Source organism: Amborella trichopoda, chromosome 4 (genome assembly GCF_054954075.1).
Source record: "Amborella trichopoda isolate Santa Cruz 75 chromosome 4, AtrichopodaSantaCruz75HAP2 v2.0, whole genome shotgun sequence".
Lineage (NCBI taxonomy): Eukaryota > Viridiplantae > Streptophyta > Magnoliopsida > Amborellales > Amborellaceae > Amborella > Amborella trichopoda.
In genome coordinates, this window is record NC_142339.1 from 47,450,129 (window position 1) to 47,521,369 (window position 71,241).

The window sequence follows — 71,241 nt, forward strand, 5'->3', positions numbered from 1 at the left end:
TTTCGAAGATTTCAATGCCTTAGTATCATTCCTATATTTATTCTAGAAGGATGTAGTTATATTTATTCTTGAAGGTTTAGTTAAGGCATTACCAAGAGCATCTTTGGATCATATACCATTCTTGATAAACACAGAGAGAGCAAAATAAGCACATAATTGACCTAGAACTTTAGGGACCTCGATTTGAAAAATGACTCTTTACTCAATCAAATCCATACACTATGAGGGAAGAACAACATAATGGACTTGATCATGCACATTAATAAGAAAGATGGAAGGAATTCGAAGGGCAGTTATGAAACGAAAGGCTACTCTGGTTTCAACGCTCAATGCCTATCGGGTGCGGTCCGAGGTTTAAACAATACTAGTTACTGCACCTTCAAATAGCGTCGAGAAATGTAGTTTCAATATTGAAAATCTTTGTCATAGCCTTAAAATATATTTTTATCTTTAATAATAAAATTTAAATATTAAAAAATAGTGTAGATCGAGCATATTTATGAAAATCTGAAAAACTTGAAAATTGACGGTCCAAAAATATGTTACAAGATGAACAATTTCCAAAAATGAAAATCCATTTTTTTCTCATTTCCATGCATCTTGATATCGAGATGATCAATTTGGGTATCAAAACTACCTCTTCTAATGAAATTTTTGAGGTGGGCTCTAATTTGATTGTTTAAAGCCTCGGCTCTATATAAACTTTTTCCATGTCTAAATCATAACAATACCAGTTACTTCCATGCCGTAGCTAATCGTGAGAAGATAATAAATAGCATTCAGGGTTTTAGTATCGAATGAGTAATTGTTCACTATTTTCAACCAGGAAGTAAAAGAAAGAGCAATTGTCCACAATTTTCAACAGGCTTTTTACTTTTCAACATGGCCAAGAACTTCAATTGAAAGGGTTCCTTTTCTTACAATTTTGGAGGCCCAAGCTAACTTATCTTGAATGCCCCTTTTCATTGAAATAAATCAAAAAAGCAATATTTTGCCACTCTGTGGATAAGTCTGGATGGTTATCCTTTTGGCTTTCTTCCATATTTTTGGTACACGTTTAAGGGACACTTATAAAATTATTTAATCTTAGTTCTAAAAAAGAATTCATTTCAGATTTTGTAGGATGAAAGACGAAACGACCTCCTTACTAGTTTGTACAAGATCATTGCACAAGTGTCGGCAAATAAATCAAAAGGAGTACTCCAAATTCTTAGCTTTGGACCCCAATCAGCTTTTATTGAAGATAGACGGATTATGAATAGCATTTTAGATGCATATGAATGTACTCATTAAACAGCAACGCTACTCTTAACTTGCAAGCTTGACTTTGAGAAGCGTATGAATAAGTGGAATGAGATTATCCTATGGACATCAATAGGAGCAATGGATGAATTGGTTCACAGGATGTTTAGAATCATCCCACTTTTCAATCTTGATTAATGTGGTCACTAGGTTATTTTAAAGGGTTGAGAGGAATTAGAGATCCTTTATCATCCATTTTGCTCGCCTTAGTTTATGAATCTTTTAGCCTAATGATCGACTTAGATAATAGGACAGGTGTGTTAAAGGCCTTCTATATTTCATAAGGGTCCACTTATATCACATCTTTAATGCACATATGATAGATTGGTTTCTTGTAAGGCATCTTTGGAACAATTTCAAATCTTATGGCCCTTTCCCACATGTTAAGAAAATTAAATTGATAGCAGTCAACCGTGACAGTTGCAGAATTAGAGAGCTATGCAGCCAGGCGTGAAAATGTCTTTTGCCAACCAAATATGATGAATGTAAATTTTGGAATTTTGAGATTTATTTTTAGAGTTTTAAGTTGTTTACAGATTTCAAGGTTATCTTTTCGGGCCTCTTAGGGATTATTTAGGAAAGATTTCGGAAAACCTTCAAATTAATCATTTCAACCTTGATCATTATGAATAGTGAAAAAAATTAAGACTCCAAACATTAAAAATCGTGTATAGTGTAACCATCCATTTTCAAATGTTCACAGATTCACATGAACTGTACCCTTTTTTGAGCTACTGATTTACATCCAATGGTGGAAATAGATTTTAAAGCCATCATAGGCCTTATAGAAAGTGTATCCACTAAATAAATACTAAACACTTCCAATGCATAAGCAAAAAAAAGTTAAAAGATTTTGTATCAATGAAGGAGGGAGGAGGGAAGAAAAAAATAAAAATAATAAAAAGGACCTCCCATTTGCGCATTCAATGGCATAAATTGTGTAACACATTGTGTGCGTTGAAAAACTTTAGTTTGTGAATGAATAATAGAGAAGGAAATACATTATCAAATGGGAAACTAGAAAGAAGCGACAGTTTATCAAATGGGAAACTTTATTGGTAATTAGCTGCTTTATTCAAGAGAGATAAATATATTAATTTAACTACAACCATGAAGTTTATAAATAAACCTTACACGTTATTATCTTACTTCTGAGTAATTTGGAATCAAGACTGTTTTCTTAGAGCATTTGAAATAGCAGCTACTGTAGATGGGGTAGTTCGGCAGCATCCTCCTATTAGTTTGGCTCCAGCTTCTTGCCATCTCTTTGCATATGATCCAAATTCCTTGTCTCCAAAACATGTAGAATGCTGTAAACAAATATGAAAAAAATTAGATATAAATGAAAAGAAAAATGAATGAGAGATATTAATATCAATGTAAATGTGGATACTGTTTCTCAACTTTTTAGTAGCTTATTGAACTTGAAGAAGAACCAGCATTTCCCAGGGCAAAACATGGATAATAAAAAATCAGTGATGGACAACATGGATAGCAACCATTTTTATTCAAAATCCTCAAATTAAGTGAAGGAATTGAAAAGGGATATGATCCCAAAAATGTGTTATCCCATACTATCAACAGAACACCTTAAGTATATCCCCATGCAGAAAAATGAAGCACAGAGAAATCTCACACACCTATGGAGGATTGAGAATAAATAGTTAAAGCATTTATAATTCTCTCCATCTGAACCATGGTACATCTGCCACTTGGGTTGTATCGAACAAAATTTTCTAAACATCTCCTAGCCAATTTATTGTGGAAGAGAGTAGAATCTCTTTAAGAGACGAATGGCTATGGATTAACAATTGATCAGTGTGAAGAATTTGTGTCACAGGAAAATTTGCAACATCATGAAAATGGGCCTATTCATGTAATACCACTGGTTTGACATCCATTTAAGTATCACATGGCACGATAAATTCCTCCCCTCAAGTTAAAAGTTTAGAACTGTCCCACAAAAGCCAGGCTACGAGCTGGGCCCACAGAGATCATGACCCAAGGGTTCACATAATGCATTTCAGTAAATTATTGAGACACTGTGAGGAACTCAATGCAATATTTGCAATTAAGGATATTGGAAGGAAATTCTACGAAAGCTAATGAACAAATTGTGAAACAGAAGTGATCAATGCAACTTCCTCATCTTTCTAGAAGTGGGAATCATTTTGCTCTGGCAAACTTTGGCGCTAATCTGGAAGGCGAATGATTTGGGCTCTACAAGCAACCAATATCACTAAAGATTCTAACCACATGTTCTGAATTTTATAGGAAAATGAAAACTAAAATCCTATAAGATAATTATATGAATTAACAGCATGTAAATTCAACACAATCTGTATGTTACAAGAATCAATTTGGGATGATATTTATTCATTGTAACTCATTGCAACATATATCTTTATAGGTCCTAAGATTAGACACATGAAATACATATGAAGAGCCTAGTAATAATATCATGGATGACAGTAATATTAGGCGAGTGATTCCTTTCCTTCACGGAATGTATTTACTTAATTGCAGTTAATAGTTCCAAGTCCAACCATAGAATAAATAACAACACATAGACCATGTAGTTAGTCAATTAGGTAGAATTAACAACCCGTAAAGATCAATAGGTTATGGGTAAGATAGCTTGGGAACTTTTAAGGAATACCCTTGTCTTCAAATTAACGGCTTTAGCAATGTGACAATGTCATTCAATTGAATAGACATTTGTGTACAAGGGCACAGGCATCTGTTAGGCCGTTTCATGTCCAGATCATTTCATCCCTGTGCAGAAGTTTCATTAGTATCTATTACAAGTAGGCAACAATTGGAGGTAATACAGGATAATTTTCTATCATCAATAATTTCTTAAAAAAACCCAATCCATTATGGACAACAAAAACTGAGTCAATGAAAATCCAGCAATACTTTCTGCTGATTCAAGATTTCAAAAGTTCTATTTAATCAGTTGCAACCTCCCATCAAATTACTATTGACCTAAAGGAGAAAAGGAAAGTGGTGAATATTTCATTGAAACATACTTCCGAGACAAGTAAAAAGTATAGGCAACGTATAAGAAAAAACAAAATACATTCAAATAACCCAATACTCAAATCTAATAACAAGTCTCGTCTTACCAGCCATTTCTTGGTCCTGCCATCCCAAACTTCACCACTATTTGGATAAACAGCTATAATCTTTCTACTCAACTGAAAGCCAAATATACTTCATTAGCTGATACTTCTCTGACTGTTACATCAAATGAATTTGCGCATATATGGTAAAAATTAAACCAAACTCACAACCGAAGTGAAAAAGAAGACTACTAATGAGAATGAGCAGCAATTGTATACCTTTAAAAACATATGTATAAGATTTTCTATGAAATGTGGAGGCGTGCAATTAATTCCAACTGCGCAAACTTTATCACACTTATTCAGTAGATCAAGGCATTCGTGGAAGCTCTCCCCAGAGGCTGCATGTTCACCATCTACAGAGCTGAAGCATATCATAGATGGAATCTTTATGTTTTCTTCATGAAGCAGCTCAACACAAGCCTGCAAGACACACCTTTAGAACTAGGAGAAATAAACAAGAACAACAAACGGTGTGGTTTGTATAAGGCCGCAGTTCTAAACAGTCAAAGTAAGGAGCACCTTCAAATAGTGTTGAAAGATGTTGTTTCAATACTAGAAATCTTTGTGATGGCCTGAAAATTTATTTTCATCTCTAATTATAAAACTTAAAGCTTTAAAAAGAGTATAGATCAAGCAGATCTATAAACACATGAAAATCTTGAAAATTGACGGTTCAAAAATACATTACAAGCTGCACTATTTCCAAGACTTGAAATCCAGTTTTTCTCATGTCCATGCATCTTGAGGTTGAGATGAGCAATTTAAGGATTTTTGGGCATCGAAGCAATCTCTTCTAGTGAAATTTTTTAGACGTGCTTAATTTGATTGTTTAGGGCCTCGCCGTTATATAAACTTTTTTCGTTTTATTTTATTTGTTTTACTATTTCCAAGATTTTAGATTTGGGATTAATTTGAGTTTCAAGTTTCTATAGGAGTATTTAAGTCTTTTTTAGTTGTAGAGAATTGAGGGGCATAGTTGGAAGTTAAATATTAAATAGATAGAGGTTAGGATTTAATCAATGTTTCTTAGGGAACAAGATAGATCTTAGGGTTGTTTTATTCCATAAATGTTTATTGGACTAGAAAAGGGGGAAGAAATGATAGGTCTTAGGGTTGTTTTATTCCATAAATGTTTATTGGACTAGAAAAGGGGGAAGAAATGAAGAATAATTTATTTTGGGTTATGAAGAGATCTCTTTTGAAGTGGACTCCCTTGTAGTTGTAGACCCGAAAAGAGGGTATATTCTATCATGTATTATTTCTATTTTAATTGTCTGTTTTGCTTACTTTTCATTCTCCCTCTTCCCTCTGTATCATCAGGTGGTATCAGAGCCTACAAGATCCATCTAACACAATGCTACCAAGAACTTCTCCCGCAATCGATGGCCTATTGCTACAAATTATAGAAGTTGTGAAAAAACAATTTGAAGAGAGCATAAAGAGCATAAATCAAACTGTGGAGAGTATTCGGAGAGAGATCGGTGAAATTCGAGGACGAATCAGTGGAATACCAAGAGAAACAGGCGAAATAAATCATCGGAAGCAACGGTTAGAAAATATCATTCATCGAGAAGAGGGTGCTGACAACCACGTAGATCTAGCTCCAAATCACACCTTAAGGAATAATCAAGCCTCACTACCAACTCCAATAGTTGATCCTTATCTAATGAGCAAATTTTGAGGCCAGAACCTTGACCTGAAGAACGCCCACGTGATTTCAGTATCAAGGTCGGTCTTTTGGAGGTTCATCAAGAGTTTGAAAGAGAACTTAAAATAATGTTTGGCATCCCAAGTTCCACCACAAGTTGCCTATAAAGTATTTGATTAGTTGGTTCATTAAAGAAAAAAAAAGTATATCAGCAAATGGTGGGACTACATCAGCACTTATTCAATTGTTCTTTAAAGGATGTGGTCAACATAATAAGTTGAGCTTCTCCCAACCCCGGGAGAATGATCTAATGGGTATTTATGTTTTATTTTACGATTTTCTAGATTTTAGTTTTGGAATTATTTGGGTTTCTAGTTTTCCCTAGGGGTATCTAAGTCTTTTTTAGTTGTAGAGAAATTGAGAGGTATAGTTGAAAGTTAAATATTAAACAGATGAAGGGTTAGGATTTCATTGGTGTTTATTAGGGAACAAGTTAGGTTTCAGGTTGTTTTGTTCCACAAATATGTAACTATAAGACCAAAAAAGGGGAAGAATAGAAGAAGATTCTATTTTGGGGTCTTGTGAGGAGATCTTTTTTCGTAGACTCCCTTGCAGAATCTAAGAGAGGCTATATTTTTTATCTATTATTTCTATTTTTAATTTTCTGCTATGTTTACTTTTCTTTCACCCATTTCCCTTTACATTAACTAAAAAAAGGGTAATATTTAGTCATTTTGGAGAAATTTAGCTTCAAAAGATTTCTCCGAGCTTGAATGAAAGGTTCAGCTAAATGTTTTTATGTGTGAATATTATATTATATATTTTATTATCATTTTAACTATAAATGTTGTTTCCTGTCAAATGATATTATTATTAGATTAAAGTTAAACCCTACACACATTTATTTGGTAATTTCTACTAAATATGTTAGAAATAATTAATTATACAATATATTTCAAGACTAGATATCTGGCCAACTGCCCAATTAAGGAGCTTTCAAGGTGCTGAAGGGTATCCTCAAGAGTTACCTTAATTGTATAACTCCTATGTCACTAACTTGCTCAAATTATTCACTACAACCAAAATTGAAGCAGCTACTTTTGCATATTACTATGAAATTTATCTAAAAATAAGAATGATGGAGTACATTCACATTAAGGACATATCTTTAGGACAAAACAAACTCTAAATTGTAGTTCTGGTTCTGTTTTCTTCTCCCATACTGTCTATTAAATTATGTGTTTCCACAAGTATTCCTAATTTTGAGAAATGTTCTTTTCATAACATGCTATCTATCAATGAGTGATCACAGTGGAGGACAATAAACAATCCCACTGTCTTTACTCAACAGTGCTAGGAAATAGGATAATCCTTACAAAATCATCAGAAATGATCCTTCAATGATATTAACAGGAATAGTCCTCATAAGAACACCAGAAATAATACTACATTTATGTTAAAATTGATATTAAATCTTACAGTGAGATTCTCTTTTAAAGATCAGGTTACCATAGAAATAGTCAAATTTCCAAAAAAGAAGAAAACATTCAAAGACATATCTTTGAAAACCAAATTTTAAAAACTAATCACCCAAAAAATATTAGAAACAATTCATAGAGTAATGAGTCAAGCAATCACCTGGCTATTCCCTTTATCTCGATTCCCTCTATACCTATTTGACCATGTTGTTTTCACCACGAGCAATCTACTAATGCAAAGAAACTCAGATTTCTCTAAACACTTCATGGACCTCTAGCTTACCTAACATTAGTGGGGCTTCGCCATTTTCCAATGGTGGAAACATGAAAGAAACAGAGAATTTGCAAACTAAAGCATGCTAGAGACAAAAAAGTGAAAGTACCATCATTTTAAATAGGTCATTTTTATCATTCCTAGGAAAACATCAACTGAATTATGACTATATGTCACTCACTTGCCACATCACTCACTCGCCACATCACTCACTCTTCATAGATTAGGAGCAAAAGTGAAAGGAAAATCAAGTACAAACCTGGGTTTCAAGCTTATTGGGGATGGTCTCAAAGGCCAGCATATCTGGGCCCGCCTCCACAAGAACCTGTAAACGTCGCCTATGAAAGTCCTTCAGCTTTTCTAAGCTCACGTCGGGACCATAATTCCCACTGGATATAGAACTTGAACTCAGTGAAATACATTTAATAAGGCAAAAGAATGACAAAATATGGATAATATACATCCATTATATTAATAATCAAAGAAAGCATGGGATACCTGTACTCTGAACCATCTGCAAGATAAGCTCCATAGCTACCAACAGAAGCTGCCACCAATGCACAGCTGTGTCTGTGCCCTGGCATTCGCTGAAGAAACTCCCAAAATGTATCTCGAGCTTCACAAGCCAACTTTACACTTCGTTGGAGTAACAACTCTCCTTCTTCTTTCGAAATCCCGTTGGATAAAAATCCAGGAAGGGTTGCCTTCAAAACCAGGACAGCAATGAAAAATCTTAATGCCATGACCCATTTGTCCTAGTTTAATACTTAAATATAAAACCAATTATCAGACAAATTTGACAATGCCATAGTTATTAATTCCAAATGAAAGGAGAGCAATGATAGCTAACCATGTGGAATAGCCCAAGCATTCAGAAATGGTAAATAAGATAAGAACCAATATACCAGTAATCACACCTGATAAGATGAAGTCACAATTATGTCAGCACCGGCCTCTAGATATTCCAAGTGAACCTGCAAGATAGTACAGACCCAGCAAGAAAATTGGTTACATACCACAGCACAAAACAGAATGAGTAAGCAGTCATTTGTTCATAACCAAGGACACCACACCTGATGCTAGCATGAGGGTCACATAATGATAACATATTAATATTAAACGTAATGTTTCATGAGCCCACAAACTGACAGAAGGGTAAGCAAGAATAACAAACTCATAAAACAAGTTAACTACAACCCAAAAATAAAGGAAAAGTAAGGACGACCACAAAGTTTCCTTTTTTTTTCACTCTAGAACATAAATCTCTGTAATTGAAAGTACAAAATTAATGTACATTGCAAATTTAAATGTATATTTAGTGTTTACCCAACTGATCATTAATCACACAAGATACTAAGCAAGCAGATGCACAATTCCTTAACAAGAACAGGGTTGATGAAGTCTCCAATATCCACACTTGATAAGAGAAAAAAGTTTCAAATTCTAAGGCACATTTGAAGTTTTGGCAGAAATTTGAAGTTTTGGCAGATATTTGAAGTTTTGGCAGATATTTGAAGTTTTTATCTCTATTGAATTCACCGACCCTCAAACTGCCTTATCAGGATTTGCAAACCCAAGATAAATTTTTAATCATGGTTCCTAGACACTTCATAATAAACTACAGCGCCCCAAGATCAGTTAGATCAGCAATACTATCGTCTGTGTGGTTCTCTCATGTTCCCAAAACACCTCATCCCTGCTAGCCCACTTTTTGACACTAACAAACACTCCTATGCTCTAGACATCAAACTGAATAAAAGAATAACTTAATACTCAGTTTAACATTAAGAATAGGAATGAAATCAAACTTAATTTGAAGGATAGCTAAACCATAACAATAGGCCAGTCATTGAATAATCAACTAACCACTAGATGAACAGGAAAGGGTCAATGACAACTTAGTTGCAAGAGGTTGAAAGCATTTAAAGCTTGTGGTGAGACTAGCCTTCACTATACTGCACCTATAGTCTCAGCTATATCCAGTGGTTGTAACTAAAGAAGCCTAAATTGGATGAAAGATTGGACGATGCCACCTAGGATACTCGATTTGTCAGACAGATGAGATCCAAAAAGGTAAATCAAAACAATCCTAAATAACGTATTTGCAAAATATTATTCTGAATTTGAAAAGAAATCTCAATTGGAAAATAAGTACTTTTTTCCTATGAAATTAGCAAATAACACATACCACATTTACGGACATTGGACTGAGAATTTTAAGTGAAAAGGCAGAGTGGTTTTCCAAAATCAATCTTAAATTTATAAATACAAAGAAAAAGGGTACAAGTTAAACTCCCATAAAGTGACAAAATCCGAAATCGATCAAGAAAACCCAATAAGAGCAATTCATTACTGTAAAAACTCAGATCTATAGATTCAAAAGCAACAAGTTTTACCAGGTTGATTTCTAAGATATGATTCCCAAATTGTGAATCCCATTTCGCTCTAGTAATAAATCTTATCAGCTTATTTTAAAAAAAAAAAAATTCAGCACCCGGGGCTTGGAGCTACCTTGTTTCTTCAAGGACCCAACAGCTACAAAAGCACACCATTGTTTTGGCCAAATATAACACAAAGGAAAGAAAAAGACGTCGATTTCTAGTCATTCAAAAACCATAAGATTCACATACTAGAAGAACACCCTGAAATTAAGATCTAGGAATAAGCATTTGACAAAAGAGAGATCCAACGAGATAGAGAGACCACCCCAAAATCAACGTCATAGAGAGAGAGGACCTGTTTAATGAGGTGAGGGTCGTTGATGAGGCAGAGGGCACTCCAAAGGGGATGGTTGATGTCGGCTCCCCTCTCCTCCAAGCGGGTGGCGAGGCCACCGTCGATCACTGCACAACCCCCGGCCCTCTCTATCAACTCCTCCACCACCTCCGCCATTACATTCTCCTTCCTTTTCTTTCGTGGACGGAAACAAAAAACCCGTACCTAACTCATCGTCTCTCTCTTAAATGGAGAAGAAGAATTTCTCCTAAACAGTTTCAAAATGGAGGGTGTCAGAGGTTTAGTGAGAGAGAGAAAAACGTTAAAAAAAAAAACAGAAAAAGAGTTATACGTTCAGATTTCTCTTTTGAAATTTTGGGCAGTTTATGCAAAGGTTACGTTTTGTAGTGTAGCTGTACATGTGGTGGCTTTGAGGGGGGGATCGAATGAATATAGCCATTTTCCTGGCATTGTTCGAGGAGGAGGTGACCACAAACTGTGGCATGCGGGTCGGGCTAGGCCTAGACCCAGTTTGTCCCAGCCCAACCTTAATTTTTTATTTATTGTCTTATATTTATTCATTTACATTTGGCTAGGCTTGGCTCAATCCTAACATACTAAAAACTGGGCCTAGGCTAGGGCCTATGACCAAGGCTGGACCAGCCTTGGGCCAGCCTGTTGCCGCACTTATTCTCGATGAATGGGCATGTCTCTTTGTATTATATGATTAAAGGGCAAGCTTTCTATATTTCCCTTTATCCAACCGTCTATTATGAATGGAGGGTTAAGATTGTCCCAATCACGTCATGTCTCTACATTATTTTATTTTTTAATTTTTTTTTCTGTAAAGTATTTTGATACCAAATTTTGGATGTCCAATCTTCTATTAAATTCGCACTGGCGAAAAATATAAAAAATAAAATGACCAAAATACTCTTGAAAGTTTCAAAGGGTATTTTGATCATTATAGTTTATCGATAAATTATTTATCATCGGTGCGCCCCAATGAGAATATGGCACTTACCAAATTTCATTTTCATACAATTTGTATAAAAAAAAAACTAAAAATAAATACTTTAAGATGTCGGATGTAAGATCAAACGGTGAGTGACTCTCTTGATCAAAATTGGACAGCTGGATGGTAAGGGAAGCATAGATCACGTATGCTGTAGGAAAAACATAAAAACCTTTCCCATGACTGACTACATGGATTACCTCCTTGTCAATTTCTCTTGCTTCTCTCTCACTTGTCTTGCATTTGAAATTTGATAATGGTGTAAGGCCGAGACAAGGAATGTTCTTTTCCAAATGGTAAATTGGAAGGCGAATCAACTGGAATGATGCTTGTGAAGGTTTTGAGCAAGAGAAATTGATATCGAAGGAAGGAAAATGTATATAATAAAATTATTTAGTTTTAGTATAAGAAAATTATAATCACCTAACATTAGGTGGATGGGGATTCACGTCATTGACTTGGGGATAAAGTATAAAATAAAATTTATTAAATTATATGACATATTTTAGATTATCAAATTTCGCATTTAATGGTAAAAGGGATATGTAACCGTGACCTCTTTCTACCAAAAAAAAAAAAAAAAAATAAGTGGTCTTATAGTTTACAATCTTTCTTCATACCTGCTTACGTTGACATGATTATTCCATCTGAAAAAACAGCCATCTCATTGTAGGCAGTTGCTAAATATATCTCAAATGGAGAAGCATGCACAAAACCAACCAAAACCGTGTGAAGAATCTAAATATGCCAGAATTTTTGAGATTTTTTTTTTTGGAGAATATTATTGGTAAAGCAAACGAAAAGTTAATAATTAAAGGGTGAGGTTTGTATAAGGCACATTTTTTAGGGAAAGCTTTCTATGTTCTCCCTACAACATAGAAGTTCTATCCTCCCCCTACCATCCAGCCGTCTATTTTTTATCAAGAAAGTCACTCACCGTTTGATTTTAGATTTGACGTCTCAAAGTATTTTATTTTTAGTTTTTTTAATACAATTTTTCTGAATATGAAATTTGGAACGTGTCATCTTCTCATTGAGGTGCAATTATAAAAAATATTAACAATAATATTTCGATAAAAAATAATGACCAAAATACCCCTTAAAATTTTCAGGGGTATTTTGGTCATTTTATTTTATTGAAAATATTTTTTTTATATTTTTCATTAGTGCGAGTTTAATAGAGGAATGGACATCCAAAATTTGGTATCAAAACAGTTCATAGAAAAAACTTAAAAATAAAACAGTGTAAAGATGTGGCATTGTGATTGGGGCAATCTTAACCCTCCATTAAAAAATGGACGGTTGGATAAAGGGGAGGATAGAACTTCTATGTTGTAGGGGGAACATAAAAAGTTTTCCCCACTCTTTATACCATGGAAATAAGGCACACATCTAAAATTTGCTTAGAGATGTAGCTCTGATATTAGAAACCTTATCTTGGATTGAAAACCGATTTTTATCCTTAGTTATCAAATTTAAAATTTAAAAAATACTACAAATTGAGTAGATATATGAATAATGAAAAATCTTAAAATAGATAGTCTAGATAACTTGTTACATGATGTGATATTTTTTGGACTTAAAATTATTATTTTTCTTTATATCTATACACTTTCTTCTAAAGGATTTTTGAGGTGCACTTTAATAGTATTTAGTATACAACCTTAAATAATTTTTTTCTATAATTAAATATGTGTAAGGTTTGTACAAGGTGCCTACTTTATACTATATAAGTGATGCACACATCTAAAATTTTTAAAAGATGTAGTTCCAATATCAGAAACTCCAAGGTGAGAAACCTTATGATGGTTTGGAAATCCATATTCAACCATAATTATAAACTTTTAAATTTCAAAAATAATTTAGTCAAGCATAAATATAAGCACTCAAAATTTTTGAAAATAGGCGGTCAAGATAATTTGTTACAAATTATACTGTTTTTATTAGGACTTGATATTCTTTTTTTCTTTACATCCACACATGTTGACGTTGAGATAATCATTTAGAAGGTTTTCGAACTTCAAAATGCTCTTTGCTAGTGGACTTTTGAGGTGCACTTTACTTCTATAGTATAATGTTGCAACTTTATATAAACTATTTCCTTAAAATGCTTTCTTTTTGTGCAAGTAGCAACATATGGCATAGTTAGCTACCATGACATTACTGTGAAAACACGAATAAAGAGTGCCGCAACACCTTTGATGAAGACCAAAGAAGGAAAATGATGGGAAAGAAGATGATCAAAATGGAGAATTCTTATAAGTGAATTGCACTTGACAACCATTTGACTTGCCAGTATCAACCTTATGATGTTATTCTGACTAAATGGATCGAATGTAAAACGTTTAAAGTGTTTAAATTTGGTACACGAAAGTCACAATTGCCTACATTCGTCACCTACAAAATTCGACAATTTGGGGTGGGCTGTAAAGTTCTAGGAAATCTTTCAAGATTTGGGATGGCAATTGGTCGGGTCTGGCATATTGTTTTTGTCCGCCCAACATTCTACCCCATAGAGTAAAGCTAGTCTCACCACTGTCCTATAGAACTTGTCTTTTAGTCTCATTGGTATGCAACGATCACATAAAATTGTAATTGTACTTTTCCACTTCGCTTAACAAGCTCTAATTATGAGTGCGACATCTTTCTTGATCTCTCTATTTTCCTGGATTATCGACCCAAGATATCGAAAGTGTGGTCTTTTTTTTACTTCTTGACCGTCAATATTAACTAATTTATTGTCTCTACTCCTATTTATTACTAAACTTGCACTCTATATACTCTGTCTTAGTTCGACTAATTTTAAAATCTTTGGATTCTAAAGCATCCCTCTAAAGTTGTAACTTTATATTGACGTCATTTCGGGTCTCATCAATCAAAACTATGTTATCTGCGAACAACATGCACTACAGTATCTTGTCCTGTAGGTATCTAGTTAAGTCATGCATAACTAAGAAAAAGGGATACGATATCAACGCTAGCCATTGATGTAGACCTATTATCACTGAAAACTTACTCGTCTCTGCACTAGTTGTTCATACAGTAGTTACTACTCCATCGTACCTATCTTTAACCAAGTCGATATAGTGTCAAGAGGCGCGTTTTTTTTCCAATATCCAATAAATCAAATATCGAGGTACTCTATCATAAGTTTTCTCTAGATCAATAAAGGTCATGTGGAAGTCTTTTCTCATTGCCATAAACTTCTCAATCAGTTGCCTAAGTAGGAAAATAGCCTCAGTTGTTGATCTTCTTGGCTTGACCTCCCTGACATAATACCAAATTGGTTTTCAAATACATTCGTTTCATACCTTAGTCGTTGCTCAATGATTCTCTCCTAGAGTTTCATAATATGACTTATAAGATTGATCTCTCGATAGTTTACAAAATTATGTATGTCTCATTTATTCTTGTAAATAGGTACCACAATAATTTTCCTACGTTCGTCTGGAATTTTTATTGTTCTCAACACCTTGTTGAACAACTTGTCCAGCTAGTCAATGTTAATTTCCCCCATGCACTTCCAAACCTCTATCGGGATACTATCTGGTCTCAAAGCATTTCATGTCTTCATCATTTTCAAAGCTTCTTTCATTTCTGACACCCTACTCCTATGAATGTATCTACGACCTTCGTCACCGCTTGTACCAACAATCCCTTCTACCACTATGTTCTCATTGTATTCGTCATTTAATAATTTTTTAAAATAGGCTCTTCACCTTTCATTGAAATCATCATTTTTTACCAAGACCCTTTGATCCTTACTCTTTATGAATTTAATATGGTTTAGATCCCTATATTTTTTTATTTCTTATTTTTGTTAATTTGAATATATATTTTTCACCTTTTATTGTTCTTAGTTTATTGTATAGATTATCATATGTCTTAAGTTTAGCTTTATTTACTATTTGTTTAATATTTTGTTATTATTTTTATATTCTTCTAAGTTTTGATCATTTATATTATATTGCCAAGTTTTATAATATGATTGTTTTTCGTTAATGGCATTCTAAACCTCATCATTCCACCACCAAGTTTTCTTATTGAAGTTTATATTCCCTTTAGATTCTCCTAAAACTTGTTTTGCCACTTCTTGATACATTCAGCCATCTCGTTCCATATCACATTGACATCATGTTTGTAGTTCCATTTTTCTTCTTCAACTAATGCATCCTTAAATAAGTATATTTTTTTATTTTTTAAATTTCACCACCTAGTTCTTGGATACCCATTACATTTGCCCCTTCTTCTCCATGTCTTTCTGCAGACGTCGATGACCACAAACCTATGTTGGGTAGTCAAACTCTCTTTACATGATGGTCGATCTACCTTCTTAATTAGAAATAGATCCATCTGACTTTTATGTGTTCCACTTTTATAGTTTATTAAATGTTCATCTCGCTTTGTAAAGTAAATGTTTGCTATTGCTAGGTCATAGGCTATAACAAAATCTAAAATAGTCTTGTCCATCTCATTTCTTTTCCTAAACCCATATCTCACATGTACCCCTTCATATCCTCTACTATTCTTGCCTACATGACCATTTAGGTCACCACCTAAAATGGTCCTCTCTCCATTTGGTATGTCTTGGATTATTCCATCAATGTCTTCCTAAAACTGTCTTTTAATTCTATCATCTAATCCTATTTGTGGCGCATAAGTGCTAATTATGTTAATTATCTATTCTTCTAATACAAGTCTAATTAATAAGAGCCTATCACATATTCTTTTGATATTAACTAATTTATCTTTTAAATATTTATCTACTATTATGCATACGTTGTTTCTATTATTATTATTATCTCCTGTATATCATAGTTTATACACATCTATTTCTTTAGCTTTTTATCCTTTCCATTTAGGTTCCTATATACAAGCTACGTTTACTTGTTGTCGTCTCATTGTATCCACTAACTCGATACTCTTATATGTAAGCATTCTTCCGTTCTATGTGGTTAAATGAATCATATTCTCTTGGACTAGTTTCTTTACCTGCGCTTGTCTAGGGTGTCGTGGGAAACATTGCATATTTTTCACCGTAACCGTATGGCGTTGGCATAGCTTCTGTGGAATGTCCTAGTTAACCCTTGCTCATTTCTCACTATACCTGGAGTCCGATACAGCACGTCGCTTCTTGTGAACGTCCTAGCTACCCCTTGCTTATTTCTCATTATATCCAAGTTTTGGTACAATGCGTCGCTTCTGGGGAACGCCTTAGCATAAGCATATAGTATAAGTTTATCACGATTCATTATGGGTTTTGGCAAAAATTTATGTTAGCTGCATACCTAACACAACCATGCCCTTTTACCTGAGTATGGGATGGGTTAAGGGAAAGTTTAAGGTCATCAACCTTCTTAGACCATAATGGTTAAAGATAATTATGACCTCTAAAAACAATTAATCTCATTGTATATTTTCTCATTTCTTTCATAAATAAATGAAACACTCAACAATTTGTCGTTGAATTTTTAAATTCCAAAATACTATTGTTTACAATCTCAGTTCCACCACTGCTCTTCTATCTCTCGCACATGCACTCACACTCTTATACCCACATGGCATATAAAAAAGTGTGTGACAAGATATATTCCTGTGGGATCATATATTTGAGGTGACTACCTTAATGAACATCCAACCCTATAACTTGAGAAATTTTGTTGGAATGCGATAATCATAATAAATTGATGGTCTTGCATGAAATTGCCAATGTTTTATGAACTCTCGATACTTAGTGTGTGTGACTTCATGGATTGAAGCACTCATAAATACTAGTGCGACTAGAGATCTTGAGGGGAATGATCCATATCAGGGTAGAGCTTCCAACTAAGTTTGGATACATTGATAGATCTTGTTCCTCAACAGGCTAAGATTAAACATGTTTTTCTTTTAGCATTCCCAAAAACATTGTGAGTCATTTTCCAGAATGGCAACTAAAATGTGTTATGCATAGTTTGTCCCTATAGCGAAAGAGCGTATATTATAGAAGGGTCATAGATATTATAGAAGGGTTGTGTTTATATATGAAAAAGTTTATATAAGTGTATACACCCCGGCCCCAAAACCTATAATCTTGAACCATAGGAGTCATATTGACCTAGTAAACCTTAGTAGATTGTGGCATGTAGTCAACAATATGTAGGGAAACCATTGAATCTACAAAATCTAGTCAAATCAACCTAGATCTGTCCAGATTTTTTTGAGTCTCTATAGAACAGTACAAAAAGTCAGAAAAATAGCCAAATCACAAACCCTAGAACACATCAAAACCAGAGAGGACCACCACTTATGGATTTAGTAGGATTTCCTGTATTAGTTGGAGGGCAATCTAGGCCAGCCATGCAGGCACGTTGCTAAGTCCAATGGGCCTAATAACACAATTTGCATCATTGACCGCTTTTCGGGCCCTGGAATCTTCCCAAAAATTCAAGAAGTTTGCATATGCTTCTAAAGGTAGGTTAGGGCAATTTTATTTTTTATTGGTTTTTTGACCAGTTCTTTTACTAAAATCTCTAAACCCTAAATTAATTAGTAGTTCTAATCCTAATCAGATTAGAGCCCGGTTAAAGGATAAATAAACCCCTATTTGGTTCTCTTTTTTTATATATATATTATTTTCTTGGTAATTCAATGAGGAAGACATGCCCCTACCTATTTTTTCAAATAGTTTAAGAGTTAGTTTTTTGAAAGTGTTAGTGGGGTGGTGTCAGTAGGAATGAAAACCACAACATGGTGACTACAGTGTGGGAGTGGATAAAATATTCCCTAGGTTAGAGCAAACCATAGAAGCCTTAGAACCATAGTGTTAGTGGTATAAGACCAATGGGCTAGAAATGCAATCTTTTAAAAACTTTCCATTGTATAAAAACTCAAGGGTTTAAATGTATGAATATCTCAATACAAAATCATAATACATATATTCCATCCTACAAACATGGTTTATACAATTTGAATAATAAAATTCAACCCTTATAGGTCCCCTAGAAATCCCTTACTCAAAAATTAAATTAAACTGAATACAATATTCAAATATTCACATTGTATATCTCTACAACATATTGCATGACTTGCACTCGCAATTCCTCGTTATATCAAAATTATATGATAATTTCATCTCTATTCTTCATATCATCATATATCATAATATCTCATATACATCATATACTTGATCATAATAATTCAATAAGATTTCAATTCGCATAAACAATAATGCATAGCATTAAAGCTCATACCGCAAGATTAAAAAACAATATCAATATTCACACAACATATTGAATTTAACCAATCATGAATCCATTTAATAATTGTAAATACATCAAATTAACATGTAAACATATATGGGGAAACCATGGTTCGAACCCCTTATGCCCGGGCTACGAAAGGGCATTTTGATGACTTAATTTTGTTTTATTATCTAAGACATAGGTGATAATAATAGCTCAAGAAGATCAATTCAAAGGGAAGAAAATAATCACATTTATTTCACTTAATGGGGATCAAATCATGAGAGAGGCATGTATCAAAATGGCCTTTCAAAGTTTGGGAGAGATACTACATGAAATAAGGAAGTTATGGTGAAACTACACCATGTGGTCCATAAGGGACCACACGAACTTTTCAACATTCAAAAGGGAACTCAATAGACTATTTCTTTTGCTCGAATATGATGAAATAAACCTTTCATCAGTTGTATATTCTTAATAAAAATTTCAGAAAAATAAGATCAAGAAATCAAATTGAAACTACTTAAGATCATTGAGTAAGCAAGCTAGTCTGCACATACTATGTGTATGGACTACACTATTGCTTTGGGACTCTTCAAATATCAAGTTTTCATGACAAAAAATGAAAAAAGCTGCTGTAAATTAAGAATTACAGTAAGCTTTGATAATTGAAATGAGGTACGAATTAAAAATATGAGAAAAATATCAATATCTTAATGAAGCAATAGTATGGGCTTGATTACATAAATTATGAACTACTCCATAGAAGGGTTTCAAATGATAGCTCAAGGAAGAAGATAGCCTCATGGGTGGCCACATTTTTGTCAAGGGCTCTCTCTCTCTCTCTCTCTTTCTTTGAAGTGAATACTCAAATTAGGGTTACAATTGATACTATAAGTTACTTTTATACTTAGATCATAAAGATGGATTTGATATTGATCATTGATGACTTAGATCAATGGCACATGAGAGGCTTTTATCCAAGCCACTCACCCATATCTTATCACCAAGATCAATGGATAAGCTTTTGACACATTTCACTCCTTAAAACCTAGGTTTATAGTCATTTTACCTTGAAGCCCTTAGCTCCATGTTTTATTTTCCATTAAGTCCAAATTCATATTTACACTTATGGTCATGGTTTTTGAATAATTTGTGAGAGTCAATAAAATACAAGGATATGGACATAAAGGTAATATAGGACATCCAGACATGTGAATAAAATATCTTATGACACCACCAATAGGATTTTAACAACACTAAAGTTTCATATGGGTCAAGCCCATAATGTGGTGTTACATAAGATATACTCACATGCTACAAAATCATATGTGGATAATAATATGAATTAAATTAATTCTCAAAATTCCATGACTTCACACATGTCAAAAATGACGCATATGAGCAAAAAAAACATGTGACTTAAATCAAACTTAAGTCATAACAATATGTAACTCTTTAAATAACAAGATAACATGTTATAACATATACCAACAAAATAATTAATGACAAATAGGTCTCCAAATATATATATGACGTCAGCATGATGTCATCCACAAGTGGGGAGGTGGGGGTGCCACGTGCCATCCTTATGGCCACTTGGGATCCATGTGGCATCCTTATAGAATGTTCTAGTTTGGTATTTATGTAAAAAAAATTTGAAAAATCATATTTTATTGTTTAAAAAAAATACTGAAAAAATCTTCAAAAATTATCTAAATAATTTCTCAATATTTGTCATCAATATAGAATATTTTATCTTCAATTTTAGATTAATATGGGGCTAAATGTAAATGAGATCTCTAGACTTATAACACTAGTCAGAGTCTTCCATTGGGCTAACCTGAATGACGTTCCACCGATGTCTCAAGCCGACTCAATGGACCTATGCTCCATCATCTATGGCAAGGATGCATAATTGGTTATATCAAAGTCGCTAGGCCAGAGCTTCCCGTCACCAGGGATCCAATGGATTATTGGTGCACCCTTGTGTGACATGTTCCTACTCAAATACAAGGATCCTCTCAAAGTACATGCGTACTAGCTCTTCTAAGTTGGATAATACCATAGAAGAGTGGCTTCCCTATATGTGCACATGCTATGGAACGGTCTCGTATCAGGATACGGGCTCATGTCCCATGAGCCGACCATTCCATACAGGGCGAATACTCTTTTAAATACTCGGGTTCTATTATTCTCGATTGGATTCTCTAAGCCCTGGTTTATCACATTAACTATGATGCATTTTAATCAATATAGTCCTGACTGGGAGGTGACCCTCACACCTCCCTGAGAGTTCACACTCTCAAAAGTATACTCTCATTGCCTCAAATACTTGAGGTATATGAATCTGGGCCCCAGTGCGCCAAGCACCCAGATTCAGTCTCTCTTTAACTCCCACTGAGCGTAAGACTATTGGTTTTAAGGCCTTGAAATGCCACATAGCCAACACATAGATCATCCATAGCCTTAAGACATTCAAACACTAGAAAACCATAATCCTTTGTAGCCAAAGACAATCATCAAACCCTAATTTCAAATAAAACGCTTCAGAATGAACACGTTCTAGCTCTAAGGTTGAGGATGAAGACATATTAAGTATTAGTCTAATCCAAGCAGCCAACTTAGGGGGACGGGCTAGAGGGGGCTAGTTTTCATGTTAGTCTTCTTTTTCCTTTCTTTGATTTTCAATTTTTTTTCCTTTATTTTCCTGGTTTCTCTCCTTGGTTTTTACACGATATGTGTGAGGAGATCTATTTCTGCATATCTATCTTCTCATATGTTATAATTTGACAGATTCCACTATTCTCTATCAAAATTTTAATTTTTTTTAATTGAAAGCATAAATTAGAGAGAATTTCATCGGAGATTCTCTTAGGTTTGTTTGTAAAAAGTTTGGTGCCCACCATGGGCCGTGTTCAGCTTGAATTTGTGTAAAAATTCATCAGATAAACGACCTTAAAATCCATTGCAAGGCGTTTTTTTTACCAAATCAGTAACCAAAACCTCTATATGGGGTAGAGCAGAGGGTCCAAGAGGGGCTAGAACTCTGCGACACAAAGTTTGTAGCAGGTGACATATAGGACTGCCATGTAGTAGGACGTTCTTGAACTGCTTGGATGCCAACAACGTGTTGTGGGTCATTGGTGGCTACCAAGTCAACGCATTGCAACCCAGATCCAAGCCCATAGCTTCATGTTGCTCTGGACCTCTCAGTTCTCTCCCCGTTGCGGCTTCTAATTGTTGGGTTTATGTGGCATTTAAAGGTCTTATGAGAACTTGTATGAGCATTTTATATAGTGGAACATAAACTCAATGGGAGTGTAGTTCTTTTGTGGACCATACTAGGCAAATGTTATTTGCTGATACTCAGACTAGGCTCGACGAGCTAGGCCAGCCGAGGTTTGGAAAAACCCAAAATACATGGGCATAGGGATCTACCGAGAAGGGTTTAGCGGGTTATCCTTTGATGAGGTCGAAGTATGCACAGATGAGAGCCAAGGGATTGTGTGGCCCTTGCGTATGATGAATAGCCTTTAGAGACATAGTTAAAACCTCTTCGTTATATCATCACACGACATGTACATAGATAGTCGTTTTGAGATTCACCAATAAGGGTGAAGCGTATACATGTGCTAGAGATTACTCCTATGCACCATAGAGTCATGGTTGCATCATGATCTGGAGGACCATGGTTTATAAACTGGGATTGCGTCCCCTAGTCTATTGGCTGACTTTGGTAGTTAAATCATGAACCCCTGCAGTGGACTGTCGGTCATGGGAACTACTGGGTCAATTTGAGAAAGCTCGACAGCTCGTGATTCACAGTTGAACGTGAAGTGCTCCCATATATTGATAATTTCCTAGATCCAACAGATCCAATTCCCATCAAAATTAATTAATTTTATGTTATGTGATTTTTAGAATGTTTATTTGAATTTTTGTGAATCTTATGATATTTTATTTTTGTCATTTGGATTTATAAATTAAGATGAATTCATTTTTCAATGTTTTAAATAAAATATAAGATTTAAAAATTTTAAAAATGAAATAAAATGTTTTCTAAAAATATATGGGACCTCTATAAAATATGGGGCACAAAATTTAAAAAGATGTGGACTAGGTGGGGCACCAGATGGCCACCAAAATAGGGTACGCCCCACCCATTTACGTAACATTCTTGGGAATAATGTTTATCCTCTTGGTTGGCTTATCTTTTTATGTATAACCAACTTATGTTATAAGGTTGAATATTTGAGATATTTACTAAATCTTTAAATCAAGATTAGTTGATCTAATAATTAAATATTGGATATATTAAAATATAAGTTTTTCTTATTTGATGGGAATAAATTTAAGAAAGGGTAGATAAGGTTCTAGCTCATCTCTTTGAATATTAAAATATAAGTTTTTCTTATTTGACGGGAATAGATTTAGGAAATGGAGGATAATGTTCTAGCTCATCTCTTTGAATCTTGATGGTGGATCAAAGAGATGGATGACTCAAATCTCTCACTCCACAAGTCTCTTTAGATTAATGGTTGATATTTGACCCTACGAATTGAGGCAAAATCTATGACATAGAAAATTTATAAAAGAAGGTCTCACTTCATGAAATGAGATATGTATTCTCTTCTCTGTCTTTAACAATTCTCTCTCCATACCCTCTCTCTAGAAAGGGTTTTGGATTAACAAAGGAAAACACGCGCCAATTTTTTATCTCTCTCCAAGTTGCACTATGTTTTGGTTTTTTATCTCTTTCCAAGTTGCACCATGTTTTGGTGGTACGCATCACTTATGATCTTTATGGGTGGCCAAGAGGTGAAACCCTTTGGTAGTAGATCTTTCCATCTCTCTTCATATTCATCTCTCATCTCTCTAAAATCAAACTAAGAAGCTTAATCAAGATTAAGTCATTGAGTTGATTTTTTCTATAGTAGGGAATCAACATATCAATCATATATCCTGAGCACCATCGGAAAGAGGAAACTCGACATGGGGCGTACTAAGCCCCGTCTCCGGTGATTTTACCTTTTTAAATATTTACTTCTCTTCCCATAAAGCAATAAAGTCTAGTTTTGTTCTTTGAATAAATAATTCCCATAAAGCAATAAAGTCTAGTTTTATTCTTTGAATAAATAGTTGTATTTGAAGATATAGCAATTGAGAATCAATTTTATTTTTATTTTATTTATTTCAAGAGTGGTTCGATTATAATTGTAAATTGTAAGTGATCGTGCTAATGTAGGGGTAAAGTAAATTTTTTTATATGTATACCGTGTTTTATCATAAAGTCATTTCACTAATGCCTTTCAAACTCTTTGGTTTCTAATTTCAAAAAACAAAAATGAAAATAAAAATTAAAGGAGAAATAAATAAATAAATTTATCCATTATTCTTCTTTTTCTCTATCGTATTTGTATTTTTTTAAATTTCTGCTTGCAATATTTTTTAGTAATAGTTGATTTACTTGCCCTACTGCTTGCTTTGCCAAACCATTGCACCACATGCATGTATGCTCTTTTCTTCCCCTTTGTCTACATAACACCCCAAAATCCATTTTTCAAAATTTTCAAAAACCCCCAAAACTTGTATTAAAGCCGTGAGGGAACATTGTTGTTGGGAGTGTGATAATTGGGGTTTGCACATGCCCTGGGCACCCCTCCGCAATTATTTACCCCAAAGTACCCCACTCACATATAGTAAAACCATCATTAATTCCTTTTAAGATGTGGCTTGGGACTTACGTGGGTACCTATTGAGACCTAATTTCATTTCAGTTTTTTCTTAACTAGAAAACCCATCTTAATCTATTCATAGAAACTAGGTGAAAATTTCAATCACCTCGCTTAGTCTAATTCTATTTAGATTTGTATCGCTTGGTCTATATAAGTTAGGTCTAAGCCTTGAGTTTAGCAAAGTTCAAACGTCATGTTCAAGACTGAACTAGGGTGAGGTCTAAGTGCTAACTCCACAACCTCATCCTAACCTAGGGCTAGGCATTGAGTCACCGGCTCGAGAGGCACTACACAAAATGTCCCTCGAACGCATAGTCGCCATGAATGTGAGTTTCGTCACAACCCACAAGTAACCGAAAATTGCGCATAGACCAACCTCATCCCGTGGCCCTTCATTCTTTCCAAAATTGCCCAACATTTTTAGCACCGGGTAGATGAGAAAATGAGCAAGTTTTTTTATTTTTCTGATACTCAGGTCCTATCCGATGCTATTACGTGTTTCTATTGTTGGATAATTTAACTTCCTAATGGCATTAAAAATATCGGACTTAATATACATAATAATTATTATTTATTTGTATAATAGAATTTAATCAGTATAATAGAATTTACTATAAAATAATATTTTTCTATTATGAAATATTTAATAGATAGAAATATTTAATTATTAAAATATTTATTCTAATATAAGAATAAAGATTTTTATTATATCGTTAGATCTTAATTTAAACTTCTTTTAATTCCATTTTATTTCATTTTTATTTTTCTAATTTTACAATTATAATATAAAATATTTATTGTTTCATTTTTATTTTTTAATTTTATATTTAGAATATTGAACTATATATTTAAAATAATAGGCTGCTAGAATAGAAATATAGGCCTTAACCCAGAGAAACAACTGACATGCTGGCATTCACGCAAACCAACATTCTCGCAAAAGGCTGTTGGTGTGTTTGAAGTTTGAACAAGAAGAACAATGGCTTAGAAGGGGACATAAATTGCATTAAGCTAATTAAAAACTATGAATTACTTACAATGAGTCCAGTTTTTCCTAATGCCAACCAGGTTAGAAAGCTAAACCGTCCAACATTTGAAACACTTGTTAGATTTCGTTAATATCAGATGGTCCTGGCAAATAGAAATGGCTGAAAACTCCTGGATTTCTCACCAACCTCATGTTGCAAATATCATATAGGTGGTAATTCAAAAAAGAAGAAGAAAAAGGAAGAGTTGGTCTCCACGTAATTTGCGCATAAAATTGTCGCGTATTGTGATAAAGGCCCCAAAATATGTCGGCGGGTTTCCCTTGCAACGAAAAAGTTTATATAAAGTGTCAACTGTATTATGTACAAGTAAGGTTTTCTAGTCCTAATTTTTTTTCCTATTTTGTAAATGGATTGCATACACCATTTACCTTTGATATTAGGTAGTCATAATTATTTACAACTATTTGATGTGAAATTTGATAGCTTGGATGTATCACAAAGTTTGATAAATTTTTTTTTTAAGTTTGAGCTTAGTCAATGGAATAATTGCGGCTACTCAGTTTTACATCTGGTGGTCAAGATCAATGTGATCACTTTGTAACAAAGGTAAATGGTCTCATTTTAAACTTTTCCTATTGTAAAACCCTCAAATCGGTCATCTCGACTTCAAAATTCATAGATATATATACAAAAAAAAATTGTATACAATGAGACCATTTACTCTTGATACAAGATGGTCACGATCTTTTACAACCAATGATGTGAAATTTGATAGCTTGGATGTATCACAAAGTTTGATAAAATTTATTTTGAAGTTTGAGTTTGGTCAATAGAATAATTACGGCCACTCAATTTCACTTCCAACAGCCATGATTATTGTGATCATCTTGTATCAAAGATAAATAGTTTCATTCTATATATGTTTCAAAAAAAAATTATGGCTTTTAGTCCTAAAAAATAGTTCATCTACCAATACATTATCCAGACCGTTCATTTTTAAACATTTCAAGTACTTATAGATCCGCTTGGTCGCCGCCATTTTTGAAACTTTAAATTTCATAATTGCCAGTAGCAATAAATTTTCATATGATTGACTTTGCATTGCAGTGCCGAATTGCATTTTACACCTTCCTGATGTTGACACCTTATATACCCCTTTAAAATATGATCCACTTGATAAGGAACCGGACGGCAGCCCACATCGTCCTTTTACTCTACCGAACCCCCTTTGTATGAGACGCTACACTCTTAGCCGCAATCCGATGCATGCGCTCTCTCTGAAGCTCTGTTCTTCGGCACCAAACCCTAAAATGCCTGTTAAAACGGTACGGCGAACCCCTTCTCTCTTTCCTCCATTTATATGCGCTGATTGTGCCTTTTATTTTGCCTTTTGAAGGTCAAGGTCTCGATCAAGGGCAGGGTTCAGGGCGTCTTCTACAGGAAATGGACAGCTGAGAACGCGCAAGAGCTAGGTCTCAAAGGCTGGGTTCGTAACAGGAGAGATGGCTCGGTGGAGGCCCTCTTCTCCGGTGAACCCTCCTCTGTCGAAGAAATGGAGAAGAGGTGTCGTCGAGGCCCGCCTGCTTCCATGGTTACTGGCCTCAATGTGTCTCCTGTTGATGAAGATCCTGGCGATGGCTTCCAGTTGAAGCCCACTGTATAAACCCTAATCTCTTTCTTCTCTATCTATTGATGTAGTGCCTCTCTATTCTCTCCAACTCCTACCATAAATATGTATAAATATGTAAAACTTGGAGTGGTATAGCGGCATATATGGATTAAAATTTAATGCGGGTGTCTTTCTGTTCATCCTATGCGTGTATGACAGTGTGTGTAGAGAGAGAGAGAGCTTCTGTTGTGAAGTTCTTGGACATGGTGGATAAAGATAGCATGAAAATTGACCTCACTGTTTCCTTTTATTCGATACAAGCGATTCTTCGTCAGTGTTGCACAAACCCCTTTCATAGAGGGTAAATCAGTAGAGATGCTCTCTTAGCTTGTTCCTTCACAAATTTTAGGTACTATATAATAACTAGGGAGACATGAATCCTTGCAAACTCTCGTGGGTTCTTGGCCTTTTTGGTCTTGGTCACTCTACCATGGCTTCAATTTTAGGATCCTCTCAGTCCCTCTTTTGGGATAATTTGGCCCAAGTACTCAGCCTATTGTTGACTAAAGGAAGAATTGTTTCACATAATGTAGGTGCTGTTTGAAAGTCACTAAGGTAGTTTATGAATGGTTTTAGTGTTCCTCTCAGGCTTTGTTTTAGGCAAGTTTATCATCAAAGGGTACTTGAGGTTTCTTTTTGCGGTGGCAAGAGATGATATGCTTTGAGGCTTGGGTGGCGATTCCCATGGTTGTCGAGAATAATACTTTGAATCAAATGGTCCTTTTAAGAGTGCACTCCTGCTGCACTCTACTTTTTAATTGCACCCTGATTGTAAGTTGAACTTCATAAATACATAGCTCCATAAAGTTCATCAAGTCATTTATCAGTTACTCATTTATGCGGATTGAAATTTATTCTCTAATGGTAATCAGGACACATGAGCTAAGTGTAATCCTATTCTCAAATTACGAGTACCAACAAGCTGGTGACTAGGGGCTAATGCACTAGTAACCCTGAATCCAGCATTTTCCATTCTTGCTTCTCAATTTTGCTTTCCATTAGGTGGGATGCCTGTAGGAATAAGTGTTCAATGTTCAAACCCTGGGTGCAAAGTGAAAACATGGTCCTGGGAGGGGGTCGTTTCCATCCCAATACTTTATTTCAAGGATGACAGCAGGTTGTTCAAGGGAGGTCTGGGTTTCCTAGTTGTGGTAATGAGTTCGAGATAAATGGTTGGTATGTAATCCTACTCACTAAATTCTCTATTTGATGAATGCTAACAATCTACATAGAACTGGCTTGTATGTCCAATACTGCATAACTATATTTGGTGATCCTGCAATAATTCATTTAAGTCTGACAAGACAGGTCCTAGTGCCCTTAATCATCGTGTGCAAAGGACCATATTGCACCCACCTGAGTAAAGGGGATATATATCTGATAGGCATTGTTTCTTGCCTGTAGTTTATGTCAAATTGTGATGTTTAGTTGTTATCACACTTTGGTATTCCCGCATGCGACCTGTTTTCTGGAAATTATCGCATGGATATTATGGTAAAGTTGATGCATTTCGCTAAATGAGAGCAATATTATTATGGACATCTTCATAGATTTAGAGTTGGTGCTCTTGGCAAGGGGTGTGCAGTTGATATTCCCAGAACGTTCTCCTTGCAATCTTCCCCATCTCCTAAAAAGCTAAGGAAAAATAATCATCTTCCTAATCCTATTCATACTTTGAGGTTGTATCTTCGTTTAGCAAATACAATTGTTTTCTTTAATCAAAGACATACAATTATGTTTGCATTTAGCAAATAGCATTGTTGAACATGTTTATTTGATTTGTAATTTGCAAATACAGTGGTGAACAATATAGCTGTTGTTCCATGTTTTCTCGTATCATTTGGTGGGAAGCATCTAATAGTAATTGGGGCTCTAGAAGCAGAAGCTATGGGACTTTAGCCAGATTGAACTTGTTCATCCTTTCTTGTGGGAGAAGTTTGACACATTGTTTAGCGGAAAATGAAATGGAGTGTGATAGAAAAAAATCATGTTTCATAGTGATTTGTTTGGGTATTTTTCATATTTACATAGAATGCCACTTATCACCCATCAAAAACAGTGAATGCGATTTATTGACATTAGCACTCATCAGAATATGGCAAGGCATTGATCAATTGTCGGTAGGCATGTCATCGGAATATGGCAAGGCATTGATCAATTGTCGGTAGGCATGTCATCAGAATATGGCAACGCATTGATCAATTGTCGGTAGGCTTATGGTGGCTTTGGGATCGTGGAATTATTAATTTCCCTCTTTGATTACTAAGCATTGTAAGGTTGTGTTGGTTAGGACCTGTATGAGGCCCTTAACCACTTGGTCATTTGTTGCTATACCCTGTGCAGTGGCCATTTCATATGTATTCAGCTTATGAGGTTCTCATTTACAAGTCCTCTCCCAATGTTGGTGAACTTAGCCACTGCCTAGTGATTTGTAACCATTGCTGGAGATACCAGTTCCCTAGATCATCAATATAGTGAATGGAAATGGCTTTGTCCTGTAGCAATATATAGGTATGTTTGCATTCATGTGGTTATTCTATAATTGCTGAATGTACTTCTGATGTGCAGTGATTGAAAAATAGCCGATTCGGGCTTGAATATACGTGACTGACTTGGACCCGGATGATTGACCCTAAAAATTTGGGCAGGTCTGACCTGAATCCTAGAAGCTTAAGTATATGTAAATTGAGACTTGCTGAGTAAGGTGCTTGGACTTGTCCAAGTCAGCCTGTGACTTGTGCTTGGACCCTGGTGAGTCAGAGCCGGAGCCCTGACCAGTGATAACATTTCAGATGCAATTTAGAAACCAATGCTTGAAGCAATCATGTGTCTTCAAATTTGAAATCCCATCCCTGTCTTTTCAGATTATCTTTCTTTCTTAATTGTTATGGTCCTGTGAATCTTGTGATTTCCTAGCAAAAAGATTTCAATTATTTATCATTTTCACCTTTTGCTAGGTGTCTCAAACCATATTCTAAGTTTCCAACTGATAAAGAAATGGGGTTTCCAAGAAATGGGACATTGTTTTAGTGAGAATAAACTCCGATAGTTCTAAAAAGCTAACCACATTGTATATTATTGGGTGCGGTTTGTATAGAGCCGAGGCTCTAAACAATCAAAGTAAAGTGCACCTTCAAATAATGTCAAGAAATGTGGCTTCAATACTGAAAATCTTTGTGATAACCTTAAAATATATTTTCATCTTTAATTATAAAATTTTAAAGCTTCAAAAATAGTGTAGATCAAGCAGATCTATGAATACTTGGGAATCTTGAAAATTGATGATCCAAAAATGTGTTATAAGATGCACTATTTCTAAAACTTGCAATCCAGTTTTTTCTCATGTCCGTGCATCTTGATGATCAATTTGAGAATATTTGAGCATCAAAACAACCTCTGCTATTGAAATTTTTGAGGTGGGTCCTAATTTGATTGTTTAGAGCCTTGGCTATATAAACTTTTTTCTATATTATTTATTGTTGGTATTATTATTATAGATATGTTCACAGTGGGAATGGAGGGTGGGATGTTATTTTGAGGCATCCCGTCCCCTAACCACTAATGCCCCAACCCCATTCCTAAAGCTAAACCACACCATATAGATCACCCAATTCTCCCAGCTTTTACATTGATGAAAGAAATTGCTTAAGATTGATACTTGCATATCATAACAAAGAGCTTCCATAGCAATGATAACATCAGGGCTGAACGAAGTTCTGTTATCAATCGCAAACATGGAGTGAATGAGCATCAATGCAACGAGTTATTTATTTGATGCTCCACGGTTAGAGAAGGCCACTACCCTTCAGGAGGGTGGATGCTTTGCTTTCAAATTTTTTGGAGGTACTAGTGCTTGTTTAATGTGTTGTCATCAGACTTCATGGAATAAGCACCTGTTTCTGTGTCAGAAAATACTGCATAATTCAAGACAATATTTACTAGACACTGTCGTTACAACAGTCACATAGTCCCAATTACATGTAACATGTTCGTAACATCAATACATGGAAAAATTGCAACCTCTCAAACATAAGAACAAACACATAGCTACTAGAGAAGCATGGGAAGCCAATTAAATGAAATTCTTCAAGGTTACCTCAATGGGGGGACTTCATACACCCCATTGCCAGATCACTTCGACTGATAGTGCGCTGATCAAGGCCCTTGCTTCATTTTAAAGGAATCTCCAAGATGACTCCCTAACCAAGCATCTAATGGTGTGTAATGGTTGAGGCAGATGAGGCTTAAATGGGTTGCAACCCCTTGGCTTTGGCATTCCACCAATTGGGAGAAATTGAGGCGAAAAACAATTCAATCAACTATATAAATGGTATAAATAGTAACGCACATACCAAGCATGATAATGAAGCAGTAAAAACAGGCAAATGGCGGCTGATCTAATGGTGAAAGGGGCTGAGATCAAACCATAAAAATTATGTGGAGCCTAAGGTGATTTGAGCATTAATCAGCCCTTGGTGAGATGGGCTTAATGTATGTGGTCTAGGATGGAGGCTAGTCAGGGGTCAATGTGGACTACATGTCAAGGACCAAAGTGAGCTAAAACAGTGAGGCATGGAGGCCAAGAAATAAGGCTCAACTTGGTAGAGTTTTGTTATGGTTAGAGAGGATGACAAATGGGGTTCTAATGACCCTATTTGAAAAGCATAATTATATCTATTATATGTCCTTTTCCCAATCCTCTATGCGAAATATTTTTTGATAATAGGGTTTTAAGTTTGAGAGCTTGGTATCGATAAATTTACTCTGTTTGTCCAACTCTAAACGACTCCCACACATTTTTGTATTTGCCTATTTTCAGTAATTAGGTTTGGATGAACAAGAACTATTTCTATATTATTTTTAGTTCCTTTTATTTCAGTACCTTTTAATTGCTCTTCTTCCAGTTGGTCACCTCTAATAAATGCCTTCTAGATTCATTTTCTCAAGGATGAGTAACTTTGAAGTATTAAATTTCCAACCTCACTGCTACTCACATTGTAGCAAAGTTGTGAGAGATTTAAGAATGTGGGCATCTCAAAACTCATGGATTGCCCCTATCATCGAGGTTTTAAACATTACTTCTTAGCTACTCTATTTATTTTACTAGGGGATATATGTCACAATTTGTTTGAGAATCTTAGTCAAGTTGCAACAACATTTCATGCTTACGTCTTATAAATCCATCCATTTGGTCTTAACAACACCTACTGGTCACAACTTTATCCCATTTGATTTTAAAAAAAAAGAATAGTTATAGCAACAATATGATGTTTCTTGTTCTTTTTTTTTCCTTAGAGAAAACAACGAAATGAAATAACAATGGATATTTCTTTCTTCTTAGAAAAATAAATCTGACATCAATCGCGCATCGCGCTCGAGGCCAAAAAAGTGAAAACGCTTCACTTTTCTATTGTCAAAATACTAACAAGTGTTTCTCAATTAAATACAGACAATATTTTTTTTATTTATTTGGAAAATGGTTATATTTTCAATAAAAATAGGCCAGGTTAGAGGTGGAACTCATTAATATATAATCAAGAACAAACACCGGTACAAAGCACTTATGCAAAGGTTGAAAAACAAGTAATGTCCCCAATTTTTTTTTCTTGTAACGTATCTTTGGACCATCAATTTTCAATATTTTCAAGTTTTCATAGATCTGTTCGATCTACACTATTTTGTAAGCTTTAAATTTTATAATGAAAGATGAAAATATATTTTAAGGCTATCACAAAGATTTCCAGTATTGAACTTTCTTTTTTTTATTTGAATTGTAAAATAAAAAATTAATTTTTTTTTTAAAAAAAAAAAAAAAGCATATTGAAGGAAAAAGTTTATATGAGGATGCTACCTTATAATGTAGAACGACATATACCCCTCAAAAATCCATCGGAAAAGGTAGTTTTAATGTTGAAAAACCCTTTGATTGATCATCTCGACATCGAGATGTACGACTATGAAAAATAAAAAGATTTTAAGTCTAAAAAATTGTGCATTTTACAACATATTATCTACACCGTCCATTTTTTAGAATTTCATAAGTTTATAGATCTACTTGATTTTAGCTATTTTTTAAATTTTAAATTTTATAATTAGATATAAAAATAGATTTTGAGATAATCCTAAGAACATTTTACATCAAAATTATACTATGATAAAATTTGAAGGTGCACCTTACCTCTACACCTAAGTGCACCCTTATAAAATAGACCCAAATGGCGATAGAAAAACTTAGTGTGAGCGTGAAATCGTGCTGCTCAGAGGAAGTATAAATCATTGACATTGCATGTCACAATGCAGATTGTCCTATAGAAAAATTAGGATGAGCAGCCTCAAATAAAATAATTTTCTCTCTCAAATTTTGAGGGTTGAAATAAGGTTCCAAAAGAAAAGCAAAACGGTCCCTTCATGATTTATGGCAGAAGTGCTTCACGTAACAAGGTGCAATGTTCCTAGATTTGCATAATCAAAATGGCACACCTCAATGATCAACCCATAACTCTTGAGCCGTATGATCTTATATTTAAAATTTGCATAGTGATAACAAACTTAAAAGCATAAAAGAATTACATTGTGTCTTTGGATAAACATCAACAGGTACGAATGTGATGCCAAAATCACTCCTATAGGTTATTCCCTTTTTCATGCGAAGTATTTTTGTCACATAAAATAACGCTTTTACGGAGGCCCATATAAAGTATTTTTAGAAAGAGAAAACATAAGAAAAAGTGCATAGAAGTTTTGGGAGTTATATATGGGGTTTTTTTCACAAACCCTAGCATTATTATGCCTTTCTATTAGGTCGGATTTGATCGGGATTTCTTTGCCCTGATGGTGTTAGTCGACGAAGACAAAGAAATGTTTCAAATGATAGTAGTATTTGGTAGGAAATATCTACTTGAGATTTATTGTCAAGGTAATCTCTACAAAATCCCGAACTTGTGAATTTTTTTCTTCTATTGATAGTGAATACATCATTATCTTCTTTCTTCTATTGATAGTGAATACATCATTATCTTCTTTCTTCTATTGATTGTGAATATATTATTGGCAAGTCTATTAATAGTGAATACATCATTATCTTCTTTCTTCTATTGATAGTGAATAGATCCTTATCACTTGTCCATGGATATAACCCATTTTGGGTCGTGTGTTTTATATGTTTATTTACGTTGTGATTTGGTCATTTTTCATTTTTACTTGTTTCTATATTTTATCAAAATACCATTTTCCCGTGGGTATAACACATTATGGGTGAACTACCAACGTGTTATATTTTTATTTGTTTGGTTTGGTCATTTTTCATTTTATTTATTCTTATATTTTATTAAATATATTACACATATTATTGTTTTTGAGTATTTTGTTTGGGTGTTGTAAACATTATCATGGGTCAAGTAGAGATTTGGGTAATCCCAATTTTCCAATATCAACCATGTGTTTGATATAATGCCCAATAACCAACACAAATCTGTAAATCTATAGTGTGCTCCTCAATAGCACAAATCTGTAAATCTATAGAGTGCTCCTCAGTGCAAAAGTAACCCATAGATCATTTCCCCTTTGAGAAATTCCGGCTAAGAGGGTCTTAGCTGCCATGGTCTTAAATACAAATGGACTCCAAAACAAGCAAAATGAGTAAAAAATGATTGAAAGAGTGGCAGCAAGTGTCTGCCTTAGATTTCAATGCTAGAATGGCTTCTAGGCCTTGCCGAGTGTGAACTTCAAAATTTTTTAAATATAGCACCCGGCTAGTTTACTTACACTTGCCAAATTATATACAAAACAACAGCATATAAAGTCTTTACAATTACAACTCAATTGAAGGCCAAGGAACTACTCTTGCTTGCACTAACACTTTATCTACCATTCAATTGCAAAATAGTGAGAGAAATTACAATGCATCATTAACTTTCAAAACAATATAAAATACAATAATTACATAGAACCAATTTCGTGGAACATATTCATGTCATGAATTCACACGAAATTGCAATTTCACATACAAAAAAAAAAACACATAGCAGCTAGAGAACTATGAGAAGACAATTAAACCAAATTAACCAAATATTAGCCCAATGAGATTTCATACACCCCATGCCGGATCACTTCGATTGACAGCGCTACGGTGTTCTAGTTTCTCTCACTACCCAAAATTCCTCTCTCTACAAATTTTAGAGGTGTCTTGGTCCCTCTGTCTCTACAAAATTCACTCTCTCTGCAAATTTCAGAGTTCTAGTCTCTCTCACTACCCAATATTCCTCTTAAGTGTCTTGGTCCCTCTCTTTCTACAAATTTCATAGTTCTATTCTCTCTCACTACCCAATTTCCTCTTAGGTGTCTTGGTCCCTCTCTTTCTGCAAATTTGAGAGTTCTAGTCTCTCTCACTACCCAATAGTCCTCTCTCTACAAATTTCAGAGTTCTAGTCTCTCTCACTACCCAATATTCCTCTCTCTACAAATTTCAATTTCAGAGTTCTAGTCTCTCTCACTACCCAATATTCCTCTCTCTACAAATTTAAATTTCAAAGTTCTAGTCTCTCTCACTACCCAATATTCCTCTCTCTACAAATTTTAAAGGTGTCTTGGTCCCTCTCTCTCTACAAATTTCAAAGTTCTAGTCCCCCTCACTACCCAAATTTCCTCTCTCTCTACAGATTTCAAAGGTATTCTAGTCTCCCTCACTGCCCAAAATTCCTCTCTCTCTACAGATTTCAGAGGTGTCTTGGTCCTTCTCCTCTACAAATTTCAGAGGTGTCTTTGTCACAAGGGAGACCTATTAAGTTCACCCTGAGACAAACCACTGTTAAGCCTAATGTCGTGCAATATTATCTTTAACTTTTTTTCTACATTGCTACTAATTTCTTCATGCTCCAAAACTTCCAACAAGATATTGTGACGTTTTTGATGTTTTGAGTTGTGGATTTGTTTATTCTCTACAAGCTCTAGTTGGAGCATATTGGTGAGTTTGTTTTATACTTCCTATTTACTCATCTTGTTATGATTTATGATTAGGGCAAAATATGAAAGGGAGGATGATAGATTGGGCATCTGATTCTAAGTTTTGAAGACTTAGTTGTAGATGTACGCTTAAACTTCTTATGTGATTGAATTATATGCATGTTAAGTCCTTGATTATAAATATATGTTTAAACTTTTTATGTGATTGGATTATATGCATGTTAAGTATTTGATTATATTTTCAAGTAAGGCTCATGGAGAGATTTTGATCCAAAGGTGACTTTGTATTAATCCATAGTAGTAGTCACCGTAAATCAATTTTAATACAAATGAGGGTAAATGATGGCTGATCTAATTGTGAAATGGGGTTGGATTATATTAGTAGTCACTTTAAATCGATTTTAATACAAATGAGAGTAAATGATGGCTGATCTAATTGTGAAATGGGGTTGGATTGAAACTGTAAAAATTGTGCCCATTAATCGATGGGCTCAGTCAGGCCAATATATGATATGCTAGTCGAGGCTTAATGTGGATTGCATTGCATTGCATAGTGGGCTAAGAGATATGAGTGGGGTATGGAACCCAAATGAGAAATAAAGCTCAATTTGGTTTAGTGTTTTGTTATAGTTAGGAAGGATGCCAAATGGGGATCTCATGACCCATATTTATAGAGAAGAATTATGATAACTGTTGGAGTATAGTCATTTATAGATGCTTTTTTTTAAGGGCGGATCAACATGTCATTGACCATTGTAGTCTATGAGGTGAAGAGGTTTCAAATCTAGTCTACCCTTTGCCTCGGATAGCTATCATGATCAAGGTATGGATCTATACCTTACCCTAGAAAGAGAGAGTTAATAATCTCATAAGAAAGTAATTTAGAGAGAGAAATGGGTGGGTTGTGTCCTATAGAAAGGATCTCTATTTCTCTCTCCTTTCATCCTCATATGAGGAGAGAAAAAATATATATTTTTATCCTCTCAACTATCTGTGTGTTCAATGTCATAGTGAAATATTTCCCAAGTACTAAAAATTTCCCTCTAAATATGTTTGAAGGACCTTGGGACATGCGTACCCTTTTGAACCTAATTACAAAACTACCCATACAAAATTTGTGCTTTTATCACCAGAGCACTCATGAGACAGGTAAAAGGAGGGAGGGTAATGTCACCATTAGGGTCCGCATATCGGTGAGGGCCATACGGCCTCTTCACATGTTCCACTATCCTACATAATTTTTTATTTTCCATTTCCTTGTCAAAATGATTTTCTAAAATTGTAAGAATTCCTAAGAATCGTGTTTCAATTGGTTTAATGAAAATCAAGTGTCTCAAACTCAAACAATAATATTAGAGAAGAATTGGTGCCTCATGTTCAAAATTTTTCACCATACTAGGGCACTCCACCCAGCCTTTCCCTACGATCCTCGAATCACATTATCAAACCGATCCAACAGAACACACAACTCATGATAATACAATTAGGGCCAATGCTTACTCCATCAAAGCCAACCAAGAGGCGGAGGGACTACAAAAACAGCATGTTAATTTTAGATGTTCCCCAAGGACAAGTCTAAACCCTTTTGGGCACTTGAACCACAACTCAAATGTGTAAGGCACCTCTTTTTGGTACATGTACACCTCCTCCCCATGAAGGAAGGTGGCTTCCCAAAAGTGCAGCCATGGTGTGCATATTTTATGTAGGTGGTATGCCAAGGATTTCGCCCTTGCCGTCACAAGCCTCCAGTTTACATGAGTGTGTCTTCCTCCTTGTTAACCACCAAATGGCATATGTCCGATCTTGACAAGGGATGACCCTATAACCCTTCCTAAATTGTTAAATCTAGGCTAAAGAGTTTTTACCAGGCCTAGATCGCTCAACCCACGTGAGCTACATGTGTGCAACTAGGCACTCTATATGAGCAAGTTTAAACTTGTCTCACCTTGGATGAGCCTAAGCGACATCTTGATCCATTGAGGACCACACTCCTACGCGAACCAAAACATCTTTTTAATAAGGAGTTTGAGTATAATGGTGTATAGGTCTTTAAACGCCACAGATACATAGTTTAGTGAATTCAAGGATGAGTGCTATTGTAGCAAAAGGGAGGTTGGATGAAACGTGGTGGTTCATTAAGAATTTTCTATTTCAAGTTAAAATCGAGGGGGTCATATTAAAATCGAGGGGGTCTTATGACAAATCTTGTTGGTTTTTGGCAAGGCCAGCTTGTTGAAAGAGAAGGCAATTTCCTGAAAACGTTTCTGTTCAAGAACAGAAAAGAAAGGTGAAGCCAAGAATAAGGCTCACCGAGTTGATGAATCAACAATCAATCATATTGTCGATGAGGTATTAATTGATGAATACGTTCCCATGTACTGCCATGGTTGAATTCATGATAATGGAGCTGTACATCGTAGGTACCCACATAAATTGTTATTTGATGCATATAAGCAATATGAACGTGATTTGACATCAATGAGAAACGACTAAGGAATACAATCATAATGGCCTCAGTTTCATGTTAAGATGTATGATGGGACGGTGTGAATACTTGCAAATATATAACATATATGATTTAAAGAGAGTGAGCAAGTATTGTCAAAGCTATGACATTATGTGCAAGGCATTGTTTGAATGATTTATGCAAAGGATCTCGTAACAAAATATCAAACACTGGTTATACTTCTAGGTATTTGAGAAGATTTCAGCTAAAGCATGTTCGGGGCCGAATGGTCTCAAAAACTCAAAATGAGATAGTTGAAGAAGATGGTGGAGTTTGCATGAGAAGGACAAAGCACAAAGGAAGATGAGCAAGGCATGCTAAGGAATATTGTTTTGCTAGAGAGCATGTTGTGTTGACTAAGTTTTCTAAGCTTTACAGTATAAGAATAGTCAGAAATGACTAACAAAATAAGAGTATGATTTTATATCAAGGTGAAGATTGTTAAGTCACTATATAAAATGACCACCCAAAGGCATTAATCTCATTACTAAATTCGTTTTTGGTTGCTCTAAAAGCCACTTCAAGTAGAGCTTTATAGGCCATTGTGCATAGAGAAACAATAGGTCTTGTGAGGTAGGGCTTTGGTTGAGTTTGAAATTTTTGGGTTTTCGAGGCAAAACCTAGTTATCACTTTGTGCCCTTTATTTGGGTGGTTTCATTAGCATTTTCTATGTGCCCTTTATTTGGGTGGTTTCATTAGCATTTTCTATGTAGGCAGAGTCATGAAGATGGAATCCACAATAGAAATTGATTCAATGATTTTCCTCTGGCAGCGGAAAGGAAATTAGTGGTTCTATCCTAACATGATGTTATCCATGCATTTACCAAATGTGGTAATTCTTTCATGAAAATGGAAATCATCTCTTTTGTGATTGTAGCCCGAAACTACTTATAGTTGTGTGATAATGGTGTTTATGTTGTGGTTTGTAGTGTATCATGTGGTTTTGAGTTTCCACACTTCGATTTTCTTGGTTTCATTTTAAATTTTATTTATATCAAATATTTTCTCAACCGTATGGATACGTTGAAATTGATTTGCTAGTGATAGGCAAGTTGATTTTTAGATAATATATTTCAGATATCATATTTATTGTAATAGGGGACTTACCACAACAAAGGGCATGCAATCAAATTAGTCTCAAGAGTACATTTTCAGATATTATATTTCAGAAATCATATTTGTTGTGATAGGGGATTTACCACAACAAAGGGCAATCAAATTAGTCTTAGATTACACATCTGACTTGTGGTGGGAGATTGATGGACCAAATTGAATGAAGCTCGACGAGCCACAGCATGTCTTGTAAAAATTCCATACGAATATTTTATCCTCACCTTACAACACGTGGACATTAAATCAAATCACAGTGGTTCCCTAGGAACGCATGCCTCCATGTATAGTTGTATATACCACGAAGAGTACAGACAATTGCTCAAGCAAAAGAAGTAATATTCTCTTGGAAAGTTCTTTGCACATCTCAATCTCGATATTTAACCAATCCAAGACCATATCAGACTTTAATAAAAGCAAAACATGTATACTTCTCTTGTAAGTGCCTAGATCATCTCAATCTTCATGTCCATCCAACTCTGCACCAACAAGCAAGATAAGCACCATTCTGTTGAATGTTCTTTAATCATCTCAAAGTCCATGTCCATCCAACTCTATAATCTCATTGTGAAGAGCATTTGAGATTTCTATACAAAACAAAACAAATAGCATTCCCTCGATAGTCAGTAGCTCATATGATTTCCATGTCCATCCAACTCTACACCTTCATTGCAAAGAACATAAGGGACTTCTATACTGACCAAAAAAAGTATTCACAATGTTGTTTCATCATATAAATTTCCATGAGCACATATATAGATATACCTTTTTCAATCCGACCCACTGTCAGAAACTTCAAGAACATCAACCCCAACATCAACAAACTTGTCAGAGGAACACGCCCTTTTCCTTCTAAGAGCTTCCACAATACCAACTTGTGGTGGATCTTTCTCATGCTCTTGCTCCACAAAACTCATTACTGAGGTACCATCAATACCACCACCACAAACTTGATCAACATTTATATCACCTCTAACAGCCACTATTCTTTTTGAATCATGATTATCCAATCCCACACAATTCTCCTTTTGGGCTTCAGTATTTCTCAATAGCCTCTGCTTTCTTCTCCTCTCCATTCTTTTATTAATTAATGGCTCGACACACTCCTCATCCTGTTGTCTCTCATAAGAATACCATCCCATCCATTTACTTATCACTGTGAAGTCCGTTTCGCAGTTTTTTGAGTTTTCCAGCTCTATTTTACAGTCACTCAGTTTCTTCATAGCTGTACAGCTCGGCTCAATTGTCTTCAGTTTCTTCCTAGCTGCAGAGCTTGGCTCAGTTGCTTCATTGACTTTTGACCCATCAGCTGGTGCATAGATGTCACCCTTGTTTGTGCTTTGCAAAGTGCTAGGTTTGGTCAGAACGGGATAGAATTTATCAATGGTATCAAGTTGGGGCCGAATATTTAAGATTTTCTTCTTTCCTTCAGATTTAGCAACAGAATACAGAGCACCCTTGGTAGGTTCATGTGGTGGGCCTTCCATATTAACTGGACGAGGGCGACGCTTGCCTGATAAAGATGCATGAGAAAAAAAAAACATGCTAAGTGTTGGCATCCATTTAAAAGATGGGAAAGAACTTAGAAACACACATTATCTAATGCTCACAAACATTCCAGTCAGGAAAGAGTTGTCAATTCAAATTTCTTCATATTAACTGCTTCTACATGCATAAGCAATTTGTAATCAGGGGCACATATAGCACAAAACGAGTTGATACGACACAATGGCTTCTAAAGAAAACAAAAAACACCAAGAGTTCCACATCTACAGTCAATGTGAAAAAGTTCAGCACCCAGAGAAGAGAAAAAAGAAAAGAAGAAAAATAAAAAACAAAAGCAAGTATGATATATGACTGTCCTAGCAAGTAGATAAGCATCTATGGGAATGCGAACGTCTCTCACTCATAATTAATGAGACACATTCACAAGCTTGTTTTCATGACCACCAATCTAAAAATGTTCCATACTAGAGAAACTAGACGTTAAGTGCATGTGTACTTTGCATTCTGTTCTCTCCTTGTGTTATTTACTCCTTAGCGCAAAATTGCATTGATGACTACATACCTGTAAATGGTATTTTTATATGTCAAAAATTGCACTCTTACTATATATTCTTCAACTCCACTACACTGTTCCCCAATGTGGAGCTTTTCACAACTCAGTAGTGTCAGAGAAACAGAGGCAAAGACCCTACATCCTTTCCCAGTTCCCCCTTACTCTAGTAGGGAAGAACATAGAACATTTGGCAGACCCCCTAAACCATCCCAGTAAAGAAATTGGACTAGCTAACAAACCCCTATCCTAAAAAATCCCAGACCTTCCATTCCTGGCTTTTTTCTCAAGACTCCTCTATACTCCAATTAAGAAATCTGGATTTTCTTTCTGAAAACAGTGTAGTCTGGTTAAATGTTTTGCTTTGAGCATCTCATCCATTTCATCCCAATTGTCTTTCTTCCCCCCACAAATGTTTCTGAAGGCAGATTACAGACCCATGAAAGATGTTTCTAACGATATTATCTATCATAGAGCTGCCATGAAGGGTTGTATTCTAATCTCTCTTTTCATTTAGAAGTATTTGAAAAACCCCCTTCAATTAAATTTTTGAAAAGCATGAAGATCTACCCGTCCCCTATCTTTTTGCTCTCAATATTATGTGATACCCATGGTTGACTTGACAATAGCTAGTTCACAAGGATAAATCTTGTGAAATAATGAATCCAAAATATTTATTAATTTTGTGCAACAAAAATCTGAAGTCCTTCATTGTTAGCCCTATTCTCATAAATCTCAATGAAAAAAATCTGCAAGACATGCCCTATGAAGTAGTTGCATTTTTGTCTCTTTAGGCCTCCTCTACCAATGCAGATTGGTCTCGCTTTTAGTTCAGACTGCTCCCCAATAATTGTTGCCTCGTCCTTCGCCCTAGTCCTATCTCCAAGTTGACAATCAAACAACAAAATGCTTCTACTTCCAATATGAAGGAAAATTTTAATCCATTGCAGCTGAGCTCAATAGTTTTTCTGTTCCTCCTAACATGTACCACGATAATGTTACTGCTACTCCTATATTGCTACTCCATTTCTCCAGTTTCATAGAAAAAACTCTGTTTATTTCATCTGCACAGAGCATCTGTCATGAAGGTCATTTTTGCCATTCGCTTGAAGCATTTATAGTGAGTCTATCAGGTTTTCGGGAGTGCTGGATAATAAGTGCATCTATATTATTACTTATCATTCTATCTCTCTGTCGTATTGTCGTATTCTCTACCGCACGACATAATTGTGTAATACATGAAGGTATCTACACTCTACTGAATACTGAACTGGCTATGTCAGTCAAAGTCAAAACCATTCATTCAATCCCTAGTGACCACCCAGTAATTTTGTTTTCTAATAAAATAGTGGATAGGGTAAAAGAGTCCCATTGAAGAAATTTATACAAGGGTAGCAGTTTCTCATTCAATAATCTTCCTAAAGAAAGGAAAAACCAACAGGGGATTGGGATGAGCACATCCAAAAAGTAAGAGAAAAGGTAACTATGGGGATGTCCCATATATAAGCACATGTATATGCTCACCCCTGTTAGGAAACCACCGTTTTCCCACCAATGAATAAATCAAATAGATATAACAAATGTCAATAAATAAATAATAGAAACTCACACCAGAAGAGATTGATGAATTGGTAGAGAAAAATAGGAAAGGGATAAATAACAAAAACCACATCCATTTTTAAAAATCACAAACTAGAAAAATGACAAGTCATCATATAAGAATGGAGTTAAGAAGCACTTCTTCTCAAGCCAATTCACAGCAAAGCTTGAGGATAAACAGGAAAAAGAATACCTCTCAAAGACTTGGTAGAAGCCCCCTACTGATAAACCCTTTCTCACCACTAAGCAGCAGCAAACACCACTTCTAAAAGACCAAATCTGACTGCCGAAGAACACTTCATCCCCAAGTATTTGTGCTGCGCAGCCCTAGGGTTAGAACGCTAGTCACAGCCCCTAGATAGCAAGGAGAGAGACTAAATTCTCTTCTTCTATTTATACACAAGAAACAAATGAAAACCCCTATTTTAGGGCATGTTTGCAGGAATGCAACTCGTGCATAGCATGACTTTATATGCAAGGCCCACATAATTAGGGCACGGTGATCACCATTTTTAGGCATAAGGGAGAAACTACAGAAAAAGATTGTTTCCTTAATGTTGAGTAAAAAGGTTTGGTGTGGCAAGTTATATGATGCACCAAACCCTGTATTGACAAACCCTTTCTCAACTCTAACCAGCATTAAACACCTCTTCTAAAAGCCCAAATCTGAATGCTGAAGAACACCATAGCACTGCGGATTTGTTCTTCACAGACCTAGATTTAGAACCATTGTTGCAACCCCTAGATAGCAGGGAGAGATGCTATATTCTCTTATTTGATTTATATGCAAGAAGGGTCAAAGAGCCCTCTTTTAGGGCATGTTTGGAATGAGTCATGGATAGTGTGACTTTATATCCTGAGGCCACATAATTAGGCATGGTCATCAGCAATTTTAGGAATAAGGGATAAACCGAGAAACTACAGAAAAGGCGTTTTGCACTCATGTCGAGTAAAAAGTTTGGTGCAGAGAATTTCTTCACACCGAACACAACCTTAGTCAACATGATGTATTCTCCCTCTTATACTTTCTAAAATCATGTGCGTATAAGAAAACAAGTACAAATCACTAAAAACAGTCGGAGGAAAAAATTTCATAAGGCACATCCTCATGAGGATGGAAATCCCATAAGACAGGCATGAAATATACATGGTATTTGAGCTATAAAAATTCCACTTCATTCCCAAGGACCCTAAAAAGGATCCTAAAAGCTAACGACCTCATAGCTATTGTTAACCACATAGAAGCTAAAACTATGACACATCACTTAAAAGAGTAAGTTCTTTAACACTACACCCTGAAACTGAGAGGACAGTGTGGTCTAACAAGTTTACTTATAAGAAGACTTCCTATGCGCCAGAAAGGTGACCAACCTCATGAGGATTGGTTACCTACCACATATAAATTAATAAATGTAAAAAATATTAATTCTAGTTTCATCCCAGTTTACCATCATGGTGAGTGGCTTGTATGACATAAAAAGCGAGAAGAAACTTATGTTTTGTTTCACTTCACTTAAATAAGTGATACATAAATTTAATGGTTTATGACAAAATATTGTAGTGATAAAAATACAAAATCTTTCTGCATGATTGATTTAATAATAAACTATGAACAATTTTCTCAAACAAAAATATAAGTTGAATAAATATTGAGAGTAATAAGACTAGTTAAGTTCCAACAAATCTAATATGAAAAGTAATTGAAGTAAAAAGAGATATGAAAAAATGTCTAAACTAGAAGCTAAAATAAATTTGTCAGCTATCAGACATGGATGAGAAGGAAAAAAAGATCCTACTTTAACCCCCAAAGTTTAGCAGTGTTTTTCTTAAAGGCAGTTAATGAAATACTAGTACGCAAACCGCAAAGTTTTATTCTTATTTAAAACAACATTAAATAAATTATCATGACTTATTAGTGATATTTACAGTTTTATAATAAAAACTATAGAGAGCATTTGGACAAAACAACTGACAAGACAGCCATATTCTAGAAGGCAATTTCAAATTAGAAAAAAGTTCTAGTAGAAGGGTAAATTGGAAATCTGTTTGATCCCATTCATAACTTCAAGGGAAACTTACAGGAAAGTACACAATTTTAGCCACTGATTTGGAGATTTTTATAAATCCTTTGACTAATTCCCAATCCTAATCAGAAGAAATGCCAATCACATTATTTCACCAAATAAGGTGTTGATATAGATATTAGACTTCTAGTTTTGACCTTTAGCAAGTGATATTCCAAGGTACTTGACCAAATCCATCAATGGTGTTCACCCCTCCATTATCAAAATCACAAAAACTACGCATCCATATAAGAAAGAGTGAGTCATTCCCAATCTGCATTTCAAATACTGGCATCAATTTTAAAAAATTAAACAACATTCAAACAATTATAGAACTCATCTTAATTCTTAAAAGGAAAATGAAAAAGTAATGATGCAAGAGCAGGTCAGGAGTATCTGTAACATCACCAACCAGTCCTTGGTTTTGTCTTAATCCCATAGCCAAGAGGCTCAGAGATCTTCTTGTAACTACCAGAGCATGCCTCCTTATGTCTGCAACAAATAAATAAGACAATTCTTTCTTTTAAAGTTACAAGTTTAAAATTACAAGCTCTATGCCTCTTGTAAACTATGAAAGATAACAAGCAAACTATGAAAAATAACAAGCAGGAGGTTATAAACTAGAGCTAGTGCGCTACTATAAAGGAGGGGCACAAAGGGTCGCTTCAGGAAACATGGTTATGAAAAATCTCAAAATGGCCAAGGTTTGTGTAACATAAATATATACAATTTGACTTTCCTACCTGTGCCAATGACAATATGCATTGCCACAAGATCTGTCGTGGGAGACTCTTTCAGTGCAGTCACTAGCCGAAGGCTCCCTATTCATTGCCCTTTTAACCAAATCTCCACAAGATTGGCACTATGAAGTCCAAATGATTTGTCGAGCCATGAATCCGTGTATCAATTGCAACCCCATTCAAAAGAAAGTATCCTAAATCACAAGAACTGATAAAAAAAATAACTAAAAGAAGGAAAGGAGATACCATCCAATGGTGAACTCTGTAACTGTCAACTTCAGCATGAAACGAATGATAGATGGTGATTTTGTAACCACCAACTGGTCTCTACAAGAGGAACCAAATGATGTCATAAACTCAGTTAGTTAAGTTAATAAACCATTACATGAAACTTTAACTCCTCCCCTAAATGCAACAAAGAGACAAACCTGATGATCATCCACTGAGCTTGAATTGATTCCCCTCATCAGTTTCTGGAAGTGAGCGCCATGATCACTGCTTGCACAATACATAATTAAATATAGTGATATCCATGCTATTTGAAACAGTCTTTCAGTAACATATTAAAACATAATTTCCACATTACATACTTATGGTCCTGGTTCTTTGTGTGAAGCCACAAGTATGCGTGAATCATCTCATGCAATAAAGTGTTCTTGAGGTCATCACTTGATCGAAGCTTTAGTAATGGTTCTGAAAGTCGTATTTCACAACCACCCCCTTTTAGAAAGCAACAAACACCTGCACATCTGTTTTAGGAAACCGTGAAAATATGCCAACCATGAACAAAAATGTATCATGTGATGAATATTGATCTAAAATTTCTGAGGCTTTATCTACATTTTTCCCATATAAAAATCATGTTACCTGGAAAAGTCAACCCCCCCTTCTCTCCTCTTTTTTCTTCCATTTCATTTGTGACAATTTCGACACAGCAAAACATGTCGGACACAGCAGACACAGCTTTGAAAGGGACAGGTGGCATTTCTGGTCACATAATTGATAAGATATGCTTGTCTCACGATGAGACATGCAGTTTGCCTCATTAATTTGAATTTTTTTTTCTTTAAAGACAATGAAATTTACATGGTTGGTTTTTGAAGTTGTGATCTCCTAAATTGAAGACAGACCTTTAAGAAAGTCCACTGTACCACTTAGCCATACATTCATTTGTTACATAGTTACCTTTATTTAGTAATAAGATTATTCAAAAAAAACTTGAAAATTGAAAAACAGAAGCAGGTGAAACTCATTTCTGAGATTGAACAAATTAGAAGTTGATGCATAACATTGCTAAACCAAAAAATAGAGTGATCTCTCCCCCCCCACCACCCTCTCTCTCTCTCTCTCACACACACAAACACATATCATTATCTAACATTTTAATGACCAAATAATATATATTCTTCTTAATTATAGAAAAAAAGAATTAGATCCAATTTTATAGTATATATAAGGACTCACAAAAAGCACTTGTTCACAACAAGTTCTGACAATGGTTGGGATCAGGAGCAGTATCGGGAGTAGGATAGGGATCTGGAGCAGGAGATCCTAAAAGGCTAGAAGATCCATATGGTTTGGGAAACCGTTTGTGCAACGTATATGTTAGTGACCGAGGTCCCCAAATGTTAGGGATCTTGCCCCCAACTTAGATAGTATATATACTATCTATATACTATCTAAAGTAGCAATCTCTTTATTTATTGTCAGCAAGCAATGTGATGCAACTATATTAAAATAGTTGCATTGCCAACTTGATACAATTAAAGGAAATCATCAGTTCAATAGCTATCTTGGTCTTTAAGGTGGGGATTGAGATCCCTAACAATAGGGATAGAGATCCCAAAATTCAAAACTCAAGATCCCTTTTTTGGAGTGCTAGAGCAAGATTCTGGTGCAGGATCACTGCCTAGGTTAGGAAATGCCAACAACTATGTTTCTGACTCCGATAGTGTCCATTCAAAGTATAGACAAGATGAAATAAATATTGAACTCTATAATTTACTATTGATAATAATTTTTTTTATAATTGTGCATATTTGCATATATTTTTATAATTTTTTTTAACATTTATATTCATTTATTATTTTATACTTAAAAACTGTAGAGATGTATCGGCCATGTCTCTTGATTTAAGGTCGCCATGTCTGACACTTATGTGTCTAGCACGTTTTGGCGTATCCATGTCTAGGTAACATAGCTAGATAAGCTTACATCTGCCCATCCAACCACAAAATTGAGTCCCCATAGCAGACAGTTGGATGGTTCCAAAAGTGCAATTTTTGCATTATTTCTTTCCTTGAAATGTACTATCCAGGGAATTGTTGTTCTCAACTTGTCATGCAAAGCAAAATTGCATGAGCAGCATTGCACTATTACATTCCCTCAATGCATATAACAGTAGACACTCACATGAAACTGATGGTCTCTTCAAGAAAAAGTTTTCCATATATGCGTAGCATCAATCCCATACAACAAAATATAAGGTACATGTGTAAATGCATCCACATCCATCCTTAAATGCACAAATCTCAAAACATGTGATGTGATTAACCGCTATGGTGTCCCATGTGAGATTGATGCTGGTCATATGTCAAAGTTTTCAGAAAAACCATCAGTTAATCCATTATATCATATAAGAGAACCATGCTTCTCATGAATGTGGGACATATGATGTTTTCCTCAAGGAATGGTGCCAGTTGCGACGCTGATGCTTCTCGTGGAAATGACAATCTTCTTGCACGGAACAATTATCTCTCATGATAGCAATGATCTGTAAGAACATGTGCAGCCAAGTACAAAATTTCATGCACCTGTATCACTCAAAAACAGTTGAAACTAATCCAATTAACTTAATTCTTGTTCATTATTTTTTTAAAGCTCCATGATTTCCATTATAAATAAATTCCCTAATTCAACTAAATCTTGAATTCGTGACAAACGGCATCATTCCCCTAGACTCCACACACAAAAAAACACACATATGCACTCAATGTTAAATTAGTAATACATAGACAATTGATACTTAAAACCATTTTTTTTGTTTACCCATATTCGGAAGGGACAAAAACAGGTTCCTAATTCTCTTGAAGGACCAAATATGCTTCACTTTGGAAAGTCAGGCCAAAAATTAGAGTTCAAACAAATACATGGCCATTTCCATTAGAAGAAAAAAAAGAGAAGAAAGACCCCTTTTACCAAATCATGAATAATCGATTCACTTAGAGATACCTTGATGAACTTCTAAAAATTAATTCAGTAAATAGAAGCCATGGAAAATCCCCAACTAAAGACCTATATACTTGAAGCAAAAAAAAAACATGAATTAACCCATAAAGAACCAATTCTCCATTCACGCAGTGGATTCTTATCAGGTAAATTAAACACCACTGACCTACTAACTAACAAGCAAAACAAGATACAAACATCCATTAAATGAATAAATAATTTCTCTGTCATCCACAGTTCACAGTAGAAATGCCAAAACATTTGATAAGAACTGTGATAGAATAACAGCGAATTAGCACCAAATGATAGAGAGACAAGAGAGAGAGAGAGAGAGAGAGAGAGTTGATTACAGTGTCATGCGCTTAGAGCTCCAAGTTACAGAGCAAGCCCTGAGGCTGTCACCAAAATAGAGTTCATTATAGTAACAGAAGAGAGCATGAATATCAGGATTTGGATCCAAAATATCAGCTTCTTGTAAATCCATGGAATCCAGACAAGAAATTCAGACACAGATAAACCTTCGAGCTTCCATGCTTTCTTTGAAATTTGGGGTTTTTTGGGGCATGGCGGTTTTCTTTTTTTAAGTTAACCCCCGTGAGGGAGACTCGATTCTTTTGTTTTTAAATGGCTAAAACGAGGGCGTTTTGGAGACAGGGATAGGTGGCATTGGCGTCCCCGCCGAGATAAATAATAAATTTTTTGTGTCGAGTCAGACGCAGATAAACCCTCGAGCTTCCATGCCCTCTTTGAAATTTGGGTTTTTTTTAAGCGAATGGCGGTTTTCTTTGTTTAAGTTAACCCGCGTGTGGAGGTTCGATTCTTTGTTTTTTTAAAATGGCTAAAACGACTCAATGAGGCTCCAATGTCTCCATTGCAATAGGAATGTGTCATGTGGGAGTCTTTTGCAGTTAGTATAGTAGGCTCCCAATAATGGGATCTTTTAGTCTTACAGGATATGATTTTTGGTAGAGGAGAAACAAGATTTGTGTAGTTGATCTCAAATAATTGGAATAGAGTTTTGATGATGATGATTGTGAAGAGTGTCTGGTTTTTTTGAAGAAACTCTTTATTCGTTAATTGTATGAATTTACCAATTTTGTTTTTATAGATAAATTATAAATAAAAAAATATAAAAATAAATCACAGGCACTTAAACTATATCCAGTCTTACCATAAATATAAAAGGTTAAAATAGAGAAGATGGTAAAATGGGTTGCTGAGATTAGGGACCAATCTACCGAAAACAGGAATGAGGATTCGAGACCAATCTAAAAAACCATGAACGAGGATTTGGTTGGGTACTTACAATGGTGAAGCTCATGCCACAAAAAGCCCCCGATCTCTTCATCTTTCTCTATCCTCTCTCATATTCAAAGAAAAAGAAATGGAGGAAAAAGGTTCTTCCGAGATTGACTAAAGCTGCCCAAAATGGATTGGCGCTTCTTAGATCCATGCGATTCAGGCTCTATCTTCTTGCTCAACAGGTGCTCACTGAACGAGGACCAATCTACATAATCCACGTTCAAAGGCGCAATTTATAAACAAATGACTGTTTGACTGGAGCTGCAGAAAACATAACAGAGATTCTAAGGAGGACTTATCAACGAATGGTTCAGGAGATGAAAAGAAGTGCAAGCACCCTGACGACTTTTGACAATTCAGCAGCAGGTTTGAAGAAGGCAGAAACTGAATACAAGGGTCACCACTGGCCAATTATCAGATGGGTAAAATCAGGACCGAATCGAGTAATAACAAATTGACATACTCGATCACAGGAATGGACACAACGAATTTGTATCTAGCTCTGATACCATGTGAAGAGTCTTAGGTTTATCTGAAGAGGCTTTGTGTCTGTTAATTATATGAATGTACATACTCGTTTTTTATAGTCAAGTTACAAATGAGAAAATATAAAAATAAATCACATTAAATATGAGAAGGGTAGGTATAATATCCTGTATTTTATAGTAAGTTTGGGTATAGTTTACGTGTGTAATTTATTTCTATATATTTTTATTTATAATTTATCTATAAAAGACAAGTCTGTACATTCATACAATTAATGGACACAAAGTCTCTTAAGAGAAACTTGAGACTCTTCACAAATGAAGATAAGCTCACAATACTTTGTGAAGCTTTCCATGTCTCTTCTCTATTTTTTTATGATCCTATTGATGATCTTGGGAATTAATTTGTCAGTGGCCTCGACTTTTATAAGGTACAACAAACTTCTTGGGTATGCTAAATTTATTGCATAACCTTGTCACTTTGCCATTCTTGAAGTTGGTCTCATTATATGTAACTATCATTTTTGGGACCTCAAATCTATGAAGTATATCGCTCTTTATGAACTGCACTGCATGTTGCCCCTCAATATTCGTGAAGGAAGTGCCTAGAACTCATTTTTAAAACTATTATGTTGCAGTTAGAATTAATTTATGCCCATTAGAGGCCCTAGGGGATCATGTCGATCACATATGTGTGCACCGACGAAAGGTCATATGGGCGGAGTGTAATTGAATGGTATAGATGGTGCATGAATGAGTCCCTATAAACCTTACATTTAGAGCATCTTCTTACGTCTTTTTAGCAATCTTCTGTCATCAAGGTCGAATAGTACCATTTGAAAACATGGCTGTGTGGTGTTTTAAAGAGTAAAATAGAAAATTCTATTGTTTCATTTATTTTTATATCTGAATTCCAATTACAAGTATCACATAATATTGTTGTAAACATAGTCTAGGATCTTTTATTTTACTGCAAAAAAAATATGACTCTATCAAAGATTGAAAAACTAGCTTTAACTATGAATTCTAATACAAATAATGCTCTTGAAATTTGAAATAAACTAAGTAATATTGACTAAAAACAGCCACAAAGACTTGTTTCACTTTTCCAAGGGTTCACTTCTTAGACAAACCCTATTATCTAATTGATGGTGAACTCTATTCGTATTGGCCTTACTGAACTCTCTAAATCAGAAAGTTTACTTTAGGTAATACCTTTTAAATCTAGGATTTTGATAGCATAACCAAAATTAGGTTTTCTTATAAACTTCTATAGGGCATGCCACAAGTGACACCTCCTTTATTCTTTCTAGGGCGGGGAATGCCCTTCTTTTCTCACTTGTGCCACCCCTAGCTTCCCAGAGTGGTGCATGCCACCCTCTAGAGATGAGAGAGAGAGAGAGACAAAGGAACAACCTTGAGCCATCCATCTCATGAATCAGCTTTCATGATTTATGGAGATATCTAGAAATATTATACCCTGAATCTTTGACCCATGTCCACTTATAATCAACTTAAACAACTTAAATAAGGCCAATCAAAACATAATCTTCTAGAATTCCCTTATCTCTCACAAGACTGTGGGAAGTCAAAGTAAAAACTTGATAAACAATTTGATTAATATTTTCAAAATACAAAATATATATATTGCTCCCACAAAATAAAGACATAAAATCTTTTCAAAGATTTCTTACTAAATAAAAAATACTTTTATTTGAAAAATAAAAATTTAGGAAGTGATGGGGGGTGTCCCACTTCCATGTGTGAGGTGTATGGGCCGCACATCCCACAAATGTTGGTGTGACACATATTTGGGGATGGATCCAAAAGCCCCACACGTGTACTTATTAGCCACACCACTATTTGGAATTTTCAAACATGCATGTTTAAGGTTTTTACTGCTGAAAATAATTTTTAAATTAAAAAATATAAAATGCACAGACATTTCTCACAATGAAAAAAAATCTAGAAGTACACTCATACCAATAGATCATGAAAAGCGACTGTTAGGGCACTCCACCTGACCCAATAACTGTGATCCTTGACCATCTTCTCAAACTAACCTAACGAGACCCATGACTCACACTCTTATGAAATGGCTCATGATTAGCTCATCAAACTGGCCAATAAATAGCGAAATCACAATCCTAAGATGTGGATTATTGGTTCCCCCTTAAGAGCAAGTCACACACACATATCATAGTGCAAGGGAAATGCTTTCCACCCACATGTATACATATCCCTTTTAGGTTTGCTTCTCATTATGCAACTATCATGTGTACATGTGTGCAGATGTTTGATGAGGATTTGACTCTCGCTCTCATAGGTCTACATCCACACACAGAAGACCACAAAGCATTCCTAATATACAAACCATCATTAGGCATCTTTCTAACCTTAACAAATGATGGCTTCTTAAAAATCCTATTTAGTAGTGCCATATGCCTAAGGGTAAGGTCTTTGAACAAGATCAGGGCCATAGACCACCTAACTCTTGGTTAGTCAACCAGCGCACACACTCACACTAAAGTGTACACACCATTATAATTTTAATTCACATTGGGTGGTCGAAGTGGAGATGTGCAACTGAAATTTTGTGTGATCGCCGCATACCAATGAGGCTGAAGGACAAGTTCTATATGATAACTGTGAGACCAGCTTTACTCTATGGGTCAGAATGTTGGGCGGACAAAACCAATATACCTATAGAATGAGTATAACGAAGATGAGGATGTTGAGATGGATGAATGACAAGACAAGAAGGGATAGAATTCGAAATGAATCTATTCGAGAGGATTTAGACGTGGCACCAATAGACGATAAAATGAGAGATAGCAGACTTAGGTGGGCTGGCCATGTGTGGTACCGACCAAGTACAACACATGTTAGGAGGTAGGAACTAATTCAAGTGGAAAGACTGAAAAGAAAAATGGGTAGGCCCAAAAGGATGTAGTTGAAAGTAGTCCGAAAAAGTATGGGGACTTATGACATAATTGAGAATATGTCATTTAATAGAGCATAATGGAGAACTATGATTCATGTACCTGAACCCAACTAATTGCAAAAAGGCTAAAATGATGATGATGCTCTCTCTAGGTTTAAAGGCCACATACCCCAACATCCTTGATGCCTAATCTTTTGGGCTACGGTGTCCTCCCTCATTGTGTAGTTCTTTGAGTATTTCATCAATTTCTAGTTGATCTAGGATTTTTTGTAGACTTGTCACCCATTACAACGAAATCTACTATGAATCTTCTTAGGCTAATTTACCTTTTTAATTGCTCCATTTAGGTATTCATTATCTCTTAGTAGAATCAATATACTTATTATTTCTTAGTAGTGTGTAAAATTAGGATAGGTTGGGGTGTACGGGTACAACATGGTCCATAGGGTATTTTTAATTTGGAAAATAGGTTTTTGGTGGGGTGAAGTTTAGGTTTTCAATCTAAGATGGTCTTAGAGTGGGTCTAGGTCAGGTTCCTATGGTTTTTAGGTTTTCTAGTTTTGTAGAATTCCCTAAGCGAGGAAAAGGTTCCTACTTTATAATGTAGAACTACAGATGCCCCTCAAAAATCCATCGAAAAAGGTCGTTTTAATGTTGAAAACTTTGATTGATCATCTCGACATCGGAATGTATGACTATGCAAAATAAAACGATTTTAAGTCTCAGAAATAGTGCATTTTACAACATATTAACTACACCATCCATTTTCAAGATTTTCATATGTTTATAGATCTACTTGATTTTAACCATTTTTTAAATTTAAAATTTTATAATTAGATATAAAAATAGATTTTGAGATAATCCTAAGAACATTTTACTTCAAAATTATATACCATGATAAAATTTGAAGGTGCACCTTACCTCTACACCTACAGATGCATCTATATGCCAACTGCACCCATATATATATATATATATATATATATATATATATATATATATATAGGGAAAGCTTTCTATGCTTCCCCTACAGCATAGAAGTTCTATCCTTCCCCTTATCCAACCGTCCATTCTAAATGGAGGGCTAAGATTGCCCCAATCACAATGTCACGTCTCCACACTATTTTAGCTTTAATTTTTTTAAATAAACTACATTGACACCAAATTTTGGACGTCCAGTCCTCTATTAAACTGGCGCTAGCGAAAAATAAAAAAAAAATATTTTCAGTAAAATAAAATGATCAAACTACCCTTGAAAGATTCAAGGGGTATTTTGGTCATTATATTTTCTTAAAAAATTATTTTTAATATTTTTTATAGGTGCGCCCCAATGAAAAGATGGAACGTACCAAATTTCATATGCACACAATTTTTATAAAAAAAAACTAAAAATAAAACACTTTGACACGTCGGATCTAAGATCAAAATTTGAAGGCTGGATGGTTGGGAGAGGATAGAACTTCTATGTTGTTAGGGAAGCATAGAAACATTTCTCATATATATATATATATATATATATATATATATATATATATATATATATATATATATATATATATATATATATATATATATATATATATATATGTGTGTGTGTGTGTGTGTGTGTGTGTGTGTGTGTGTGTGTGTGTGTGTGTGTGTGTGTGTGTGTGTGTGTGTGTGTGGGTGTATGTGGAAATGCTAGCGGTAGGTCAGTGAGCCTACAACTATATAGGAGCCCATATGACGGACACAATCTCATTTTATATCTTAATTTTAATCTTATTTTATAAATTCAAATCATGTGAAATTTTAGACGTCTGTTTTTCTCATCAAGTCTCACCTAATAAAAATATTAAAAAATTAATTCGTAATATATAAAGTGATCAAAATACACCCAAAAAATTTTGGGGGTATTTCGATCAATTTATTTCTCACGAAATATGTTTTGATATTTTTATTAGATTATCTTATTTTTAAAGAATACATGCTCAAAATTTCAAGTGATTTGAATTTATATAAAAAAATAAAAATAAAATAAGAAATACATTAATGATCATTAGATTTGCCCAAATTGAATCTAGGCCATTGGGGCCATATGTAACTGTAGGCCCACTATATATATATATATATATATATATATATATATATATAGGGGAATGCTAGTGTAGGCCAGTGAGCCTACAACTATATATGAGCTCATCTGATGGACACATTCTCATTTCGTATTTTAATTTTATTTTATTTTATAAATTCATATCATGTGAAATTTTAGGCGTTTATTTTTCTCATCAAGACTCATCTAATAAAAATATTAAAAAAATAATTTGTAAGATATAAAGTGATCAAAATACACCTAAAATGTTTTGGAGGTATTTTGGTCAATTTATTTCTCACGAAATATTGTTTTTATATTTTTGTTGAATTCTCTTATTTTTAAAGAATACATACTCAAATTTTCAAGTGATTTGGATTTATATTAAAATAAAATTAAAATACGAAATACAATCATGATCATTGGATCGGTCTAAAATGAATCTAGGTCATTGGGCCCATATGTAACTGTAGGCCCACTGGCCTATGACATATATATATATATATATATATATATATATATATATATATATATATATATATATATATATATATATATATATATATATGTGTGTGTGTGTGTGTGTGTGTGTGTGTGTGTGTGTGTGTGTGTGTGTGTGTGTGTGTGTGTGTGTGTGTGTGTGTGTGTGTGTGTGTGTGTGTGTGTGTGTTTTGTTAGGCTACACCACTTGGTGGTGTAGACTCTTAAAGTGCTCAATATTTTTTAACATTAAAATATCCGTAAATTGTAATACAAAATTTTTCAAGTAGGGGCATTTTTTGTCATTTAGAAGAGTAGAATATATATTATTATAAGAAAATAGTGGCATTCTATTAGCAGTTAAAAACAATTAATATCTCTTGTGGGTGATATCACACGTCATATCGGTGATGTCTTTGTCTACTGTTGTTAATAAATGCTTTTGTTTCTATTAAGAATTTCTAGTTTACCCTTGATTAATTACTTAAAATACCCCTAAACAAAAAAGTACTATACTATATGATAACTGTATCTAAATATCTAAAATATTGAGTATTTTAAGGGTCTACACCACAAGTGGTGTAGCCTAACAAAACCCTATATACCCTTGTTTTGTATATAGAGATTTTTTTTTATAAGGGTATTTTTTATCATTAAGAGTGGTGTGAGATCATCCACATGGGTATGACATCATCCACGTGGAGCATGAAATGCCACTACTGCGTCCATGTGGATGACATCACACACTATGTGAATAATGATACACCCCTCCAAATGACTAATACTACCCTTACTAAAAAAAATACTCTATGTATAAAACAATGGTATATAGGTATCCACAATTATTGAGTACAATGATAAATTACTTCACACTATGAGCACCTTAACATAATATATATATATATATATATATATATATATATATATATATAACAATGGTATATAGGTATCCAAAATTGTTGAGTACAATGATAAATTACTTCATACTATGAACACCTTAACATAATCCATATATATATATATATATATATATATATATATATATATATATATATATATGTTATAAACAGAGTCATGACACAAAAATGGTATACTTTAATAAAAATAATAGTTCAAAATGAATATAGTTTTCAATCTTTAGCATTAATAGACTCAGGTGCTGATTTGAACTGCATTAACGAAGGACTAGTTCCTACGAAATATTTTGATAAGACAACTCAAATATTAAATACTGCTGATGGAAGCCGAATGATCATTAATTATAAATTATCTAATGTTGCTATCTGCAATAATGGCAATTGTTTTGAATTACCATTCACCATGGTCAAAGGATTAAATCAAGCTGGTATATTAGGAACACCTTTCTTAAATATATTATATCCAGTAAAAATTGATCATACTGGAATTGAATCCAATATTGATGGTCACATAATTAAATTTGAATTTATAGATAAACCAAAGATAAAAGAAATTAACAATGTAAAACAAACAATTGAAAATAAAGAAAATTTCTTATGTCAACTTAAAACAGAAGTAAAATACAAAACTATTGAAGAAAGTTTAGTATTACCCAAAATCATAAATAAAATAAAAGAAATCAGAGTTCAGATTGAACGAGAGATCTGTAGTGAGATTCCTAATGCCTTCTGGAACAGACGAAAACATATAGTTAGCCTCCCATATGAAAGCAGATTTAGAAAAGAACATATTCCTACTAAGACAAGACCTATCCAAATGAATTCTACATTATTAGAATTTTGTAAAAAAGAAATAGCAAAATTATTAAAAAAGAATTTAATTAGAAAAAGCGCTTCTCCCTGGAGTTGTGCTGCTTTTTATGTTGAGAATAATGCTGAAAAGAAAGAGGCGTCCCAAGATTGGTAATCAATTATAAATATTTAAATAAAGCCTTAAAATGGATAAGATATCCCCTACCTAACAAAAAGGATTTGTTAGATCGACTAATTAATGCGTGCATCTTTTTTAAGTTCGATCTTAAATCAGGTTACTGGCAAATACAAATAGATGAGAAAGATAGATATAAAACGGCCTTTAATGTCCCCTTTGGATAGCGTCTACAATTTTAGTTTTATCTTTATCTTTTATTTCTAATTGGGTTGTCCTTGATTTCTAATTGGGCTAATTTATTTACTAATTGCTGTATTAATTCAATATTTTCTCCTTTTTCTTTGACAGTAAATCTGTCTTTATTGATTTGTGGAGGTGGTTTAAACAGGACTGCCTGTTTTTCTCTTCTATTTTTTCTTGTGGTTTTCGAATTATATTTTCTATTCTTGTGGTTTGTTGACCTATTGTTTTTAAATATAAATTAGTATAATTATTTTGTTCTATCATATGGGGCAATAGGTCTATTTTATGGATAAAAATTAGATGAAGCCATTTTATATGGGGTTGCTCGAGTTTCTGATACTACCTTAGTATCTGTTTTGTCTTTAGAAGATCCTTTTATTTGAAGGCTTTTCTCTGGAGGGTGTATACTTTGAATAGGATCTCCCTCTATTGTGGTTAAAGTTTGATAGTGTTTTTTTAGAGTATTAATGTTGATAAATTTTGGAATTTCAACTCCTCTATTTATAAGGATTGGTTTTAACCAATCAAAGAAACCTACGGTATATTTATTTATTTTTAAAAATCTATTATAATTTCTATGTATTTTTTCTATTAATTCCTGTGGAAAAGTATTTAAATACCAATTTTTTATATTTGTGTTTTCAACAGAGAGATAGTCATTTTTTATATATTCTAGATCTACCTTTTGTTTCTTTTGAATAGTTAATACTTGAAAATCTATTTCAGAGTCCACGTCCTCATTGTAAGAAGTACTTGTATTTATTGATTTATATTCTGGTTTTATAATATTATTTCTAGTTCTAACTACACCTTGTATTTCAGGTTCAGAATATATTGAAGATGTCGATTTCCTGGGAGAAATGGCTATTCTTTGAGAAGGTCTGATAAAGTTATCATCTATAATATTTATTCTAGATTTTCGTTCACTGTTGAATTGGATTTCTATTTCTCCATCAAGATGTTCTATTATGGTTTCTGGATTTTTATTAGTAGGGATTTTATTTGTGTGAATATCTGTTTGTATAGTCCATTCTTTAGGCATTGTAATTTGAGACCATTGGATGGTTTTTGGAACCATTGTATTTGATTTTTCTGAATTTGTTTGGAAAAATGTTGTATATCCTTTAGTATCTTATATAGCTGAGAAGAGAATCTTCCTTTTTCTCGCACGGCTGTCTTTAATACAGGTGGACGATTCGATCGCTTGTCGGTGGAGCTAGTGGGAGACCGAAGATAGTGGAGAGCAGAAAGAAAGTGGCTTTTCAAGATTCTTTGAATTATTGATTGGTTTCAGCTTAGCAGTAATAGCTGGCTGACGAGGGCTTGTCTTGTCGTGTAGCGTCGACAAGATTGGACATATGTCGGTGGCGGCACCTTTATTAGATTCTGCTTACTTTTTGTACAATAACTCTTTTAACTTTTGTACAGGTGGTAGATTCTTTTGTACAGTGATATGACTTGATATGACTTTTACAGGTGGCTTTTTTACTGCTGGGAGATTCTTTGGATCTTCGGGTCATGGCTTTTGGCTAAAGGCTTCCGGGTCTTCACACTCAGTCTGAGACTCAGAAGCTTCTTCTTCGAAAATTTGGATGAGTTGTTTTTCTAACTCTTCTCTGGTTGCCTTGGGATTTTTCTTCCGCATTTGTCGAATATACTCAGCAAAATGATTTGGATTTTCAGTAGTATATTACTCAGAGGATGGGGATGGACCTGGAATTCTCTTTAATTTTATTGACTCAGGTTCCAAGTTTTTTGTCTCAAAAACATTCCACCATTTCACAAATATTATTTTCCCTAACTTGGGAATGTATTCAAAATTATTATTAGTATTCTCAGAAATTCCATATTCCCATTTTATAATCTATGGAATCTGATAGAGTGCCATGAAATATAAATGAAAATATGTATAGCGTTACTGCTTTCATCTTTGCTATCATACTCAGCAAATTTAACCTGGGATAATTGCAGAGATTGTGCCAGGATTTGTGATTTAGATCCCCTATGAGGAACCAGTATCGAAACCAACTTGGGAATAATTCAACAACATGCATTTTAAATTGAACATACCAAGTATGGGAATTATTCATATTTTGGTAATAAAATATTTTATGCCAGGCGTCAATGTACTCAGAATATTTATAATATTTATTAGAAAACTCTTGGGCCTGAAACTTTTTTCCTCGAGTGGGGTCAAAACCCCAATCTTCATATGATAATATTCTTTTGATTTGTATTTTTGAATATGCAATCAATTTTGTATTATTATTGTGATGAAAATGTATCAAAGAGATAGAACCCGTTTCCAGCAGATTCGCGAGTTTTGTTCCATTGGAAGAAATCATATTGTTCATCAAGTAAAGGGTAGCCAATCTATTTGGGTCTGTTGTGATATGTTTATCATCGATGATGATATCAATGATAAAAGCAGTTTCCTCAAACTGAGTTTTGCCAGAGCTAGATGATTTATTTGGGATTGGAGATGATACATGCATTGGGTTTTGATTGGAATATTCTAGGTAATTGAGATATCTTATTGGGGATAAAGGAGGGTAACTGGCTATGGGAGAGCCAAGTGAAGAAGGTACAATATCCATAGGAATTTTTCCTCTATTCATAGTTGTATTGATATTAATATTAAAGAGCTGCAATGCTAGCGGTAGCGAATCAAAGTCTAGGTTTGACTCGAGGTCCTTGCCCCTCCTGCAAAAATTCACAAGTAAGAAAATCAGGAAGGGAATTATTTGTACCAGGTAAATGTTCATTAGAGAAATCAAAGGCAGATAAAATAGCTTGCCGACGGGCAAAGATTTGTTTAGCTACTAAATTTTGTACATCTTTTAATAAAACATCTTTAGCAGCTTTACAATCAGTGCGAATTAGGAAAGTTGTATTAAGAACATCTGCTTGAAACTTGGTTACATAGTGTACGATGGCAAGTATTTTTTTTTTAATGGTAGAATAATTTTGTTGAGTAGGATTGCAAGCTTTGGATGTATATCTAACCAATTGCTCTGGTTGATTTGCAATTTTTTGTTTAAGAATTCTTCCTAAACCAAATTCGAATGCATCACATTCAATAATTTTAAATGCATTTGGATCTGCTAATGTCAAGCAGGGTAATTCTTTAGCTTAGCTTTTTAGGGCTTTTACCGCCTGAGTATGTATATTGGTCCATTTGGGTGGATTTTTCTTTAATCGATCATAAAGGGGTTTTGCAGTAATAGCTAGATCTTTATAAAAATCTACTATATAATTAAGACATCTTATGAATCGTTGCAATTCAGCTTTACTAAGGATTATGTCAGGAAATTTAGTTGCAAACTCAATGGCTCTATCTATTGGGATAACAGTACCTTGGTATATATTATGTCCTAAAAATCTAATTTTAGTTTGACATAGATTTATTTTTTTTGCTGAAACAACAAGGCCAGCATTCTTGACAACATTAATAAAGACATTAATATGTTTAAAATGCCGTTGTATATTTTCTGAGAAAATTAAAACATCATCAATGTAGACGATCATAAATTTCGTATAAGGATTGAATACTTCATTCATAATTTTCTGAAATTCTAAAGGAACATTTTTTAGGCCGAATAGCATTACATTCCACTCATACTGTCCAAAGGGGACATTAAAGGTCGTTTTATATCTATCTTTCTCATCTATTTGTATTTACCAGTAACCAGATTTAAGATCGAACTTAGAAAAGATGCACGCATTAATTAGTCAATCTAACAAATCCTTTTGTTAGGTAGGGGATATCTTATCCATTTTAAGGCTTTATTTAAAGGTTTATAATTGATTACCAATCTTGGGACGCCTCTTTCTTTTTCAGCATTATTCTAAACATAAAAAGCAGCACAACTCCAGGGAGAAGAGCTTTTTCTAATTAAATTCTTTTTTAATAATTCTACTATTTCTTTTTTACAAAATTCTAATAATGTAGAATTCATTTGGATAGGTCTTGCCTTAATAGGAATATGTTCTTCTCTAAATCCGCTTTCATATGGGAGGCTAACTATATGTTTTCGTCTGTTTCAGAAGGTATTAGGAATCTCACTGCAGATCTCTTGTTCAATCCGAACTCTGATTTCTTTTATTTTATTTATGATTTCGGGTAATACTAAACTTTCTTCAATAGTTTTGTATTTTACTTCTGTTTTAAGTTGACATAAGAAATTTTCTTTATTTTCAATTGTTTGTTTTACATTGTTAATTTCTTTTATCTTTGGTTTATCTATAAATTCGAATTTAATTATGTGACCATCAATATTGGATTCAATTCCAGTATGATCAATTTTTACTGGATATAATATATTTAAGAAAGGTGTTCTTAATATAACAACTTGATTTAATCCTTTGGCCATGATGAATGGTAATTAAAACAATTACCATTATTGCAGATAGCAGCAGTAGATGATTTATAATTAATGATTATTCGACTTCCATTAGTAGTATTTAATATTTGAGTTGTCTTATCAAAATATTTCGTAAGAACTAGTCCTTCGTTGATACAGTTCAAATCAGCACCTGAGTCTATTAATGCTAAAGATTGAAAACTATATTTATTTTGAACTATTATTTTTATTAAAGTATACCATTTTTGTGTCATGACTCTGTTTATAACATTTAAATGATTATTTTATGTTATATCATTTATTTTATATCCTGATGACTCTGGTTGGTTGATTAGATCATTAAATTCTAATTCATCATCCTCCGATATATTGCTTGAATTTTGAGAGAGGTCAGTATGTAATTCAAGTATTTTTATGTTATTCTTAAGCTGTTGAATTTCATGTTTAACCTCATTTATTTCTTCTTTTAAATCAGATATGGTAGGTTCTCTTAGAGTATCCTTTTTATTTATTCTTTTAAGGATTTCAGAGAAACTATATTCTTCAGGAGGTTTTGTTAGCGAAACTGGTTTAATTTTTGCTTTAGCTATTTTTATAAATTGTTATAATACTTCTCTTTTCTCATTGGGGTTAGGAATTTTATCTATTAAGTCTAAGATTAGACTTTCTTCTTTTGTTAATGTATTACAATTACAATCTTTGATTTCAGAAGTATCATAAATTAAATCTTCATCATTAATATTCCCTATTTCTGAATCATCAGAACTTAAAGAATCATAAGAATTTAAAGAGTCTGAGGTACTATCAGAATTTTCATCATCATATAAGTGGATAATTTCATATAATTGATTTCTAATATTTTCGTCAAGTATAATTGAATCTATCTTTTTATTTACTCGACAATTATTTTTATAATGACCAATTTTTCCACATTTATAGCATACAGGAAGTTTTCTTTTTCCTTTTTTATGTTTTGGAGCAAATCTTTTTATAGACCTTTCTTTTTTATCCACTGATTTTTTATTATTCTTTTTATAGAATTTATATCGTTTATCTTTCTGTTTCTGCTTTCTCTTATATATTTTATTTGTATTAGGATTTATGCTATAGCCAAATTGTGCACGGAAATCGCCTAATTCTTTATTCCTGGTCATTTTTTGTTTTTCTAATTGTTTTCTTAATTTCAGATCAGCGCAAAGGGCTAATCCTTCGGCACAGATTTCAGTAAAAAGTTCACCGAGAGTGTAAGAAGAATAAGGGATTACTCCCCTATTTTTATTTTTTAGACGAGTACGGACTTTCTCAGCAAAGAGATGAGGAAGGCCAGAAATAAATTTCTCCTTCCAATGATCAAGATTACTGTTTTCTTGTAGGAGTAATCGTAAGAAGAACACGTCTGTATACCATTTTTAATGGGATAATGCAGGACATTTAAGATTGGAGAGTAAATCCTCAGATCGTGCTTCTAAAACAGAGGTACTACCAACAAAATGGAGAGTGATGGTATAGACTAAAGTATTAACAACATCACTTTCGCTGTGAGGAATGTCCTGATTGAATTCATTCTTTACGACCCAACTTTTTGTAGCAGTTAAGATTTGATTTTTTGTAGGATCATCCATATGGAAATCCCACCAACCGTGAAGCCAGCCAGTAAAGCCACAGACTATGGCTTTAGCAACATCTTGGTCATGGCTGCCAGCTATTTTGCATGCAGTTGCATACATTGTCATATGTTTCATAGTATCTAGAATTTGATGGTCGGACATCCCATCTATATGCCAATTTACAATTGTCCTTCCTGAATAGGATACTGTATTTGATATAAGATCTTCTTCAAATTGAATATCAACCGAAGTGGGTCGTGGATAGTACATCCTTTGAAGAGCAACAGGTCTCCATTTGTGACCATAATCAATTTTATTGATATTTGCATTTGCTTGCTGAGAAGCTTGTTTAAAAGCATTCTCAATATTAGATATTGTATTTGCTATCATTGGCTCTTCTTCTTGAAGCACCATTGCTCCAGCTTCTACAATTTTAGTTTTACCTTTACTTTTATTTCTAATTGGGTTTTGTCCTTGATTTCTAATTGGGCTAATTTATTTACTAATTGCTGTATTAATTCAGTATTTTCTCCTTTTTCTTTGACAGTAAATCTGTCTTTAATGATTTGTGGAGGTGGTTTAAACAGGACTACCTGTTTTTTCTCTTCTATTTTTTCTTGTGGTTTTCGAATTATATTTTCTATTCTTGTGGTTTGTTAACCTATTGTTTTTAAATATAAATTAGTATAATTATTTTGTTCTATCATATGGGACAATAGGTCTATTTTATGGATAAAAATCAGATGAAGCCATTTTATATGGGGTTGCTCGAGTTTTTGATACTACCTTAGTATCTGTTTTATCTTTAAAAGATCCTTTTATTTGAAGGCTTTTCTCTGCGGGGTGTATACTTTGAATAAGATCTCCCTCTATTGTGGTAAAAGTTTGATATTGTTTTTTTACAGTATTAATGTTGATAAATTTTGGAATTTCAACTCTTTTATTTATAAGGATTGGTTTTAACCAATCAAATAAACCTATGGTATATTTATTTTTTTTTAGAAATTTATTATAATTTCTATGTATTTTTTCTATTAATTCCTGTGGAAAAATATTTAAATACCAATTTTTTATATTTGTGTTTTCAACAGAGAGATAGTCATTTTTTATATATTCTAGAGCTACCTTTTGTTTCTTTTGAATAATTAATACTTGAAAATCTATTTCAGAGTCCACGTTCTCATTGTAAGAAGTACTTGTATTTATTGATCTATATTCTGGTTTTATAATATTATTTCTAGTTCTAACTACTTGTATTTCAGGTTCAGAATATATTGAAGATGTCGATTTCCTGGGAGAAATGGCTATTCTTTGAGAAGGTCTGATAAAGTTATCATCTATAATATTTATTCTAGATTTTCGTTCACTGTTGAATTGGATTTCTATTTCTCCATCAAGATGTTCTATTATGGTTTCTGGATTTTTATTAGTAGGGATTTTATTTGTGTGAATATCTGTTTGTATAGTCCATTCTTTAGGCAGTGTAATTTGCGACCATTAGATGGTTTTTGGAACCATTGCGTTTGATTTTTCTGAATTTGTTTGGAAAAATGTTGTATATCCTTTAGTATCTATAGGTACTACATTGGGACTTAATGTTGTCATTACTTTATAATATCTTCGATAAACTAGAGTTATATTTTGTGAGCCTCGATTCATATTAAACCTTCGGGTTTTTATATTATGAGTTAAAACATCAAGAATATTAGGATCACTTAAGGATACAGAATAATTAGGAAAGCAATTAAAATACACAGGGCCGTTACAAAGACTTGATTCTACTATTCCCAGTAACGAGTCAGAAAATTTATTATGTCTTTTATCTCTTAGGCATAATAATATGGAATTGTTTAGTCCTAGTCTTGTAAGGGCTTTTATTGCTATTTGAACTAATCCTATATGTAAATAGTTATATTGTTTAGTTTTATGAGCTTGTATTACTTTATTAGATAATAACTGAAAATTTTCTTGTTCACTGTGAACCGCTAGACTTTGTTCTACGGTTTTTATGGCATAACCTATTTTTAATTGGAATGATCCCTTTTTATAGATATCTATTATTGGAACTTTAGGAATGTTCCAGTTTTGAACTTGTTGCTCAATATTGTCAATAACAATTTCTTCTTTGTTTTTTAACCTTAGAGTGTTATATATATATATATATATAGTGATTTCGTCTACCCTTATCACCGTCCAAAGTTCATCTCACGATCATGTTTGTCCGGTAGTGTTTTATTTTTTATTTTATTTTCTAGAAATTGGAATGACCAGAAATTTGGAGTGTGTGTACATCTTCAGGAGGTGCACCTAATAAAAATATAAAAAAATAATTTCCGAAAAAGAAATTGTCTAAAATACCTTCGTAATACTTATAGGCGAAAATGAACAGTAATTTTGCCTACCCTCATCACCGTCAAAATTTCATCACGCGGTCAAGATTGTCTGGTAGTTTTTTATGTTTTATTTTTTTCTACAAATTAAAATGACCTAAAATTTTAAGAGTATGTACATATTATTGAGGCGCATCTAATAAAAATATAAAACAAACTATCCGGGAAAAAATATTGACCAAACTACCCTCAAAATGTTTCAAGGGTATTTTGGTCAATTTTTTTCATGTAAAATATTTTTTTATATTTTTCAAAGATTCCCTATTTTTGATAAATATACTCTCAAAATTTCAGATCATTCTAATACGTAGAAAAAAATGAAAAAATGAAACACTACTGGACAATTGTGACCACACGATGAACTTTGGACAGTGAAAGGGATAGGCGAAATCACTGTTCATTTTCGCCTATAGGTGCTACATATATATATATATATATATAAATGGAACGTAATGCCTTTTAGTCTTAAAAACGCTCCTTCAGAATTTTAAAATATTCTGAATGATGTTTTTAACCCCTATATAAAATTTATGATTGTTTACATAGATGATGTTTTAATATTTTCAGAAACCCTAGAGCAGCATTTCAAACATATAAATGTTTTTATAAATGGTATTAAAGCTGCGGGTTTAGTAGTTTCGGCTAAGAAAATTAGCTTATGCCAAACGAAAATAAGGTTTTTGGGTCACAATATATTCCAAGGAAGTATTGTCCCAATTGATAGGGATTTTGTTACCAAGTTCCAAAGTGATCTTCTAAATAAATTTTTTTTTCATACGAACAGATTGCAAAGCTGCTAAAGATATTTTGCTTAAACATGTAAAAAATCTTGTTTCCAAACAAATTTTTGCCCTATGGCAGGCAATACTGTCCTCATTTGACTTTGATATCGAGTATATCAAAGGTACCACTAATTTTTTACCTGATTTTTTAACGCATGAATTTTTGCAGGGGGACCGGGATAGAAGCAATAGCAACAGAGATAGACGCATAATATTGAATGCAAATATGAATAAAGGAAAAGGGAAAATGGACCTGGAACCATCTCCATCATAAAGTTCTTTAATAAATACCCCAATAACTCCGAACCGTTTAATAACAAGACAAGCTCGAGATCTTGTCTCTTCTCCTAGCCCTGTTAAAACCCCAGCTTCAGAGAAATCATTATTTACAGAAACTGTCTTTCTGACTGATATAGTAATAGAAGATGAGCATATGGATATGGATCCAGTCAATTTAGCCAATTTATATTAATAAATAACCTAAACCCTTCTAATAGCAATAAAACTCGGGAATGGTATGAAGCCATTCTTCTAGAAACAGGCTCTATAACCCTAGTTCATTTCTGCCAAAAGACTACTAATACAGTTGTATATTCCAAATTTCAGATAAGAAAAATTATATCCTATAAAGAATGGGGTATGGACCCTATGAGAAGCAGAAAGCTTAATGCACCACAATTTAATAATAAATATTACAAGTATGCTGAATATATTGATGCCTGGCACAAAGTTTTTTCACTCCAAAATAGCAATAATTCTCACACCTGGTTTTTATAAATGAAACTATCAGTAGTAACTAGATTTCCAAACTGGTTCAAGAACTGGTTTCAGATATGGGGATTTGGATCAGAGATTCTACCAGACAAAATACAGGTATCTCAACAAAAATTTGCTGAACATAACGATAAAAATCCCCAAATAGACATTCATTTAAACTTTATGGCCTATTATCAGATTCCATGTATCATGAAATGGTCCTATGCAATAACAGATGAATATACCAAAAATTGGGAGTATATCCCAAAATTGGGAAAACAGATATATATTAAGTGGTGGAATGTATATGAGAATACAACAATAGACCTAGAGAATATTAAATTGAGAAAAATCCCTACTCCAGCACAAGTGAAAAAGGAAAATAACTTTGCCGACTACATAAGCAGGATGAAGAAGCAAAATCCGAATGCCACTAATGAAGAACTGAAGAACCGATTGCTGCAAATGTTTGAAGAAGAAGTAGAAACAATGTCAACCTCAACAAATGATGAAGATTTTGCCACAGAAATGAAGATTGTGAACTTATACTGCCAAAAATAGATTTTTCCTAGAAGTTCGAAATACTGGCCCGACAATAATAATACCTTCGAAAAGAATAACTGACCACCAACCTACATACCGCCAAAAAATATCATTGATACTTTCTGTCTGCCACATGTCTGTCGCCGGATTCCATATGTCTACCACCAGTCAACCTCTTGACAGATTTTACTGTTCCAGTTGATGCTGCCCACACTACTTTCAGTGTTCAAGATGCTGTCGACACTACTTTCACTGTATAAAGATGCTGCCGACAAGCCTTTTCCCCTATTCCTGTTCAAGCCTTTAGTCTTCTCAGACCACTGTGCCAAACCTTTAAGTCATTTTAAGGGATTGCTCATCCTTTTGACATGGCTCTTAGCTACAATGAATAACCTTTTGGGTTCCGACTCTTATATAAGGAGGACTCTACCACTTGAAAAGGTATCCGAAGAAGGAGTTTGAGCTTTCTCTCTTATTTCTCTCTATCTCTCTCAGTTAAAAGTCTCTCCCCTCTTGCTCCTACTCTAAAAATATTCTCTATAAGCTTTCACTTGCTTCGACAAGGTATTCCATTTCTTTTCTCTTCTCCTCTCTTGTTTGTTCTAAAATATCTTCCTCTTCTTTCTGTCACTCCGTCTTGCTCCAACTAGGATAATATCAAATACTTTTGAAATACCCTCTTCTTGATAAATAGAATTTTTGTTTATACCTCTAATTATTTCTTTAAACGCTCTTTGTTCCCAAAATCTCAATGGTTCTGTTTCTCTGAATCCTCACTGTCCATTCTCTATGATTCTGTTTCTCTGAATCCTCACTGTCCATTCTTTATGGTTATGTTTCTCTGAATCCTCATTGTCCATTCTCTATTCAACTTGATCTCTATTTTTTGTCTGTAAGGTGTGTCTAAAACCACTCCGAAATTGAGTGATTGTGAGTATATGTACGACTGTAATATCAATAATCTACCGAGTCACTATCCTGAGGAGTGGAAGCTCTTCACAAGTTATTGTATCTATAACGTGTAAGTGCTCGTTATATTCTAGTGAAAAGTTTATATCTTACTTCATGCAAATAAAATTTATAGTTTGTATGAAGATTAGATCTGTCACCTATATTAACCGGGTTGTTATCGATATTTCTCCTATACTACTGTTTACTCTGCTAACTGTCTTTCTTATAAGTTATATTAAATTCATGTTCACTTCTTTCTAGTTATTGTTTCTCTGATTAGTTACCTTTACAATTCTCAATAATTCTGGAATAGTGTCCCGAAAAACAGATCTTGGGTTTGTTGGTATCAGAGCGAAGTTAGTTACAATGGTGAACTGTAGACTGATAATACTATCCTAAGGGCTAATAGCTTAATAAATTTTACCATCTAAAATAAGTCCGAGAGTTGAGACCAAAGTCGTTCTGACCAAGATTGCCGTTCAAGGCCAAGAGAGCCGCTGAGGCACAAGGTCGTAAGAGATTGACTCGTGTACTCATCCGTTGTTTTAGAATGGGAAATTTTATTAAGACGCTATCTAATAGGACAACATCATCATCTAACAGTACACTTAGAATAAAAAATAAAGAGGAAATAATAATTGATAATATCGAAAAACAAATACAGAATTGGAACATACCCAAGGTTCCTATTAGTGATATATATAAAAAAGGCACATCGAATTTAAAACTAGTTATGCTATAAAAACTATTGAACAAAGTATGTCAATAAATGAAAATCAAGAAAGTTTTCAATTACTATCTGAAAAAATGATTCAAAAATATAAGACAAAGGAATACAAATATTTACATATAGGATTAATCCAGATAGCAGTTAAACCTTTAACAAGACTAGGATTGAATAATTCTATACTATTATGCCTTCGGGATAGCCGACATAATAAGTTTTTTGATTCTCTACTAGGAGTAGTTGAGTCCAGTCTGTGCAATGGTCCTATATATTTTAACTGTTTTTCTAATTTTTCTGTGTCT

The 71,241-nt window shown here is 34.1% G+C and overlaps 3 protein-coding genes and 1 long non-coding RNA gene across 21 annotated transcripts; 2 read left to right on the top strand and 2 right to left on the bottom strand.

Moving 5' to 3' along the window:
- Window positions 1–2,336: 2,336 nt before the first annotated feature.
- HMT-1 (Homocysteine S-methyltransferase family protein) lies at window positions 2,337–10,989 on the bottom strand. 8 transcript variants are annotated; one of them, XR_966736.3, is made up of 8 exons: window positions 10,567–10,989; window positions 8,748–8,804; window positions 8,329–8,534; window positions 8,090–8,219; window positions 4,647–4,850; window positions 4,431–4,502; window positions 3,962–4,077; window positions 2,337–2,612 (listed from the first exon to the last, which is right to left on the bottom strand). XR_966736.3 is itself a non-coding variant. In XM_006846585.4 (7 exons), the coding sequence occupies exons 1-7, from the start codon at window positions 10,720–10,722 to the stop codon at window positions 2,469–2,471; spliced, it is 969 nt and encodes a 322-aa protein (XP_006846648.1). In that variant the 5' UTR covers window positions 10,723–10,989; the 3' UTR covers window positions 2,337–2,468. The 8 variants fall into 8 exon arrangements, 3 of the variants coding, with proteins under 3 accessions (XP_006846648.1, XP_088721507.1, XP_088721506.1); XR_002281298.2 differs by having other exon boundaries at window positions 3,908–4,077; XR_016054590.1 differs by having other exon boundaries at window positions 4,431–4,542.
- Window positions 10,990–26,688: 15,699 nt separating this feature from the next.
- Window positions 26,689–27,319, top strand: LOC18995769 (acylphosphatase family). Its single transcript, XM_006846586.4, has 2 exons — window positions 26,689–26,835; window positions 26,907–27,319. The coding sequence occupies exons 1-2, from the start codon at window positions 26,743–26,745 to the stop codon at window positions 27,171–27,173; spliced, it is 360 nt and encodes a 119-aa protein (XP_006846649.2). The 5' UTR covers window positions 26,689–26,742; the 3' UTR covers window positions 27,174–27,319.
- Window positions 27,320–33,362: 6,043 nt separating this feature from the next.
- Window positions 33,363–60,651, top strand: LOC148782532 (uncharacterized). The gene is made up of 4 exons (XR_016054596.1): window positions 33,363–34,095; window positions 59,642–59,698; window positions 60,007–60,179; window positions 60,296–60,651. It is a non-coding gene; the product is annotated as an uncharacterized LOC148782532 (long non-coding RNA).
- Window positions 39,779–51,132, bottom strand: LOC18995767 (uncharacterized). 11 transcript variants are annotated; one of them, XR_016054594.1, is made up of 9 exons: window positions 49,794–50,253; window positions 46,806–46,964; window positions 46,644–46,710; window positions 46,462–46,542; window positions 46,219–46,337; window positions 45,888–45,967; window positions 43,606–43,729; window positions 40,523–41,270; window positions 39,779–40,344 (listed from the first exon to the last, which is right to left on the bottom strand). XR_016054594.1 is itself a non-coding variant. In XM_011625944.3 (8 exons), the coding sequence occupies exons 1-7, from the start codon at window positions 49,925–49,927 to the stop codon at window positions 40,528–40,530; spliced, it is 1,383 nt and encodes a 460-aa protein (XP_011624246.1). In that variant the 5' UTR covers window positions 49,928–50,253; the 3' UTR covers window positions 39,779–40,344; window positions 40,523–40,527. The 11 variants fall into 11 exon arrangements, 9 of the variants coding, with proteins under 9 accessions (XP_011624246.1, XP_088721511.1, XP_088721509.1 ...); XR_016054595.1 differs by lacking the exon at window positions 43,606–43,729 and adding an exon at window positions 45,634–45,749 and having other exon boundaries at window positions 39,779–41,270; XM_011625944.3 differs by lacking the exon at window positions 43,606–43,729.
- Window positions 60,652–71,241: the final 10,590 nt, after the last annotated feature.

What these genes read in the sequence shown, in the direction of transcription:
- HMT-1 (XM_006846585.4), bottom strand. Translation starts at nt 10,722, where the DNA reads ATGGCGGAGGTGGTGGAGGAGTTGATAGAGAGGGCCGGGGGTTGTGCA. An exon ending in GCAGATGGTTCAGAGTACAG is followed by an intron (nt 8,220 to 8,328) that starts GTATCCCATGCT and finishes TTCTATATCCAG; the next exon opens with TGGGAATTATGGTCCCGACG. An exon ending in TTATACATATGTTTTTAAAG is followed by an intron (nt 4,503 to 4,646) that starts GTATACAATTGC and finishes TTTGGCTTTCAG; the next exon opens with TTGAGTAGAAAGATTATAGC.
- LOC18995769 (XM_006846586.4), top strand. Translation starts at nt 26,743, where the DNA reads ATGAGACGCTACACTCTTAGCCGCAATCCGATGCATGCGCTCTCTCTG. An exon ending in CTAAAATGCCTGTTAAAACG is followed by an intron (nt 26,836 to 26,906) that starts GTACGGCGAACC and finishes TGCCTTTTGAAG; the next exon opens with GTCAAGGTCTCGATCAAGGG.
- LOC18995767 (XM_011625944.3), bottom strand. Translation starts at nt 49,927, where the DNA reads ATGGATTTACAAGAAGCTGATATTTTGGATCCAAATCCTGATATTCAT. An exon ending in GCTCAGTGGATGATCATCAG is followed by an intron (nt 46,543 to 46,643) that starts GTTTGTCTCTTT and finishes TTCCTCTTGTAG; the next exon opens with AGACCAGTTGGTGGTTACAA. An exon ending in GCATATTGTCATTGGCACAG is followed by an intron (nt 45,968 to 46,218) that starts GTAGGAAAGTCA and finishes TATTTGTTGCAG; the next exon opens with ACATAAGGAGGCATGCTCTG.